Below are 72,089 nucleotides of genomic sequence, written 5' to 3'. Positions count from 1 at the left end.
GCATGTGTCAATTTTTATGCAGTCAGTATTCAGGGATTTACACTTTCAGAATTATGGACATACTATGCTGAAACACAATTTATCACCACAGGAGAGCACAGCCCTTCAACAATTACGAAACAATCTAAATATAGTGGTATTACCAGCAGATAAGGGCGGTGCTGTGGTTGTACAAAACATGAGTGATTATCTTCAAGAGGGTCTATCCCAACTATCGGACACAACATGTTATATGAATATGGCCATAGACCCAACCCCGAACTTCAAGCATGAAATTGGCTCTTTTTTGTATTTAGCATGTGAAGAGGGCATCATCAGCAAAAAATGTGTTACACAACTTTTGGTCAAGGAGCCCGTAAGCAGATTATGTACTTACTACCCAAGATTCATAAATCAATAACTAAACCTCCGAAGACCCATAGTTTCTGGCATTGGATCTTTAACTGAACCCTTGTCTGCCTTCCTAACACAATATCTAAAACCTCTTTTGGGTTTGGTCAGGGCAAGGCTACAGGACACTACACAGTTTCTGAAAATCATTGAGGATACACAATTGGAGCCGGGTTGGTTAATGTGCTCACTGGATGTCAAAGCCTTGTACACCAGTATACCACATTGGGCTGGGTTACAAGCCCTACAATATTGGTTGGAAAAGGCAGGTTTATACTCACCAGGATTTAATACATTATTAATATGCATGTCAGAACATGTACTCAATAAAAATGTGTTTTATTTTCAAGGTCAATGTTATTGGCAATTACAGTATGCTATGGGAGCATCTTTTGCTCCCATTTATGCCGACCTTTTATGGCATTTTGAGGAGTGCATGATTTATGACATATCTCATAATATATACCTGGTTGAAATGGACATCTGGCGCAGGTACCTGGATGATTGTTGGATGGTATGGCGTGGATGTGGGTTATTTGCATGAATTTGTGGAGTATCTCAATGGCAACATCTGGGGAATTGAATTTTCTATCACTTATGATATGCAGAGTATTAACTTTTTGGATGTAACAATCTCCAGGAATCATGATCACACTCTGGCCACTAAAGTGTTCCGCAAATACCCCCAATACAATACTTTATTGCATGCATCTAGCATGCACCCACGTCATACTATCAGAAACATCCCGGTGTCACAATTTATGCGCATGAAATGCCTGAGTTCCACCCAATCTGATTATGACATTGCTAGCCTAGATTTAAGTCGGAGATTTGCCAGTAGGGGATATAACTTTTCAGATATTAATAGTGCATGGACACGATCTGCACAGATGAAAAGGAACAGATTATTGGATTATAACATCCCTTCTGGTAACTCCAGAACAACAACCATCAGATTTATCACTACATATGGTAGAAACTACTATGTTATTAGGGACATTGTTAACAGACATTGGAATATACTACTAGCCAATGAACAACTTAGATCTGTTTTAGGTGAGGAATGTCAATTCTCATATAGAAAGGGCAAAACATTGGGTTCCCATCTTTCTCATTACAAACATATTGGTAGTGGTGGAGCAATCCACAAACAACTTACAATATTGGGACATGAATTATTGGGCACACACCCATGTGGCCACTGTGGATCTTGTAAACAGATCACTAAGTCTCTGCAATTTTCAAGTCGTAATACCAGCAAGGTCTTTGATTGTAAAATCTTTGGAAACTGTAGTAGTGATTGGGTTGTGTACCTGGCATCATGCCATTGTGGGGCATTTTATGTGGGACAGACTTCCAGACCACTCAGGTCACGAATAAATGAACACCGTAGTGACATCAAAAATAAGAGGGAGACTAATGCATTATATCGGCATGTACTAAAACATGCACAAGCACAGTTTAAGTTCATGATTATTGACCGTATTGTGGGTGATCGTAGTCACCCACAAGGGTGGCATGGTATTCTCAATCATAAAGAAAAGTACTGGATAATAACTTTGGGTGCTCTCTTTTCACCTGGTCTTAATGACCACCTTTAACATTTGCCAAGGTTGAGACTACATGGACTTTTGGTAACACCCATCACTCAGACATACAATGGAACATCATTTTGGTACCATCTTTCCATCTGGTCATTATGATTCCATTCCATAAGAAGCACAAGCGGAGGGATGTACTGATTTTCACTAAATCCTACATATACAGTCTTTTGAAGATTCTTTTGAATATTTTATTATTTTTCATATATATTTATATATATATATATATATATATATATATATATATACATATATAGGTGTGTCTACATATACATGTGAGTAGATGCATATATAAAGGGAAGTTGCGGACAGAATTTTGTATTATGTTTGCTATGAAATATGCACCTTCATAGGTTTGTTTTATTCTTACATTCATCATTATTATGAATTTGGAGGTGCATATTATATTAAGTATAAATATAACTTTCATGGCTCATAATCTGTTATGACATTGGTTATTGATGGCCTTTGGCACTTTAGTCTTTGGGCACTATGTTCCTCTTTTTTAACCTTGTTTTCATATTATGAGTTGGCTTCCACACAATATATTATACATAATTCATGAGGTCTTTCAACACATCCATATGCCTATTGGTTAATGTTTTGTATAAATTTGCATTTTTCATTTTGATAATTTTGATTGTTTGTTCCACACTGAAGAAGGCACTAAGTTGCCGAAACCGGTCTGTTTTTTGTAATAAAAAGTCTGATTATTTACTATCTGGTATTTGGCTGCATATCTGACTGCTAACATTGCTGGCCAATTTTGTTTCTTCACAGCCCTGGTACTGGCCCTGCAGCAGTCTCTGATAATGATCTTTGACAAGGAATCCTGCCATGACCTTGGACTCCTGGATGCACCAGCGCTGCACCCGAAAGCACACACCTTCTTCCATTACTGCCATGGTGCCTGCAAGGGGAAGCTACAACCAGCTATGAAATATATTCCCACCTCTTGGGTTTAAGTATGGCTGATTTCCCACACTTTTCCATGATTGGAAGGTTTTGAAAAGGCTAAGCTATGGGCAAACCTGCTTACCTAAGGTTGGCATGTTTAAAGGGGTATACCACTGGGCACAATGAGTTAGCTGGTCTACACATTGCTTACACCTCCTATGCTGGCCTGTGCAATGCTTAGCATAGCTTACATTAGACTTTGAATTATATTTCCTTTTTGCATTGATTTCTTATTCATTACATCTTATATATCTGCCTGGTATCCATGATTAATGTGTACTTACACTCTATGGGGTTCTTGTGTTTTACTGAGGACTTCAGCACTATTACAGTTGCACCTCACTTCTGGACTTACTGCTGTACTCCAGTTCACATATTTATGTTATGTAGTGTGTTATGGAACATATGACTGTATTCTGATTCTTTTCACAGGTTCAGTTTGGTTTTACTATGGTGAGGACTTGTTTGCTGATACCTCATTATTCTGCACTTCTGTGTTGGCTTGGTGGTTAGCTACTGTGACTATGGTGTATAGTGTCCTGGGTTCGAGACCTGTATGACTGTTTATTTTGTTGATGGGCAGAACAAGGGCTGTTGGATACAGAGTGAGTAAGGCACTTTTGAGCATTTGTAAGCAGGTTTGCATGGGTTTGCAAGACGGTAAGCACTGCTAACCTGCCGTTACATCTGCTTACAGAGTTAGCTTTAGAACTGCTTAACCAGTGTAGGCCTTGCTTACCACTACGCAAACGGGCTTACGCACACTTACTAGTGCTTAAATATGCTTACTACTGCTTATTTGTGCTTAAACCTGCTTACTAGTGCCTTATTCATTATGACACTGACACCTCATATGTGCATTTACTGCAGTACTCCAGTTCATAAAAATACGTTATTTAGTGGGTTATGCAACATAAATATTGCTCATAACGTGCTTTGCCATGGAAAATGGAATTTTCTGCAGTGGGACTCGAGCCGGGAATGCCTGCTCGTAAGGTGAATGCTCTGCCCACTACACTATTGCTATGCTGCTTCATTTGCATATATCTTCCTTGTTATCCTCTTCAGCCAGTTAAGCTGCATTAACCGTAGCTATGCGATGGTACACCTGCGCACCTACGGTTAGCTTTCATGGGAATTAAAAAAAAAGGGTTTGTTCATTTTATTTATGTATACTGTTGCTGTTGTACACAAGGTGGACTGTTGGTGGGGATATGCGGACACCTATGAGTGGTCTTGCTCATTTCCTAACCCTTTCTGCTGTTCTTCTTTGCGGGGGCATGTATACTCTGAGAGCTCTGCTCTCAGACACACCCCCTGCACTTTTACATGCTCCATGTAAACCTAGGAGCTCAGGCAGCGTGCCTCATTATTATGCATGAAGCACTGCCATCCTGCTCCCAAACGGCCGCCTCCATGCAGGGCTAAGCTAGTCTGACATGGAGGAATAGTAAATCTGGGGGAGTGACTATTTTGCTTCCATATAATCTGCTATTAATCTTTTGTGCATTTGGTTTAGATTTCAGTTTGGCAGAATAAGGTAGCAACAAATTAACCTTTATAACCTCATGATCACTGCACATCACTTGTGATAAAACTTGATTATGTAGCAGTAATTTCTTTAGAACACAAACAATATATTACATGTTCTATTCCCTGGTATGCTTTTTTACAATCTGAAGCAATTGTTGGTCATGAGCATGCATTGTGAATAATTTCCTAACTAATGTTGAATCAATTATTATTCCAGTCTATTTTTGGTAAATTTAAGTCCCCAACCACTATTATTCTTCCATCCTGTCTTTCATGCACGAAATGTATGAATTCCTCTAGGTTATTAGCACTTAACCATGGTGGTCCATACACTCCAACAATTGTTATATGTTCTATGGTTGCCTTTATTGTCACGGTTACCCTGTCTATAGTATTGGTGTTATCAATGAACTTGTAATAATCATAGATCTCATACCTATTTTTAATCCCTATCATAACACCTCCACCTGAATTTTTGTTAGAATGCCTGTTGCAGTAAGCCATAGCCAACAATATAAGCAGAATGATTTTTACATTTGCATTCAAGAATGACAGTTTAGGATTAAAGTCATGCATACAGATAAGAAACTGAACAGTGAAACTGGAATTCCAGATAGAAGGAATAAAATAGGATAACATGCAAGACAGGTTAGTAATCATTAATGATTATTATAGGTATAGTTAAAAAAACACTTAGAAGGAATTTATTGTATATATTATGTTACTTTGAATCTTTTCCCTATATTAATAATGTATGCTGTGATATTTATTAGGATTCTCAAGCTATTCAGTTACATTCAGCCTAGCTTACCTTAGATGTCATCTATAGCATATCTGTATCATCTACATGATGACAGGACAGAGGATATGGAGACATTATCTATACCTTGACCATTAATGTGAGACAGAGCCAGCATACAGCAATATTCACAAACCAGTGCTGTAAGAATGCCTTCACCAAAAAACTTAGATGTCAGCCACAGTCTGTCAAGCAAACATACAGAAGCTTTTTAATTTTAAAAGCTCTGAGTGCACATGCAAACAGCAATTGTACAAGGAAATAAATATAAAATGTTTTATTTGGACAGATTGTTGACAGAAAAGCTGACTATCTCTGTAGATTTTATTTCCAATTACTTATGGTTGAAGACTGAAGCCTTTGGATGTAAATAAAGTCTAAGTAATATTCAATCCAAACATATTGATGTAGCTCCCTCTGCAAATTAGAATTCACAAAGTCCAAATAATAGTCCCAGAGTCCCAGATAAACATAAGAAAAAGAAAAGCAGTAGCTCTGGTAAAGTACACTGTTCAGTGGATAGACAGATTTTCAACACCAAAAAATAGCCAAAGACAGATGAAAAAAGGCATCAGTGGCTCTGATGTAGTACACTCAACAGAAGCTATTAATATTTCAAAAACAAATAGAACATGTTTTTCCTTTTAAAACAAGTTCCACAATGCTTAAGCAACACTTAGACAACACTGTTCCACGATTATGTAATTCATGTTATGGAGGAAACATTGACTATAGCAATAAATTATTCTATATATTTAAAGGAATACAGATCTGCATTCTTCACATCTAATGGAATATATTTGTATTTCAAAATCCACTACAACATGTGCCATCAGACAATCAACATTCATAAACTGAGTTGTGCTGTAGTTTAAGTCTGTATGTTTAGCAAAGGTCCATATTATATGTGCATTTCTATAAGGAGCAATGTATGTTTTTCCATAAGGATGATGTAGTTAGCTATCTGAATTTTTTTATGTCCAGCAGTCTACCATTCTGTGCTGCAGGAGAATTTTAGACTATACAATTTCTCCAGTTTAAATACTGAACCTATGCCTGTGCAGAGTTATAGTTGGTTCATTTCTTGTGTAATGGAAGTATGAAAGAGCTCACAAAGAGCTACAAAAAATAAGGCAAATGGGTGAAATGCTAAAGTGTTTTGCACAGCATACACAAATGTTATACACAGAGTCTCTAAGCAGAGTTCACAGGTGCACTTCTTGAAAATCCAGCAAGTGGTGCTGTACATTTCAAAAATATTTGGTTATAAATATTTGCTTAGATAGATTTCCCCTTATTACTAGTTGCTGCAATGTGGTTACTGCTGTCAACTGGGAACATAACACCTGTCTAGGTAATACTGGTCAGCGTAAGCTCCCTTGCTTATGGAACCAAAATCATGTATGAATTTCTGAAGTTTCTCTCGGAATTTGAAATAAACATTAATATAACATGACACAAATTGAACACACCACACAACAGGTTATTTAACTTTATTAACACAACAAGGCTATGTCTAGTTTAACAAGCCATATGTGCACTCCAAAAAGACCATATTCTGACTTTTATTCTGTGCATTATTCTTCAAATATGCATGCCAACAAAATGAATGAAATGTTTTTTGTACCCGTGAAGGTAGTAACACTCAGTTTACAGATGGACACCATGTTTTCCAAGTACTCTTCTTCCTGTTGTGCACTTAGGGGTTACATTTTTTATCTATTAAAATAGTGCACGATAAAAGCATTGATAATAATTAAGAATTTCTAGACAGCTTTTCAGGAAGCAGTCATTTCAAAAGTAAACATACTACTAAATGCTTGACCCACATTATTAATGAATGTCTTCTAAGATGGTTGCTATGAGTAAGTGAGGGCATAAGCAGGGATGTTACTCACTGGGAGTGAACTGTGCTACATATAATGGTAATACTGAGACTTCATCACATATGACTAGATGCAGTGCTTACATCCAAGTACACAGTTTTATTTACAGAGACAGAAGTAAAACAAATGAAAACTAAATAAAATAAAATAAAACTGGTGTCATGCTTCAAATTCAGAAAGATATAACAGGCATTACATTAAATTAGTTATGAACCTTGGAATCTCCTTTAAGGTGAGTAACACAAAGCTGTGGGAAATTTTTGTTGTGAAGTTAAAAAGACTGATTCATAGTTTGCTTTAGTATTAGAGATTGATTTTTGTCTCACATAAGAATATGTACAAAATAGTGGCCGTAAACATGACTTACCTATTTCTAGCATATTATTTGAAATATTCTCTTGAAATTATCCTGCCTAACGAATTATAGTTTCCACAGCAAACGATATCAAAGTTATTAGGCAGGATGATTTTACAGATTGATACACTGTGGTCTAAAAATATCTCCAGTTAATGACAGCTTTGCTATATGGACATAATTAGTGTTATGGAATACATTCCTGAGTGATGTTTTATGTTATTTTTACACTTGAAATGCAACAAGGCAAAGTATACTTTGAATGTAGCAAGTATACAACAAAAATCAAAGCATATACAATGAAAATTATTCTTAAAGTCACTAATCAGTCTTTCTTAAAAGTGGACTTTTTCAAAGCTCACAGGTATGAATATAAAATTTATTTATTTAAAAGTATCACTTTATAAATGATGGATTTAAGAATTCTTGAAATTTTCTCTTACTATGTGATGAAATAGTACTGGTAGAAATCACACAAATCATTGTCTGTGGCTATTGTTATTAATGTTACTCGGGACTACCTCTGGTCACATTGTATGACACACAAACATTTAATGTGAAGTTGTTCAATCTCGCCATTCATTCTTCACTGATGGGTTCGGAGCCGATCCTAGGCTCCAACCCGGCGATTTAGCAAAGCTCAAAGTTTACCAGTAGCTCAAGACCCAGCGCCTTATCCCATGATGCACTGCTGGAATTACCTCAGATCTAGTTTGCCGTGGCACTGATCTCTTGGTTTCCAGCTCTGCTCAGGACTTTATTCAACGAATTAGCAAGTTTTTCTAAAAATGTTCTTATATTTTCATATTTAGACTTTTGCTTAGTATTTCCCTTACCCATATATTACTATCACTTTTGGCCTCGTTTATTTTTTCGTGGCCGTAGTGTAGCATTAGTGTAGTTCTGTAGTTAGGTATTAACAGCTACATTTACAGTTAGTTTTCTGTTTTTCTGTTTTTCTATACATATATATATATATATATATATATATATATATATATATATATATAGTGTGGCCTCTTGGGCATTGTTTGATAATGTGTGTGCTTTTCTAATAGTTGTTTATAATTGTTTGCAGTTGTGATAGATTAAAATTATGTCGGAAGATAAAGACAGACATCTAAAGTCTGGTTTCAAAAAATGTCTGGACTGCAGACAAAAGATGTCTGTCACAGATGGACACATTCAATGTGTCTGTTGTCTGAATGAGGTGCACCTTCAGAAGTCCTGAAGTATCTGCCACTACTTTTCCACTAGTGTGCTTGCTGAGAGGAAGAGAAAGCTCATGGATCGGGGTCTTCTTAAGCATGCTTTTGTGGCAGCTTTGACTGACCAGGATGGAGCCAGCAAGTCATCAAAGTCCTCTAAATTCTCCTCAGTCTCCAAGTCAAAAAAAGTCTAAGAAAGTGGAACTTGCTGTGACTTCAGCTCTACAGCCTTTGGAGCTGACAGTCTTTTCCTTTTGGACCCAGGACACTGCCTTGGAACCAGTCTATGAAACTCCTTCTTCTCCATTGCTCCAGTCGGCACCATCAGTGCATTCCTCCAGGTCCTCTGTTAGCCTTTCAGATTTGGACATGGACTGACTGGTACAGAAGCTCTTAAAGACACCAGGCCTAGCTAAATTGCTGTTGGTTCTGACCTAGGTGTCGGAACCAAAGACCACTACCCTGGAATTGACTGCTCCTCCTCAGAGCCATACCGGTTTTTGTAGCTGGAGGAGGCCAACCTGATGGTTGTAGAACCCTTGGAGCCGACGCCTGTTCCAGTCTCATTGGCTCCATCTACTTGGATGTCCTTGGCACTGACTGGGGACTCTAAGAGCTGACAGTCTCTGGTCGGGTCCAGGGAGGATAGTCGCACTGACCTGTCAGTGCCGACTCTTCCTCTCGAGGCCTCGGCGCGGGCGTGCTCGGATCCTACCTTGTGATAGGAGCCCATGGCATCGGTGTGGGAGGGGATCATGGTTCCTTTGGGTCCATCAACTCCTTCTTATCGGAGCCATGATGCCTTCAAAACCATGAGGCGAGTATTGTCTCCTAAGACTTCCTCATTACCAGGTCTGGCCTCTTCTTCCCCTAAAGTGCCTGTGTCTGCTTCTGCTCCCATCGGCCACCCCAAGCGTAGAAACCCAGAGCCTCAGGTAGCCCCACTAGGCATCCCCTGTGCTTCTGAGACTTCCCCAGAGGTTCCCACTGAGGAAGTCCCCAGAAAGTGTGCAATAGGAGGCACTTGGACTCCCCACAGGAGTCATTGACATCTGACACTGATTTGGATGAGTCAGAAGGGTCCCCTTGATCTCCCTCTGAGGACATCTCCTTTGCGGAGATCCTTGAGATCCTTAGGCAGAGGGATGATTGGCAGTCCAAAACCCTACTGAGGATGAGTCAGTTCTCCTGAAGGCTTTTGGTTCTCAACCTTCCACCTCCTGGGTGTCTCCACCCTATGATGGGCTTATGCAATTGGTCTCTCATAGGGCATGGGAGTCACCGGAGTCCATGGAATCTGTCCCTTGGGGGCTGAATAAGTTTATCTCTGCCCCAGTGGATAAAACCTTCATGTCTAAGGGAGTCCCTGTTAATGCCATGGTGGTGGTGGCAGCCACCAAGAAGGAATTGTCTGAGACTTACGTGTCTATCCATCATCCTAACAGAGATTCTAGGATCATGGATAGATATGGGAAATGCATGTTCAGTTCAGTGACTTTCACTCTTTGATCACTGAACTATCTGACCCATTTCACCAGACTGAAAAGAGAGCTCCTTAAGGAGTTAGGAGATACTCTTCAGGGTGCTGTAGCTGCAGGCATCTCTGACAAAGTTTCTGCCCAGCTTGCTACCCTTAATTCCTGCAAACTCGTCCATGCATCTCATATCATATGCAGCAGATAGTTAGAGTAGATCTGCAAGTTCAGGGATTGCTCTTCATAGGCATGCCTGGATGCGCCTCTGTTCCTTCATGGAGCCCTTCAAGTCTTTGTTCGTAAATACCCCAATTTGATGGCTCATCCTTGTTTGGGCCTAAGGAAAAGGAAACATTGACCAGGTGTGAACAGGAGGGAAAGACTCTGTCTGCCATCAGAGTCTGTTTTTCCACCCCTACTCGGCCTTACCCCAAATGCCAAAAGGGAGGAAAGATGTGGTGCTGAAAAGCCCAAGGAGCCTTTCAGGACACACGTGGAGAACACCCGTCCAGGGGCAGAGGAGGAGGTAATAATGGAAGACACCTCCTTTATGGCAGAGAGGGTCCGCAACACCAGGGTGACAGAGATCATTTCTCTGGTCAGCCCTACCAGTTCTCCTGAGAGGAGGCCCTGCTGTCCTGCTCTGGAGGCAGTCGGGGGTCACATATCTTTGTACCCAGAAGCCTGGCTAGACATAACAAATGACAGCTGGGTACAAAGCATCATTTCCAGAGTGTATTTCATACCATTCTCCTCTCCTCCACTTTCCGTCAGGAGAATCCCAGACATTCCACCCAGTTACAGGGAACAAGCAACTATAGAGGTCCACAAGTTGTTAGAAAAAAAAGAGTCATCCAGCCAGTCCCAGCAGACCAAACAGGATTCAGAACTTACTCAAGATTCTTTTTGGTTCCAAAAGAAACAGGAGACTGGAGACCCATTTTGGACCTCAGCAGACTCAACCAATTTGTGAAGAAAGAGAAGTTCCGAATGGTCATGCTTCAGTCCTTTCTTCCCTTTTTAGGGAAAGACAATTGGATGTGCTCAATCAATGTCAAGGATGTGTACTACCACATAAAAATGGCCAGACCATCCAGGGATCACCTGCATTTCTGGCTGGAAGCCAATCACTATCAAGCCCTGCCCTTTAGTCTCACTACAGTCCCCAGAGTGTTCACCAAATGTATGGCAGTGGTCGAGGCTCACCTGAGGCTTTTAGGATTCCAGGTTTTTCTGTACCTGGATGATTGGCTCCTTACCTCCACTACTAGGCATCAACTGATTCAGGCAACAGAATCCACTCTGACACTCTGCAACCACTTAGGCATTACGGTCAACTTCAAAAAGTCTGCCTTGTCACCATCGCAGTATATCGTCTTTATAGGAACAGAGTTAGATACTTCAACCACCACTCTACGTCTTCCAGTTGAAAGGGTCTCTCTCCTTCAACAGCACATCTCTTCATTGGTGTCAAAGAACAGAACTCCAGCTGCAGAGGTCTTGAAAGTACTAGGTTTGATGGCAGCAGCATTCTTAGCCATTCCATTAGCAAGGATGCATATGCGGATTCTTCAATGGCTTCTGTTCACCCAATGGTCTTACCACTAATTGCCAATGAACCATATGATTCTGATTACAAATTGTAACAAACAGCAAAGCTATCGGCAAATCTTGGGACAGAAGCTCCGTGATGAGAAAACACAATAAATATAATAAAGTAACTATTCATGGAGCTACCATGCCAGACAAACCTCTTATTCCAAAAGCATATGACAGTACAGATGTACATTTTGATGTTATTGATTTAGAGTGTTGCAGTTTTATATTAATATATAACGTGAGTGTATATGGTTTGTGAGCTGTTGTTCTGAGTCTGTAACTTTAACCTTGGTTAATTGAATACTTGATGTGGGGATTTTTATTTATATATAATGGGATCCTTGTTTTTATGAACTATTTGGTCTGAAGAAGCTCCTAAGTGAAAGTGCTTGTCATTTATTTATAATAAACCTGAGTTTTATACAGAGTATTATATTGAAATTTGGCTTTTTTCAGATGGACTGTCATATGCTTTTGGAATAAGAGGTTTGTCTGGCATGGTAGCTCCGTGAACAGTTACTTTATTATATCTGATTACAAATTCTTGCAAGAGGGATCTTCAGTAGTGGTTGACGTCTCTTCATGTCACAGTAGGATGCCCCTTTGTACTCCCACCCCTCAGTAGCCACTGTGACCACAGACGCTTCCCTCATAGGGTGGGGAGGGCATTTTCAGGGAAAGACTGCCCAAGGCACATGGACAGATTAAGAGTCACATCTGCATATCAATGTTCTGGAGTTGAGAGCAGTACTTCTGGCATTGTAGTACTTTCAGGACTCTCTTCCTCTAGGGACAATTGCAATACAGACAGACAACATGTCAGTGGTGTGGTACTTGAACAAACAGGGCGGGACCAAATCTTACCCTCTTTGCCGAGAAGCCCTCAGAGTATGGCAATGGGCTGTGTCATCCCAGCGCTTTCTGTTAGAAATGCACATCCTGGGGAGATCCAACATGATAGCAGACAAGCTGAGCAGGGCAATTTTGTTGCCCCACGAGTGGTCCCTCAAACAAGAGATTGCAGACAGGATTTTTTGCAAATGGGGCCAGCCTTGCTGCGATCTTTTTGCCAGTCACATCAATACCAAATGCAGAAGCTACTTTGCCCTGATACCTCCTCCGGGAAACCCCCCAGAGGGATGCACTCTCTATGCATTTCCCCCAATTCCGTTGATACCCAGATTTTTACAGAAAACAGAGTCATTGGACTGTCATTCTTATAGCCCCTCATTGGCCTCGGCAGATTTGGTTCCCATTTCTTTACCATCATCTTTTGGAGGATCCATGGATCTTGGACCCAGTTCCAGACCTTCTGAAACACCTGTCAGGGAACCTCCACCCTTCCTTGCAGTCACTGAAGCTAACTGCTTGGCTGCTCCAATTCCCCACATAGCCAGGCTTCATAATCTTTCTTATGATACAAGTCAAATCTTATTGGCTTCCCATAAACCTTCCACCAGAAAATTGCACTGTAGCAAGTGGAAGAGATTTTCTATTTGGGCTTCAAACCAGAACATTGATCCTTACCAAGCTCTGTTGTCATCTAGTCTTGAATTCTTGACTAAGATTTTTAATGAAGGAGCAGCAGCTGCTACTGTCTGGTTACAGTTAGATGCTATATATAATTTTCATCTAGGTATTGACGGACTAAATATTATGGCTCACCAGTTGTCTAAGGCCTTCCTCAAAGGTACCCTTCACATGAGGCCTCCAGTAAAGACTCCTTATTCTCCCTGGAATTTGAATTTCATGCTATCTCGTATCATTCTTCCCCCATTTGAACCAGCATCATCCTGTGAGCTCAAATTTTTATCATGGAAAACTATCTTTTTAGTGGCAATTACTTCTGCACGCAGAGTGTCAGAGCTTCAAGCATTATCTATCATATCCCCTTATTTGATTTTTCATGCTGACAGAGTATCCCTTATGGCAAACCCTTCCTTTTTGCCTAAAGTATGTTCTGAGTTTAACATTAATCAAGTCATTGAGTTGCCTGTTTTTTTCCCAACTGTACCAACAAATCAGAATACATGCTGCACAAACTTGATTTTCACAGGCAACTTAGATATTATCTGGTTAGAACAAAAGACATTAGAAAATCAGACCAACTTTTTGTATCCTTCTTGGAAGCCAGAAAAGGTAGACCAGTGGTTAAAACAACCCTGTCTAAGTGGCTATCAGATTGTATCACTTACACTTATTCATCTGCTAATATGCCTTTATTTCATAAGGTGAAGGCTCATTCAACCAGAGCAGTCTCTACCTCTTCAGCTTTTCAAGCCAAGTTACCCCTTGACAGCATCTGTGCTGCAGCCACATGGTCTAAGCCTCACACTTTTATCACTCATTACAAAGTGGATAAGGCTTACAGGGACAGGGCTTCTTTTGGTTCTGCGGTCCTGAAAAGTGTACTCCTGTGACCCACCCGGGATCTAGGGTGCTAGGGACGCTACCCATCAGTGAAGAATGAATGGCGAGATTGAACAACTTCACATAAAGAAGTTATGTACTCACCATAACGTCCCTCCCTCCATCCTCCTCCTAGCTAACAGTTGACCTGGAGACTGGCTTCATCCTGGTTTCTCTATGCTTCTTCCTCACTAGGGAGAATAGTTCTTTTACTAGGATATGGTATAAGCAGCAAACAAGATCTGAGGTAATTCCAGCAGTGCATCATGGGATAAGGGGCTGGGTCTTGAGCTACTGGTAAACTTTGAGCTTTGCTAAATGGCCGTGTCAGAGCCGAGGATCATCTCTGAACCCATCAGTGAAGAATGAAGGTGGGATGGAACAATTCACATGAAACGTTATGGTGAGTATATAACTTTTTTTATTTACTTACTTACTTACTTATTTATTTATCTATCTATCTGTTTATTTATTTATTTATTTATTTATTTATTGATTGATTGATATTTCATTATCAGGAAAGCCCAACTGGGTAGGAGCCCATTTTCAGTGAAAGCCCAGTGAGAAAAGTGCCTATGTATTACAAAACATTTTAAGAACAATAATTTTACAATCTTTAAAAAGTAATACAAAAACAACATCAGTTTAAATAATTATCCAAATTAGACATAATACAAAAAGATTGGTTAAGAATAGATACAAGTTATATGAGAATGATTTACTGTTTAGAGAAATGTTGGTCAGTTTATACAGAAATTAAAAGTAAGTTAGTATGATACAAACAAAAATTGCAATATGAAGTCAGAGAGACATACAGTATCCCGCTATCCATCCACAACCCCTTTTTCTCATTTTTGCACATTTGCGGTGTCACTTCACAGGCTCATAGGTTCATAGGATGATAGTAGACTATTGGCATGGAGTCCCTTATAAGCCTAGCCAAGAATTTGACCAAGTTCCCTCAAAGTCAGCACTGGTTTCCCCTGTCCAGCAGGGACACAAGTAGGATCCCAGGGGTATATTTTCTGTTTCGCATCCAGTCGTCCAGGTTCCTCTTAAAGAGGGCTAGAGAGGTACTCTGCTTGACATGGAGAGGGAGTCTATTCCACAGATGGCAGAGTCTTACAACTTCTATTAATGTCACAGACCAGATTAAGGCCTTGTGTGCAGGTTGCTCGAGTGGTGTTTGTCTTACTGATATGCAGAAACTCCATCAATTCTGGGTCTGAGATAGCCTTGTATGCCATACTCAAGTCACCTCTGAGCAGTCTGTATGAGACTGAGTAGAGGGACAGGCATTTTAGCCTATCTGTATAGGATAGGTGTTTGAGACCCTGGATTTTCCTGGTCAAGAACTTCTGTGGTCTCTCCAGCTGCTGCATGTGCTTGGCAAAGTACATGCCAAAGGGAACATTGTACTCGATAATGGGTCTGATAAGGAAGGAGTACAGGAATGTTATGACCTCCTTGTTCCTGGATGAAATACCCTTATTTATGAGGTGGGCCATGTAGAAAGCCTTCCGTACAATAGCGGCAATGTGGTGGTCAAAAGTCAGGTTACTATCAACCTGGGTGCCCAAGTCCCTCACAACTGATTGCGGGCTTCGTACATTGTTATTAATGTGATAATTAGTTGGGATGCCATTTTCCCCAAAGGGGATAATAATGCAATTCTTGGCATTCAGTTTGAGGCCATGCTTCTGGCACCAGTCATTAGTTTGGATAAGGCCCTTTTGGAGGATGTTCACATTCCTAGGGGAATTTAAGCCAGCACCCAGCTTGCAGTCATCTGCAAACTTGGTCAGCCACAAACCACTGATTTTGGCAAGCACGTCAGAAAAATATATACCAATATATTGCAACAGTGACAATCATCTAGAGCCAAGGTTTACACTGCCAGGTGGCTACCCCTGCCATGGTAGTTCTTCCACACCACACACTCAAGCACACACTCACACCTATGGCAAATTTAGCATGTCTAATCTACCTACTGCATGTCTTTGTTATGTGAGAGATAACCAGAGCTCCTGGAGGAAACCCGCATGAACACATGGAGGACATGCAGACTCTGCACAGAAATCACCCTAGCTGAAAATTGAACTGGGTAACCTCTTGCTGTGAGGTGACAGCTCTATCCACTGTGCCACTTTACCACACAAAGACACACAATAGACTGCTAGCAAAACAATTAATTCTGTATTTTTTTATGGCTAGACACTGAAATAGAAACTAATGATTACTGCATCTCACTCATCCACTCTGGGAGCCTGAACCTCATTAATATTATGAATGTAAGGGCCACTTTGCTATAGCCAGATATTTCACTACTACGAATTATGTTTTTTGACAGATTTTTTTTCATACAACTGAACAATTTTGGTAAAAGAAATTTTACATAATGTTATATAATTATTATTTTCTGGACAACATTACGTTGAAATGTGTCATGGTAGACATATTTTAAATTGTTATGGTGGATGTGGTAACCCGATATGGAAGCACATTGCACTGTTTAATGATGACAGGTTATAGTCCCGCCCCCCATAATAATCTAATCAGAATAGATGAGTGTCTTGAAATTGGTTAAGTAGCTGATATTCATATGGTTAGGGAAGGGAAGATCACTGTATTTTTCCCATAGCTATTATCTTGGTCCGGATTCATTAACAGCTACACTTAGTGCTGTGCAGCACAGAACAAATGAGAGACTTACAGCAAAGTTTCGCTTTCGTCAATCCAATTTAAAATTTAAAATTGTCTGTTGTAACAAGTATACTGTTGTTTGAACATTTGTTTGAATTTCACAGGTAACAGAGTGTAAAGAGGGAATATATATAACACAGTTTTATTTTTAGTTTCTGAAACATGTTTGAAAAATATTCTATTCCTAGAAGAAACAACTTTCTCATTTCTGTGTTTTTAATTAACACCATTGTTTGGCATTTTTAAAGTTTTATTGTTTTAATATGCCTGTTTACCATTGGGAAAAAGTTTAACCAATCATGGACAAGCTAACAGTATAAAAATGTTTTTTGTTGCTGCTTAGGTTAATTCTGATGACGTCAAAGTGGATTGACGAAAGCACCTAATTATTTGTACTAATAAAAGAGTGTTTGGGACTCGCAACACTAGTGCTTCACTTTTTGGTTTATTTGTTTTTTAAGAGCACTATTACACCACTATCTTTTTGGTTTACTAGCCTTATAAAAAATGTTAGGGGGTTGCTCCTGCTACCATTATACTGTATGTGGAACAAGCTTTAATTCAAAGTGGTGCTGCTGCTGCCAGTACTTGGGCAAAAGAAGAAGGGTGTTTAGACTTCATTTGGCTTATCATGGACTACATGGACCAGAAATTGTAGAACGATACAGAATGGACAGGGGAACACTAGAGGAACGATGCAATCTCAGTTGATCCCACCTCAGGCCCAAGGGAAATCATGGAGAACCCATCCCAGTGGAAAAAAAAGGATGTGTAGCATTATTAATACTTGCTATTGGTACTTTCCAGAGATGCCCAGGAGTATATATTAGGGGTGTTACAGGCACCAGCTGCTACAATATTACATCAGTTTTTAAATGCAATGCTGCACCATATAAGGGATCACATCTGTTTGACATGCACCCCAGAGCAGAAAGCAAAAACCATGCAGGAGTTTTATGCAATAGCATACTTCCCAAAGGGTTTAGAGACCATGGATTGCACACACAGAAATAAAAGCACTACTTGGAAAACAGGGAAGGAGGTACATTAACAGGAAAGGATACCATTTTATAAACTATCAGGTTGTCTGTAATGCCCAAGATATCATCTATAATGTGTGCATGCAGGTAACCCAGGCAGTTTTCATGACTCACATATATGACACACCTGTGAGCTGTACACAGGTTTTGTCATGACTTTCCACAAGAGTATCTAGTGGGGGCTGTAGGTTATGCACTGGAGAGCTGGCTCATGATACCCATGAGAACCAAAACAACCCCACTGAACAATGATAAAGGTCCGTGCTGAAATTAGGAATGCTATAGAACATCTGCGTGCATTGCAAAAATCCAGGTCCCATTATCTAGACACATCAGGAGGTGCCGTGCAGTACTACCCAGGCACCTCCATCCCAATGCTCACAGTCTGTGCCATGTTACACAATAATATTCTGAGGAAACACAGGCAGGGTCAGCAGCATCAACAGCAATTACTGAGGAGTCTGAGCGAGAATCATCAGCTGCAGGTGGTGCTGGCAGACAGAGGTATGCACAATGTGCCCTATATCTGGCTAAAAGGCAAAGGATAACACACACATGCATACACACACACACACACACACACACACACACACACACACACACACACACACACACGCACACACACACTCACTGTCTAGGTCAAAGCCCAAGATTCCATGCACATACAAAATATGAAAGCTGATGCCTTTCAAACTCCACAACGTTTACTTAGCCATGTAATGGCTGTGTTCTAATAGCACCAGCCCCCAAGGACAACATTTATACCAGCAATAATGACAAAGTAAGTATGCAACCTGTAAGGAGGAAAAATATATAACAAAGTATTCTCACATGGAAATATGTATACGCCTCTAAGCAGAGCATTTGTCTGAGGTTTACAGTTACATCAGTAATATCTTATATGACTGGTGCTTGCAGTTTATTAGCTATGCGTCAAGCATTTCACTTTACGGCTACTTTGTGTATAAACCACGGAACAGGTCAATGATACCATCATTTGCACAAGTATAGCAATAAGCAAGACTGAAATGCCAACTGCTTTGACTATATTACTTATAATACAATGAGGATCAACAATTGCATAACCAGTCATTCACAGCTAAGCAGGAACAGGAAATCAAAACCTTTCTTCTACAATATATATTCATAAAGGCAAGATTGTGAGTAAACAACCATTAGCTATCGACTCTATGCATCAGATGTACAGGCAACCCACAAGCACAAATAAATGTGCAAAGCACAGGGCACAATCATCATCATCTGCATAGGGTGGGAGTGAGGTGGCAGAAGGATAAGACTGACTCCAAAAAAATGAATATATGAGAGTAAGAAATACATGCATCTATTAAAGCATTCATTAGTCAGGGCCAGTAACAAGATGTATGGAATGCAACAGTACTGTTTAGATAGCTTGCATGTGGGTGAGGTGGTGTAGGCAAGCTTTTTTTTTACAATGTGTGTGTTTATATGTGTGTGTCTGCATCAATACAGTCAATCACTGGGGCTAGCACTATGTCCTGGCATCTCAGACAGGTGTGAGCTGTGCATGGTACAGTACTCAGTTCAGCATAGTCATCACTGCCGACCAGGAGAACTACCTCTGCCAGCAGTTGTACTGCGACTTCCATGGCCCTGACTAGAATCAGAATGCTACTTGAATGTGACTTATATCTGCTGGATGAGCTCTCATCATGACTGCGTCCATGACAACACCCTCATGGCCTACCATGTCTGAGTGTGAACTCAGCAATCTCTGATGGAGCAGTAGAAGTAATGCCACTATAGACCAGAATCTGGCACAGCCATGTCGGCTCACAACAGACAAGGTAGCAGTGTTTTGGCCAAATGGATGCCTACCCTTCTACAGCAGACATTCCATTCCAGACACTCCCTAATCCAATGTGTCATTCATCCTGTCAAAGGAGTCACCCACATGGTCCAGGGAGTCATGCACATCAGAATGCATGACGTTTAGTACTTAAACTATCTCTTCCAAGACTCTGGTGGAAAGTGCCCGTACCTTCATTATGACGCTATACATCCATCTGGTGGCACCTAATGATAAACTAGCACTGGGAGAAGGGTAGACAGCACACCTCCTCTGAGGACCTGTACCAACAATTCTATGTGGCATCTTACCCTCAAGATGACTATGAGGAGATTCAACCAGATCAGCAAGCAGAGTAACCATACTACCCCAATCAGCTGTGTCACCCACAACCTAAGTTATATCAGAGAGCTCTGTGTCATGGGTGTGGGTAGGCATACTGGCTATGTCTGAAATATGGGGAGAGAATATGGGAGCCACAACCTCAGAGTCAGACTGATCTTCTGCACCCCCAGACTGTTCCTCTACATTGCCACGATCATCATCAGAACTCACCGATACTCTGACATCAGGTGGTAGGAGTTCCACAATGCCACTGGCAGGATCACCTATGATAGCAAGCAATAAAAAAACAAAGCAAGAAATAGGGAATGAAAATGATCAAAACTTTTTCATTCAAATGGATGTCAAATGATTGCAGATGATAAAGCAATACAAATATTAGTTTTAGTTAGACCTAAATATACCTTATGTATACTAATAACAATAAAAAAGGTGTAGTAACCATGTGCAGGTGGTTTTGCAGACTACAATTCAGATGTCCCTGTATGTAAAGAAGGGAGAGGAAAAAAAGGCTGATAAGTATCACAATGCAAATGACACAAGAAACAGAGAACAATCTTTTTTACACTTGCAGATTAAGAATCAAATATAACAAAAGTCTACTGACCAGTTGACTCCCCCCCCCCAACATCTTCAATCTGTCTTGTCCTGTGTCATCTAATCTGCACTCATCACTTGCTCTACATGTATCAGACATATAAGATATATGCATATAAAGATAACTAGAATGACAGTTAAATTATTTTTATTTTGCAAACCTAGAAGTTCTGCTTGAGACATGCTGGGTCCTCATCACATCAACATCAGTGATTCTCTGTGAACCATCTGCTGAGCTGTCTGGATCTCTGACAGTGGACAGGATCTCCTTTGTTTCAGTCAGTGGTGGTTCAGTAGTAGGACTCATACCTCTCAATTGTACCAACTTCCTCGGTATTTCCTGGTTTTGACCTCAAAATAATAGGGCGCCATGAATTCCCAACTGGCCCCTTTAAATCCCAATTTCGGCATGCAAACAACAGCACCAGAACCATGGCACGAGGTGTGGGGTGGGGGATGAGTTCCCTCCCACTTTTAAGATGCTTCAACAATAAATTAAAAAAAAAAAAACACCCCATGGTCGCAGTGTCTTCTCCTTTAAGGAAGACCATGCTTGCTTCACATGCACACATGGCAGCGTAGATATAAATTCAGTCAGCACTTACCATGGGAAATTTTAAGAAAATGTGAGGTTTTGCAGGGGAAATCATAAAAACAACCGGGTCTATATTATAAGATTCAACGAGCGAATGTTGAATGGCCACATTATCGAAAGTGCCGTTCACTGAGTTCTGATTTGTGGGATTGGGGTGCAGTGAAGATTGGGAATTTTGCTCTTTCCTCACTGTAGTGCGATCTTGGAGTTGGTATATATAATTAGTGGGGGGTGTGGGGGGTGTAGCCCCCCACAAAACCAAGTAATTTGAATGGTACTTTCGATATTGTGGCCGTTCGACATTCGTTCAATTTGATCTTATAATATAGACCCAAACAACTAGTGCAAAGGACTGGGCTTCACTTTTCTGCCAAACTAAAATCCTACTGTTGTACAACTTGAGTTGTTTTCATTCTGCTGTTTCACACACTATTGATGAGTGTTAGATGTAATGCAGAATAATTGTTATACACAACTATCAGAGGAAACTTAGGAAACATTTTTTTGTCCAAAAATCTCAACACATTTATCATTTTTATGCACCCACCCTCAGGCTTATAACTGCCCATATAGCTGGGACTGTCCTGAGTAAAGAGGAACAGGAGGTCACCCTAGCAGTAAACAACCATTGCCAAAACAAGCAGACACTATCTCATACTTCCTCCCAACTGATATGTGAATGTACACATTTGTACCCTGGCTTTGGGCTGTGTTTGGGGTCAACATAGAAACTGGATATGAGTCGACCACATTGGATAATAATAACTTATAGTCCAGATGCACTATAAATAAAAGCAGCTACTGTACTTTTGCCCTTCCATTTAATTTTTATCTTATAACACAACTGTGCCTTCTCAATGGCATGATTTTTTTTACAGGTAAACAGCTTTATGGTCTCTGGGCAAGGGCGCCCGCAGGCAGGTGCAAGGGGGTGCACTAGCACCCCCCTGGATTTTGTCAATGCTAGTTGCAAAACACACTAAACACAGTTTTTTTTTTTTTTTTTTTATTATTTCCACTTACTTTTTTTTTCCCTGTAAAGCCTGCCTACATTGTTTAGAACTTTAGGAAGAGATGTTAGTGGAGGTGGTGTGGCAGGCAGTCACATGACATGACGATGCAAAATTGACGATGGACTGATGTGACGAAACTCCTCAAACTTTATACCGCATCATTATAAGACTGCAGTCTGCAGGTGGATGGTGGAAGATCTTGAATCGATTCCTGGTGGCTATTCCAAACTATCGTGTCATTCATGTGGTGGAAGGACTGGACTGGACTGGTGGTGGTGACTGGTGAGTGACCATGTCTGTGTTGGTACAAGAAGAAGGTAGGTTGGTTGCTCCACTTTTTTTGTACAGTCAGTGTGACTGACTGAACACCTGGCGGTTGGTGCCAAAACGTAAAAGTGGCGCACTTACTGAGATGGAGTGTGTGTGACACTACTGAGTACCGACCGATTTATGAACAAGTTAACTGCTTTATTTTATGTTGACTGCTGGCTGCTCTAATGTCTTTTATGACCGTGCCTTTTGCCCAGATAGTCACAGAAATGGATCTTTGAACCAGCTCAGCTATCTCATTAACAAAAATATATACGCTCGCTAACGTATGATATATTAACAAACACAGTTTTGGTCACATCTGACCATCATCTCCACTTAGTGCCTCTCCTCATCCTCCACCAGCTTTAGTAAATGTAGTTTGACCAACGGAAAAATCTAACATATGATATCAAGGGCAGATGAGGACACCAAGGAATGCCATACTGCAGTCTGCTAGTACTACCAAGAAGTCTGTTTTGTAAGGCCTAATCCTCATCCTGCAGCCCAACAGGGTGAAATAGTTGAAGCAAACAGTTTGTGAGTAGGGTTACCACCTGTCCCACTTTGAGGACAGTCCCTCTTTAGGCAGTTGTGTCCTGCAAAAAACTTGAAAAAATGGCAAATGTCCTGAGATTTTAGGACAAAAATATTTCCTATATTTTATGTAATCATTGCATAAAACAGTTATTCTGTATCTGAAACACCTAAATGTTATAAGAAACAGAATAAGCAACTAAAATGCATAAGAATAAGCTTTTATTTAGGCAAAGTGAAGTTCTGTCCTTTGTACTGGCCGTGGGTATGTTTTGCTCTGCAAAATCTGACGTTTCTACCAAAAATGTCCCACTTTGCACATTTGAAAAGGTGGCAACCTTATTTGTGAGTATTGGCCACATCTTCACATGCAACTCGGTCAGTATCCTGTCTGCCCTTGCAGAGAGCACTCCCTTTGTATGCCCTGCTTTCATAAGGGATCAACTGCAGTGATGGGGCCAAGCGCACACCTCACCCCCTGGATGATCAGACTGATCCTCCCTGCCTGACTCCATCAAATGCCTAAGATGCTAATCAAATTCATGTTGACAGGGCTGCAGTCATGGCTTTGTTATACCATCGACACAGGCTGTAGCAAGGATGTTAAGGTCGGGATGGACAATAATGTACTAAACTATACTTGCGTACCAGTACCAGCAACCACCTGTTAAAATATTTTTGAGAGTTCATTATATTTTTTTCATAGGAATTTAATATTTAGACATACAGAGTGATCTGGTATGAACATAGTCTGCCAATTCTTGAAAAAATGGACTGTAGTATTTCTGCCGAAAATTAATGTAGTGGATCTAGAACTTAGAAAGGAAGGTTACTTAACTCATTTGAAGCTTTTATCTAAGAACGAGACAATTTTACAGTTCTTGGACTCATGGTGGGTGATCTGTAAAAGTAATCTGGTGTATAACTGCCATATTTGGTGCCATTACACGTGGGTATATTACTTCCTATTGAGTAGTATACATGAGGCACTGAGTCATGAAAGAGTACATGGAAAGAAAAAAAATGTACCTCAAAAATAACATTGCTATGTATACCAAACTGGCTTTGTAGCTAAAAGTATAAGATGGCAAAGAAGAAGGTTGTTTCTTCACTTTTGTAGTACAGGCTTGTAGAGAATGATGGCGGTTTTTGAAAGTTTATTTATTTATTTTACATTTGTTATCCGGGATGGTCCGACTGGACGAGGTCCATTTACAGCGGAGGCCCAGGGAGAAAAGCTCCACTTAATAAAACAACAAATAACAACAAATAATGATAATTATACATAATGTAAAAACATTGTTATATTAGAAGTATTTAGTGAGAAAAACAGTAAAAAAAAAACCTATAATTATAATCAGCAATATTTACATACATAGTTACTGTTTGTTAAGGGATACCATTTGTAACAACTATGCTTACTGAGGGCATGAAATATGAGAAAAATGAGAAAGGATGGAGGTAAGAGATTTTAGGACTATGTAACACATGGACAGAGCTAAGAGCTTTTAAGATGGGCCTTAAGGGAGTTTTTGAATTGCTGATATTTGATGTAGAAGTCACAGAGGGAGGGAGATTATTCCAAGTTTTTGCTATACTGTGTGAAAATAGAGCTTTTCCTGCTGTGTTGCTGGCTGAGGTGATAAACACTTGCACCACACCACACTCATCACATAGTCCCTCAAAACCTACACCACCAAAACACACACATAGAAACACAAAACACATACCTACATTCGCGGAGGCTCTCAAAAAAATCTACTCAAGCAACAGGGACCTCCAAAGCAGAAAGGCAAGCAGCCTCCACCCCCTCAACACAACCCAAATGACACACAGCCCACAAACTCAGTGTGCCACTCAACCACAGCCCATAAGGCATAACAATACTCTATTCATAGGTGACTCTATAGTCAGGCATACTGATGTTCCACTCACCAGGCTAAACAAGGAGAAAGTTACTGTCAGCTGCCTGTCAGGTGCCAGGATCCACCACATAACACATGCACTCAGGTCACTCCACAATAAGTACAAATATGACTCTGCCATTGTTCATGTTGGTGTGAATGACCTGAGATGTATGGTACCTCCCTGGACTACATGAAAAGAGACATGGAAGAGCTATCCGATCTTGTAGCCCAGGCAAGTATGACCCTAGCCCTGAGTAGCATCTTGCCATCACCCAGAATAATACCACAGTACAAGGACAAAATGATTGACTTCAACAATTGGCTAAGCTTCTGGTGGCATTCTAAGGGGATCCAGTATCTGTCTGCCTGGGGTGACATGATCGACAAACCACAATGCTTTGCCAGAGATGGCCTGCACCTGTCGCCCTTGGGATTCTGGATACTGGATAAGGCTCTTGCCACCCTATAGTGCCTTTTTTAGGCAAGATTCAAATGCCAAATTCACCACTGTAACAGGTACAAGCAAGCAAAATCTGAGGGTAATGCTACTTGATGCTAGAAGTCTAAACCTCAAAATGCACTCACTTGAGGCACTCCTTAAAATGGAGAACATCGACATCTGTGCAGTGACAGAGACCTAGTCCAAGGCTCCAGAGAGCACCCCTGCATTACCAGGCTATAATTCATAACACACCTTTCGGCCACCTAACCTGAACCAAAGCACAAAGGTGGAGGCGTGTCCATATTCATTGAGGATATCCACACCTGCAGGCTAGTTGCTCAGCATAATGCATCCGAGATTATCCAAGTGCAACTAAATCTGGGCAAGACCGCAATCCAAATTGTAGCTTGCAACAGATCCCCCACCATCCCCCAGGATTCCCACTTATCATTTCTTGGTACAATGGAAAATATTAGGGTACAACCTAACACCCTAATAATGGGCGATTTCAACTACCTCTCCATTAACTGGGAAAACAATTTGTGTACCAACTCTTGTGCTCAATGTTTTCTGGAATTCTTAAATTCCAATGCCTTGGATCAACTTATCCACACCCCCACCAGGGGCAGCAATATCCTAGACCTAGTCATTACCAACATGGGCAACTGGTGTTCCATACCAGAGGTCAATTCCTCGTTGGTCAGATCCGACTACAAGCAAATCACCCTAGACATTCACATCCTACCCCCACCCACCATTAGGGAATCCACTGTAAATAAATTTCTCCAAAGCCAACTTCACACTTATTAGACAGAAGTGGCAAACTTCATGACACCCATGCTAACGGACAATAGAGGTATGACTGCTGAATCCTATATAATTGCACCTTATAAGCACTTACACGAGTGCATGGATCATGCAATCCCTAACAGAACCAAGATGCTATCCTCCAAAAAAAGGAAGCCAATCTGGTGATCCCCTGCCATAAACAAACTTTACAACAGAAGAAAGAAACTGTTGCAAAAAATAATAAAATCCCATGACTGGAGGAACTCTGTAGTCAGCCTCAGTAAGAAGCTGAGATCCCTCATAAAATCCTCCAAAGCTAGTTACGGAAACAAATTTGCCACTGAATCTAAAGACATCCACAAAGCATTCTGTAGCTATGTCAAGAATCTGAATGGCAACACTCAGATCTGCTCTGAGTTGCAGCACAATGGCATTAAATATACAGAACCAACTGATATTGCCAACATCCTGGCAGATAGGTTCAGTGCTAACTTTACCCCTCTCTCATCCCCTAAAGCGTCCATCTGATAACCTTAAATATACAAACGTCAAAACTGGTGGCATCTATTTTAAATGATTTTAGTTGTTCAGTCAATTTATTGTTGAGAAAAATGTTCATCCCCTTTTCAAAACTCTTGGTCACAGCTCTCAACCTTCCAGCTCCAAAATGTGTAACACTACCTGTCATAATGTTGAACACTTCGCAACAGCTTACTAACAGCTTTAACTATGAAGTTCACAGGATGGTAAAAATCTGTTATTTTAAACTTATAAAACTTTTGTTTGATGAATTAATATGATTCAGTATTATTTACCATGGGTATCAGTTAAAAGAAAGTCTTAACATTGACTGTATAGCAAAGCCTTTAAAAGTGGAATTGCAAAGAACATGCTGTTTTTGAGGCTTAGAGTGAATAACATCCCTCATAATGAAGTACATGTGAGAGGTATGCTTTTGGTTAAGCAAAGTTAAGTTCAGCCTGGCTTTTAGTGTTTTTGGAGAAAACCTATGTAGCTGCACAAATCAAAGTTGGAGTAAGATGAAGTATCAGCAAGGGATCTGGTAACACATTACCTTTCCGCAGACCAGCTGCCATTCCAGCAAACTAAAACATGGGACATTTAACAAAAGAAGTAGTTGTAGAAATGTTACTTAACTTCTAACTAGCCATATTTAGTGGAACATGCCTTAAGACAATCTTGCTCCAAAGCCTGTGGTAAATGTCACCAATGTTCCTATTTCTTACAGATTGAATTATCTTGAGGATTATCATCATCTGGGTTTTTTAATTGAGAGAAAAACAGCCTCAAATAAAAATTTTACTTGCCAACAACACAGTGAACCATGTTATTTTAATCAGTTTCTTATGCCATTCCCATAGCCTTTTTCTCTGATAGTTTTGTCCTACCTACATATTCATTCCATTGCTACTTCTGTTTTATCTCTGTTTCCTCTTCTCCAAAGTTTCATACTCTTCTGAAGCCTGACAAGGTAATTGCTACTTTTTTGAGGAGCTAGGAAAGAATGAATCTGTGTACATATTTTTGTATGCATTGTATATATTGTACATTTACCCATTTTAGTATACTACAATGGACTTCTCTAACATATGACAAAGAAAAAGATACTGGGATTCCACCAGGGTGGCTTGTTATCTGTGTTGGTTCTCTGCTTATTCCTTGTGGGTACAGCTACCTCAGTGCAGCTGTTTACATGATGGTGTAGGATTTCTGTAAACAATTTGCATAGTGGTAGCAGAGTTCACATTGTTTTGGGGGATGAAAATTTTAGCATGGTTGGTTTTCCCGGTTAGGGATCACCACAGCGGAACTCCAGTCCGCTAATGATTGGTAGTAGATTTTTACATGCCGAGTTGCTGGCTCTGACGCACAACCTTCAACAAAGGCACGCCCATTCATGCATGTCTCCCCACAGAAGACGCTCTAGCTGAGAATCGAACAGGACAACGTCTTACTGTGAGGCGACAACGCTACCGCAGCACAATCCATGGTATAAGTCATTAATACAAGGTTTGCTTTGGAATAATTCCTAAATGTTTGAGGGATAAATGGCATCCATTTTTGAGAAGTGTTTGGACAGGTACATACCAAAAGGTACATTATACTCACTCAGTGATTGGCCTGAGTGCCAAGTAGAGGGGAACAATTATATGCCTGGATCTGGATGATATACCTTTAGATATAAGCTGTAGAACGAAAAAGGATTTCCTTACAATAGTGAGTATGTTGGGCCAATTGAAGTCCCATCTTCATGAAAGTCCATTGCATTCTTTCATTCATCCAGCAGAAAACCTGTTTTGAGATTAGTACTGAATAGCCTTTATAGGGGGTTCAACATATCAGGTTTCAGAATAACCAGTAGGCAGTCTACTATGTTAGCCAGTCGCAATTTATGTTCTTGGCCTTGGGTACATCACATGGCTTCATAAATGACTGCTTTCATTTTGTGGATTAATGAATTGAGATAAGCTTTTGTCTTTTCAAGCTGTTGCCTTTCACCATATTGGGTGGTATCGTGTCTGCTTTGAACATTACACTTTGTACCAAAATAAACCTTTAGGTACACGTGTAAACTAGGTAGCAGTTTTGCCATTCCTACCCTTCTAGCATACATTTCAATCCAACACACCTAACTAATAGTCATATCAGATGTATCACTTTTTTAGAGTCATGGTCTAATGCTTTTGGGGACTCCTTAAATACTCTTCGACACTGTGGTGAAACTATTCTTTCTGGATAACAATTTTGCTGTAAAAGCATGGGAAAGGTAGCAAAACCTCCTGGTCCTGCCAAGCTTAAATCTTCCTTCCTGTGGCCTAAAATTTTGAGATTGACTCTGTACGATTATCAAAAAATAAGATTTGGACAAAAGAAGAAATGGAATGGCTAGTCCTTCATAAAGGCTGGCACTAAACTTCGTGGAAATTGAGAAGAATAGAGCAAAAACAAATATTGGTTCATTTTTTCCTACATTCATTTTTTTAACTTTTCAACATTCTCATTCCAGAAGCCACAAATACTTGACAAGTTATCCAAATTACCTGGGCAAATATGTTGATCATAATATCAAAATAACTGGTAAGAAAAGTATTCAACATTTGTTTGGACAATGAAGTCACAATTTCAAATCATTCATTCTTTTATTCTCAAAACCTTTTTTTTTAAACAATGAATACTTTATAGGAGTCAGGTTTGCAGATAACAGAGATCATATGTTAAAGAAATAATTTTGCCTTGGTAAACTTCAGAAATTCAGAGAATTTGAGGTTTTTGGGATTTAGTATAAATTGGAAATTACTGCATGATTAACTAAATTTGGCAATAATGATATAATTGTTTCCAATATATATTCATTATACACTAATATCATGTATCTTTACTAGTTATATTTACCTGTTTAGTTTGGTTGATTTATAAGTTCCATTCATTGTTTTAATTTAAATTGAAATGCCTTTGAAGTAACTTTATTTTATGCATGAATTTTTTATAACATGGGCTTTATTTTTATTTGTGTTTATTTCTGAGGATGAATTCCTGAAATATTTTGCATAGAGTTTTGATAAATTATTCTAATGGAATTTGAACATGCTTGGTAGAGGCCCCATTCCAATAATGCTGACCCAGCATAGTCAAAATCCGGTTAGATTCTCACGAGATCGTTACTACTTAAAAGGGCTCAAAATGGTGTGGTAATTTCTTTAATTTCCAGTCTAACCTGTTCATAATTGATCTTCACATGTAAACAGGATACATAAAGTGATTTTACATTGGAGGTGTGCAGGAGCCAATGATAATTTAAATTAATGTTAATGCACCAAATTGGGTGTTATGTTCTAAAATTGAATTAATGGCAAACTGATTCTTCCTTGAATTTTTTTATTCATTTTGATCCAGATATATGATATAATGCTTGAAAAACTCCAAACAGCAGCTACAGTAAAAGTCCAACTTTGGTCTAGTAATTTTCTTGCTTAAATTTTCTTTAAAAGCTAAAAATTCAAACTAGGATAAATAATTAACTATTTAAATTAGTTAGTTGTCATGGTATCTCATAATTGTAGTGGCAGATTTTGCAATAAAAGATTTACTGTGGAAGTAAGGTAACATTCAAAGGAAATCTCAGAGTCATATACATCACTCAGGTGACATGCTGTAAAGTGGGTGTTGTGGTAAGTTGGGTGTCTAGAGGATATAGGTGTGCCTACAACAAAACATATTATATAACTAATCTTTAATCACAATTACTGGAGTGTATGGTCATAAGGTTGGGTGAAGGGAAGAGTAATCTTGGGGAGGGCAAAGTGATCTGTCCTAGTGTAAATGGAAAGGTATTTTGTTTTTTGACTTACGGAAGATGTACCTTTGGAATGAAATTGTTCATGTATCATGTAATTGGCCAAAATTTCTTCAATACTACTTCGATCCCTAAAATTTAACATAGAAAAACTAAAACTATAATTACATAAATCCAAGTTCTTCTAGGGTATTTCTCTTTAACAATTTTCTTGAAAGGCTTGGATTTGATAACAGTGACAGGTTCTTTATTGTCAATTTTTTGAGTGGCCATGTATACATTAAATTCTGTTCCTGCTTGCCTAATAAAGGTTTATTTTGAATGGAATTTAACCAATTCAAAAAAGCAATAAGTGCATGATTGGGGAAGGGCATTTGTGGTCAACTTTGTAAACCAGTTCGTGTCTACCTAACAGACCATGATCTTACACCCACATCCTAGATAAATTCAGTCACATTACCAGGAAATTAAGAGATGTAGGTGAGGAATAAAAAACTTGGGAAAAATGATTAACGATGTTAAAACTTTTTAGTTGGAAGAGTCCTATTGAGAATTGTCTGAAATTGAATTTACCTGATTACTTCGATTTGTTGGAATAAATTATGGGGGGTGAGCCTTAAAAATGATTTAGGCTCATTTTGGATTCAAAATTGAATATCTTTACCCAAATAGTCCAATACTGGGCTTCACTTTTCCACTACCTACTGTTTCACATGGTTTGCAACTAATGTTCAAACTATTGATAGTTTAGTTAAGAACTTTGCATAAACACTTGGAAACTTGGCATTATTGTCAAGATTTAACCTTAAATTATGTACAAGCAATCAAATGCATTAATTTTCTGTAAGGGGAAGAGACTTTACATATTGTCAATCAAGCATTTAAAACCCATACTTGTCCAATTTTTGAGTACTAATTTACTGATAGAGGTATTTTAGGGTATTGAATAGAGTATGAACAAGGTAACATAAAATCAACAATAATAAAAGAAGAAAGGGATTGCCCCTAAGTATTTTCATTGTGCTCAAGGTTTTTTTTTTTGGTAAAATTAGTTCTCCCAAAATGCATGTGCAAGTATTAACCCTATTATCAATGTATTGAACCATAAAAAGGGTTTAATATCTAGATTAATTTTTGTAAAGCTGTCATTGTTAGAACAGGAAGAAGTTAGGGTCGTTTGCAGTTTGCATCTTAAAATTTTTCTAACTTGTGTTTCCTCTATTTATGATTAAGACTGTTTTGCAGGTAGATGTTAAGAACTTAATTTCATGGGCTATAAACTAGTCATTCATTGGTAAGGATACTGAGTGTATTTCTTGACATGTAGAGACAAGAGTGTTATTGTAGTCCATTGTGAAACAGTTGCAGAACCTTTTGGCCAATTAATGCCTTATATGGATGACACTCTGGAAGAGTTTGAAATTACTGCTTATTTTTTTGAGCTGGCGCCAATTAGACGTGAATGCTAATGCATTGTTGAAATAACTGTTGCTAACAATAATAATTAGAACTAATTATAAATAAAGTTTGTGATTTTTAACTCTAGCTTTATAAATAAGTAGTATTCCCTGGCATTGATATACTCAGAATTTTATATATATATATTTTTTGTATATGTGTATGTGTGTGTTTTTGTGTATTATATATATATATATATATTGTGTGTGTGTGTGTGTGTGTTTTTTGTGTGTGTGTGTGTGTGTGTGTGTGTGTTTTTTTTTTTTATATATATATATATATATATATATATATATATATATTATATTTTTTGGGGTGTGTGTTTTATAATATATGTGTGTGTGTGTGTGTGTGTGTGTGTGTGTGTGTGTGGGGGGGGGTTTTTTTTGTATTTTGTATATAAGTGTTTCTGAGAATCTGCATAACTATGCAGATGATTTATAACAATTTCTATGAATACAATTTTTTTTCTATTGACAATAATGAGTTTGAGTAAATGCTCATATACAAGCAATTCAAGGTTTTTTTTGGAAGCTGTTAATTGCATTTACATGACAGAAAATAGATGCATCTTAATATATGTAATGTCTGAATCATATTAGCCAAATTTTTTGATTTAAATGAATGTTAGAACTTATTTTTCTCTTTTGATTTCTAACATCAAGATTATTTGAATGCTATTTGAATACAAGTTTTTTATATTACATGGATGTATATAGTAGTATGAACATTTTTTAAAAAAAAAAAGTTTATTTTAGTTTATATGATGCTGTTTTACCAAATGTGTAGTCTTGTCTTGCTAGATAATTGAATTGAAAACTGTTAACCTCAGTTAAATATAACTAGTATTAAATTGATAAGGTGGTAGCTGAGGTACTGCTGCTTAGGGGGGGTTAAGGTGGTAAATACTACTCTAAGTTGGAGTTTTAACCCCAGGCTGGGTGCAAGGTTTAACCCTTCATTTTTTTTACTTGTTCATTTTTTTTTGTTTATAGTTTTTACATCCCCAATATATTTTTTTCATTCATTTTCACTTCAAACAAAATTGAATCCTATAAAAAATCCCATAAGAGATTCAAAAAATACAGCAAAAATTAAAGGTAGACCAAAAGGAGGAGATGAAACAAAACTAATCTTGTTATATGTTATTATGATCATAAGATTCTTAATTTTTAAAAAATCCAAATGACATTTTTAAAAAGGAATTTCTTTAAACATTAATGGATTGAATAATCCATGAAAAAGGGGCAAGCCTAATAAGATACATTAATTTACATAAGGCCAACTTAGCCCCCAAAAACCCATCTTTAAAAAAGATATTGATAAACTAGCCACAAACAAATATACAGTATTGGTTAGTTCAGAGCACACTCAGAAAAAAAGAGGAGTGGCTATTTTATGGAATAAAAGTATGCCCATTCCTAAAAACCATTAAGTCTTATCAGGATGACAAAGGAATGTTTTGTATGGTTACAATACAAATTAATGGGAAGACTTACACTTTAATTAATGTATATTGGATACCTGGAATTGGTATTAATACAGTGAAACATCATCTTGATAAGATCATATCATTCTCTATAGGAGATATTATTTTAGCTGGTGACTTTAATTGTATACTACATGAAAGTGATACTACCACTATAGGAAAGAGAAGAATTACATCTAATGCAAAACATTAAAGGATTTTTGCTAATTTATCATTTGAATGATATTAATAATCAGATAGATTCAAAAATTTATTACCATACACCTTTTTCTAACAGATACAAAACCTATTCAAAAAACAGATAGGGTCTTTTATTTCCCAACTGTGATGGTAAACAGATTTTTACTTTAATTCCAAAATCACAGATCTCCTATACCTCGACTTCCCGCAAATTCAATTGTTTTTAACCTATGATAAAAAAATACTCATAATGTTCAGGATCAAAATGATACAAAGCATACTTAACTCAAACTAAAGACTATAAAGAATATATACTTTCAGAAGTAAAACATTTTTAGACATAAATAAATTAAATCTCCAATGTTTATGTTTGGGATGCCTTAAAATCATATCTATATGGACAAAGTATCAGATGGTATAATAATAGAAGGAAATCTTGGGATAAGGAATTGTTAGATATTCAAAGTAAATTAGACACTTATAAACATAATAATAAAGAAAATATTATGGACAAGAAAGTTATTGAAGAAATAAACAAACTAATTTAGAAATACAAAGAAATTTTAACTCATAAAGTTAAAATAACTTTAGAAATACAAGTTTTTTTCTTATTCAATAAGCCCCAAATACTTACATAGACTTAAAAAAAAAACAAAAAGGTTAATAAACAAAACCATATCAAAGAAATCTTTTTTCTAAGGAAAAGAAGAATGTTTCTAGTATACCAGAAATACTAGATGAATTTAGAAATCACTTTCACAAAATTAACCATAATAACATTAACATGGAACCTAAATATAAAATAAAGGAGTTTATAACCACAAACATGAATAAAAAGCTTAATAAACAACAGATTAAACTATTGGACAAGAGTATTTCATATACAGAAGTTATTACACAAATAAATAAGCTTAAATCAAACAAAGCACCGGGGTAATGATGGTATTATACCAGAGATATATAAAATCCATTCTAAAAGTACAAATTCATTAATACATAAGGTATATATTTTGGCCCAAACTGAGTTAATAACCCCCATCTTGGCAATATACATTTATTTCACCAATTTTAAAACCTAATAAAGATCCAACTAGATGTACTTCATATGGGCCCATCTCATTACTTAATGTTGATTATAAAATGTTTATGTGTATTTTTGCTGATAGATTGAAGACAATCTTTCCTCGCATTATAGTTTTAGATCAGACAGGCTTCATTCTATATTGAAATACTTTTGATATTATAAGAAGAACTTTAACATTAATAGATTTTGCAAATGGGAAAAAAGAAAGATTTAACACTAATTAGACTTGAAATAAGTTCAGCATTAGATTGAGTAAGTTGGGACAATCAGAAAACCTAAATGAAGTGCACAAACATCTCAGATGCATTTGTAAATCAAATTTGAATTTATAAAAAGGGGTTGGCTTATATTGGTAAACTTATGTTTCAAAAAATACCCTTTTTAAATACAAAACAAGGATGCCATTTTTATTATTCACTTTAGAAAGGAGTTGGGGTTTTGATCAGAAAATACCATAATTTTAAATAGATGAAAATACAACATCCCAAAAATTTAACTTTTGCAGATGATGTTTTAAATTTCATCAGCAGGATCTAATTCTTCTATGAGTCTCTATTTGATAACATGATGAATTTTAAAAGTACTGGTTTAATATTCAATGAAGAAAAATAAAAACTACCATATATCAAAAAATATTTTTAGTGATTTTCTAAAAATTTCCCCAATTTAGGTCAGATAACTTATTTAGGTATAATCTATCTAAAGATATTAAATCTATTAAAAAATAATTATAATATTTTTCTTAATATTCAAATGGGAAAAATAACTAAAGAGACTTTCAAATTAAAAAAATATTCCCCAAATTTTTTATTTTACTAATAATATTCCACCTACAAAAAAAATTATCAAAAAATAATACACTAATGTTAAATTTTTATATAATAATAATTAAAAGAAACAATAATACTGGTCTCAATATTTCTTTTAACTTTAATTTTTATACTATTTTTTATTGTAAAAGTTATTACTTTATTAATAGATCAGTCATATTCACAAAATGGAAAGATTTTTATAATTAGTATACCCTGAAAATCTCCTTAACACAAAAAAAAATTGTAAAAACCCCGATTTTCTAAAGGGAAATTTTTTACTTTGGTGTATTTTAATAGAAGTGGTGCATTTAGATTTAAAAATACGAAGAGGGTTTTTTTTCTTGCCCTTTTATTCATTCCCCCGTGGGTTTTTTCCTTTTTTTAACATCCCCAAAGAATTTAGGGGAGGAATTAAAATTCTATTTTGGTTATGTCCTTCTTGGGATTCGAACTGATATGAAACCTTGAAGAAGTAACTTTACAGAAAGACATTATGTCTGACCAGGTGGATAGCAAGGCTGTATTGTTACCAGAGGAAAACTTTTTTTTTAAATATATAGCATCAGCAGTTTTATGAATAGAGGACTGTAAGCTAAAGTGATGTAGATGCCCTGTGACATACCACGTCAGTAAGGTGGGCACAGCTTGAATGTTAAACCTATATAAAATTGTGTGCTTCCTGTTTCATGTTAGACAAAATTCTGTACTTGTACATTTTTTGCCTCCTGGTGTACACTAGTAAACTTTTGAATCTGAACCTCCTGTGTATTGAATTCTTGATTTTATTTAACAGTTTGGTCCTTCGAGCCGGAATCCCTCAGACAGCTGCAGATCAGAGTCTACCGGTGGTCGAATACTGCGCAGGAGAAGTTACCAAAACGGTTCTTCTTGGGTGAAAAGACCTCCGACTGAATTGTCGTTTAAAGAAGCTGGCCACTTTCTGATCTGTGGCCGAAGAGTGGATATTAGACGATTCAATACCGGAGGCTCAGGTAGGAAGAATTTGCCTTTTTTCTGTTTTAGATCGGGGACTAGGTTACAGTATATTGTTGTCAAGATTTGTTTTGCAGATCAGGGACAAAAGGAAGTACTGTATATTTGGTCATAGATCAGGGTAACAGAATAAGGTAGGCAGTTATTCTAGATAAACTGTGAACAGGAACTGAGAATTTGATATCATGTGATAAAAAGGGTTACGTAACATTTTCTTTGCCATGGGAAATCAGTGCACTAAAACATCACGAGATCCGCCCCTAACCGAAGATGCAAAATACATGCAATTACAACGTTCTGATAACGTTAGGTATTATACGAAATGGGTTAATAAGTATGAATTTGACGGTAAACTAGATAAAACTTCACTAGTTAAACTCCTTAAACAGCTTAAATCTGATGCAGGAGGTCAGGCAAAAAAGCAACACCAATTAGGCATTCCTCAGGCACACAGGTGGATTGAGGAAGCAAATCGTAGAGAACAGAAGCTTAAAAATTCAAAAACATTGTTTTTAGACAAAGAAGATAATAATTTGGTAGTAGCAACAGCTCCTCCTCCTCCTCCCTTGCCCCCTCCTTTACCCTTTTCAGGATATGAAGCGAGTGGACAGGCTGGTCCGCCTCCGCATTATCCTGAAGTTTCAGCAAGACCACAACCGTTTGTTAGAGATCCTATTGAATCTAGGTCCCGAACACGTAAAACACATAGGGACACAGAATCATACCAAATAGAGAAATCTACAGGATGAGAGTGAGGAAGAAATATGCCCACTTATAGAAGTTCCAAATCCTCAGGAAGGACAGGAAGGGCAAAACCTAACACTCTTAGTATATAGACCATGGACACCGGAGGATATCCGGAAAGCTACTGAGGGAATCCCCCATCCGAAAGTTAATTTTACGAAATTTTTAGAAGATTTACAAGGCATGAGGTTGAGTTACCACTTGAATGGGGAAGAAGTAGAAAAAGTAGTAAGACAAATTATAGGTCCAGATTGGCACATGATTTGTGGCACCTGGAATCCTCGTAATGCAGAGCTAAAACCACTCCCACATAGTGACGCAGAGTTAGACAACAGAGTGAAAGGTCTAACAGACCGAATCTCTGAGAAATGGAAACCTAGAGCAGACTGGACTTGCATTAATCAATGCATACAACAGGAAAATGAGACAATAGATGGGTACTATGCTAGATTATTAGAATGTTTTAATAATCATAGCGGTATGTCGGTTCCTGAGAACCAAACAAATGATTCCCCGTATGAAAAACAATTGAAAAATGCATTTTTGAAAGGTTGCATTGCACCTATTAGTAGCTTCATTACGAAGCATATGATAGACCATCGAACAGGGAGGCTACAAGCCTTACTTGAATACGCTAGACATGCTGAAAGACATTTTAATAGTAAAAAGAAAAAGAAGGCGCAAGTCTTCACTGCTGAAGACGGAGCTGAAGTGTTTGTGTTACAATCAGGTAAAAAGGGCAAAAAGAATGCCCAGGGAAACAGTCTGACAAACGATCAGAAGATTTTGAAGAGAGGAAAAAGAGAGGTGAGTGCTTTAAGTGCAGGAAAAAGGGACATCTAGCAAGGGATTGTAAGCAAAACAAAAAGGTAATTACAGAAGATAAGGGAGATGAGGACTGACTATATGATAGTGAAGATACATCATGTGAAAGTCAGAAATCATCAGGAAAAGTTAACAAACAGAAAACAAATGCAAATGTGATAGAAGGAGTAGAGGAAGTGCAAGTAGATATGGAGGATGAAGAAAGTGAAATTTTGGACTTAGCATTATTGAGCTTAGACCTCTACTTAGCAGATAAGAAACTGGAAGTTACACTTCTGGTGGAGGGAAGGGAAGTCAAATTCCTGTGTGTCTCAGGAGCGTCACGGACCCTGATACACCCCTCCAAGTTACCAGAACATTCCGAATCACCTGATTATATACTAGTAAAAGCCGCAAATGGACAGCTATACAGGGAACCACTTTCCCATGATATAGCAATAACTGACCCTGTTTCAGGTATGACCCAGAGAAGTAAAATTGTTGTTTCTGCAAAGTGTCCAGTAAACCTATTGGGCAGGGACCTTATGCAGATATTTGGCATAGCAGTAGTTCCAACTGTACAAGGTATGGAGGCACAAAGACAAATGGATACCTTTGTAGTGTGGTCGGAGGATGAAACTTTTTACTGGTACAGCCAGGACCTAGTCACGACTGGTCCAGGGGCAGTAACCGAGGAACTGATGAATGTAGCCATCAGTAAAGCCCCCTCCCTCAACACTGATCGACAGCATTTGTTACACTGTACTCTATACTACTGTACTACACCAGGACCTGATAGAGAATATCAGCAGGAATTGTTCAGAAATCGAGCAACCAGGTTGGTTTTGCGTACTTTGTATTGGGATACTGAGGGGAACAGTGTAGTCAGCTGTTCATTACCTCAAGAATTCCTTGCATTATATAGATCAAATCGATTACCACATGTCAGCTTGACAAAGAACAAAAATGTAAAATGGGCAGACTTAGGAGAAAAAGTAACAAGATGGGAGAAACAGACTGATTTAGAACTATCAGAACAAGGGATACAAAAACAAAAACTGAATTGGTTGACACAGACACATCCAGCTGTACACTTGCAATCTAGCGAGGACAGCTGATTAGCATTTTTATTAGAAGAAGAAGAAAAGGCTTTATGTGAAATTCCAACAACTCTTTGGTCGACAGGCAAGTCAGATGAAGGACTTATTCAAACAGCAGGACCAGTTACAATTACCCCAAAGTCAGCTTTTAGACTACAGAAAAGACAATACCCTTTGAGAAAAGATGCAGAAATAGGAATTAAGCCTATAATAGCAGCATTACTCAGAGAAGGAGTACTGGTAGAATCTCCTGATTCACCATGTAATACACCCCTATTTCCTGTTTAAAAAGCAAATGGGGAATGGTAGATGGTACAAGATTTACAAGCTGTAAATAATGCAGTAATACCTAAAGCACCTACGGTGCCAGACCCACATACTTTGTTAAATGATTTAGAACCACAACAGAAGTATTTCTCTGTGGTAGATATCAGCAATGCTTTCTTTTCAATACCTATACATTCTGATAGTCAATATTGGTTTGCATTTACATTTTAGGGTAAAAGGTATACCTATACTCGACTACCACAGGGATTTTGTGAGAGCCCAACAATATTTGCGCAAGAAATGGCTAGCAACCTGGAAGGGATTACCCCACCAGGAGGTAGTCAAATTCTACTTTATGTAGATGACATCTTGCTAGCAGCCCCCACCCAGCAACAATGCAGGGAGGATACTGTAGCGTTATTGAAATTTTTAGCAACACAAGGACACAAAGTAAACAAAAGTAAGTTACAACTTTGGAGAAAACAAGTTAGATACCTAGGATATGTAATATCCAATGAAGGTAGAATATTAGACGAGGAAAGAAAAACATCAATTTTGCAAGCACCCAAACCAACAACCAAGAAGGAAATAATGTCCTTCTTGGGTACAACTAATTTCTGTCGGAGCTGGATACCAAATTATGCTTTGGAATCTGCTCCACTGACTGACTTGATATATAAGACACCAATGGCAGCACAAGATATTTTACAATGGACAACTGAAGCAGAAACGTCTTTCTGCAGGTTGAAGAAGTTAATAGCTTCTTCATTAGTTTTAGGACTTCCGAATTATCACAAATGGTTCTTTCAGACCATAGATTGCAAGCAAGGATATATGACGTCAGTATTGACGCAACAACATGGGGACAAGCAACGCCCCATAGCCTATTATTCATTCACAGTTAGACCCAGTGGCACGATCTTTGCCTCACTGTGTACAAGCAGTAGTTGCAGCTGCAATGGCAGTATAGGCTTTGGCCTCAGTGGTGTTATTCCACCCTCTCACATTGAGAGTGCCTTATGCAGTTGCAATAATTTTACTGCAAGAAAAAGTGGCATACCTTTCTTCTGCTAGACATCTTTCATGTATGACTATACTTCTGAGCCAACCTCATATGACAATTGAACAATGTACAACATTAAATCCATCAACATTACTTCCAACTCCTGCGGATGGCACACAACACAGCTGCCTGCAGGGAATTGAACAGTTAGCTTTACCTAGACAAGATCTCACAGATACGCCCTTGGATAATGCAGAGGTGACATATTACATGGATGGCTCATGCAGAAGGGGTCCTACAGGAAAGAATCTGGTAGGGTGTGCAGTAGTTACAGACACTGAAATTTTAGAAGCCCAATCCTTACCATATAACTTATCTGCACAAGCAGCAGAATTGATAGCTTTGACGCGGGCATGTACTTTAGCAAAAAACAAGTGTGTAAACATATATACTGATAGTCAGTATGCTTTTTCTACAGTACATGTATTTGCACAACAATGGAAAAATAGAGGAATGATAACATCTAGTGGAAAACCTATTAATCATGCGCAATTTATTTTGGAGTTATTAGAATCTATTTAGTTACCTACCAAAGTAGCTATTTGTAAATGTGTAGCTCATACAAAACAACAGGATAAGATTTCGAAAGGCAATGCACGAGCTGATGCAGCTGCAAAGCAAGCAGCCTCAGACTCAGAAACTTTACTTTTGAAAGGCAGGGTGGCCTAATGGTTAAGGTGTTTGCCTTACAAACACAAGGTGCAGGGTTTGAGTCTCACAAGGGATAATTGGCTAGGCTTACAATGGCTCGCAAGGGCAGTTAGCTTAGTACTGACCTATGAACCTATGAATGAGGAATTACAACCCTCTGAGATTTTAGATTTAGACATGTTAAAAACAATGCAGACACTTACTACAAAAGCAGAAAAACAAAAATGGGTAAAACGAGGTGCAATTCTTGAGAATGGACTGTACATTTCCAAAGAGAGAAAACCAATATTGCCGTCTAATTTATTTAGATATGCAGCTTTGTTGGGCCAGGGGCAATGCCATGTCTCAAAAGGGGGGATGGTACAGTTAGTAAACCGAATATTCCAAACATATGGATTCATAAATTACACACAAAAAAATTTGTGCAGCTTGTCATACTTGCAACAAGCACCATGCACACGGGGCATTTAAAACCAAGCAAGGAAGTTTTCCTATACCACCATATCCATTCCATACTATTTGTATGGATTTCATAGAATTGAATAAGTGTGAATGGAAAAAGTTTTCTTTAGTTATCGTAGACATGTTTTCCAAATGGGTAGAAGCTTTTCCAACCAAAAACCCGGATGCAGCAACAGTGGCAAAAGCCCTGATAAAAGAAGTAATCCCTATATTTGGCATTCCGGAAAGGATTTATAGTGACAGCAGCACTCATTTCGTAAACCAGACAATCCAGCAACTTGGGAGATTTTTTGGTATCTCCTTAAAGAACCATTGTGCCTACCACCCACAGTCAGCAGGACTGGTGGAAAGGTACAATAGTACCCTCAAAAGTAAACTTAGGAAGCTAGTTGAGGAAACCCAAAAGAATTGGATACATTGTCTGCCTTTGGCACTGCTGAGTATGAGAACGGTTCCAAATGTAAAGGGTTTGACTCCCTTTGAAATGGTTTTTGGGAGAGCATATTATGTGCCTCAGTGGAAAGCTCTCATGCCTGCAGAGCAAGAGGCTGACAGTTCATTAGCTAGTTATATGAGGAAACTGTTAACAAATAAATCTGTTTTGCAGTTTAACTCTTTTTCAGATAAGGAACAGACCAGAAGCAGTCTTGGCCCCGGGGACGTTTGTGTGGCTGAAAGTGAAGAAAAGGAAGAATTGGGCGAGTCCAAAGTGGGAAGAACCATACCAGGTTCTGTTGGCAATGCCTACTGCAGTTAGAGTGGCCGAGAGGATGTCCTGGGTTCATTTGATGCACTGCAAACCAGTAAAGAACTTTCAACTTGATAAAAACTTTGTAACTGATACACAACCAGACAGAGATGGCCAAAAACAAAGCGAATAGAAATTTAGATCAACCCCAGAGATGTTGCATAATCATTTTGTTGAGTATACATTTATTGACTGTAATTGTGACAATTTTCCTCTTGTTGTGGTTTATCCTACACACAACCACACAAGTGAAAGTGGGAAGGCGTGACAAAATGTCTATAGACTGGCATCCAAATTTTAACACATACCTAGCCATGAAGCGTGTATATGCAGAGACTATGAACATTTCGAATTGCTGGGTTTGTACAGCTATACCAACAGCATATGGAGGACTGATAATGTCCGCTGTCCCTTTAGGGATGAATGAGACTTGGGAGAATTTACTTTTTGATACAGGAACTGTGAGATCACAGGACAAAATAGCTTTATTTTTACCTGTCACACAAAAAGGAATTGTATGTTTTTATAAAAATGATACCCTCCAGGTGGGCTGGAGCAATTGCAATATAACCATATCTTACCGATGTTATATTAAGAATAGTAATGGCAATACTTTTTGCAATACTAATTATGACTCATATTTGAATTCATTGAGAACAACCATGAATGACATTCGCAAGAATCCAGTTTTGTTTAAACAATTGTCAGTTATAGATCAGAAAATGTTTCATGCAGGGCTAAACAGAAAACTGTTATTTTATTTGTGGGGAAAAAGGCATATAAATGGTTACCTGAGAAGTGGTCCGGCAGTTGTTTTTTGGGATATTTGGTTCCGGCAATAAGACATACTGCAGAATTACCTTTGGGTAAGATACGAAATGTGAGAGAAGCAGCTCGAAAACCCGAAGGTCCAGTTGAAAAACCTGTGAATCCAGTTGGAAAGATCGAAGCTGGCTGGAAAGATCACAATTCTGTGAAAGACAAAAGCAAATTGACTCATATGGACTTGAGTGACAGTGTTATATCCTGAGCAGGAATATTCCTGGCCTACGGAGCAGTCAAATTGATCTGGGAGCTGAGGAAGTTGTCGAAACTTCTCGAAGTAATGAGTAATGCAACTTTTTCCACCCTAGAACTGGTGACTGATGAACTGAATGCAATGAGAACTGTTGTGCTAGAAAATCGAATGGCTCTTGACTTCACCCTAGCGGCAAGAGGTGGTACGTGCGCGCTTATCAAAGAAGAATGCTGTGCGTATATACCAGATAACAGGCATGAACTTAATAATCACCTAGAGGTAATTCAGCAAGTATCAGCCATGACCGAACCAGGCCCAAACCCACTGATGGACTTTTTCCAGAATCTATTTGGGGGGTGGGGTTCTATCCTAATGAATATTCTGATTGCCATTTGTGTAGATATACTCCTAATAGGAGCATGTGTTTGCTGTGGAACTCCCTGCATGAAAAGATTAATCAAAGATTTTATTGATGTATCTGTTACTGAAACTTTGTATCAAGATATTGAGATTGAAAAATTGATCTCAGATGACATTTTCTCTGAAGTATAGATTGAATGACTCACCTAGCTGAAAATCCTAAGTAGAAGAAGTTGGGAGATGAAATGACACTATGCATACTTCAAAATAGAATAAAAAGTATTAACAGGGGGGGAAATGTTAGAAAAATGTGCATTTGAATATATGAGAAATGCTAGTTTAAAAGCAAAATAGTATATAAGGCATTTTATTCTATTAATCATATAGCAGAGAAGATTAATTTATGTGTAAATGTAAGTAGTTTTGAAACTGCAGTGTGGCTTGAAGCAAGCTGACCTTCGATCCTGGCAGATGCTAGCTTAGCAAGTTTTAATGTTTATACTTTTCACAAGTGATTATCTGCTGGGTCAGGAAATTAAATGTATGAAATAATGAAATCTTCTGCTCTTTCCTGCTGGGATGATTTGGCCTTGTATATGTGTTACTGAGATAGCACGCAGCTGGTAGGAAAGTGTAACAGAGAACAAAGATGTGTATTAAAAGACTGAATCTGCTATTGTATTTGAACTGATATGAAACCTTGAAGAAGTAACTTTACAGAAAGACATTATGTCTGACCAGGTGGATAGCAAGGCCTTATTGTTACCAGAGGAAAACTTTTTTTTAAATATACAGCATCAGCAGTTTTATGAATAGAGGACTGTAAGCTAAAGTGATGCAGATGCCCTGTGACATACCACGTCAGTAAGGTGGGCACAGCTTGAATATTAAACCTATATAAAATTGTGTGCTTCCTGTTTCATGTTAGACAAAATCCTGTAATTGTACGTTTTTTGCCTCCTGGTGTACACTAGTAAACTTTTGAATCTGAACCTCCTGTGTATTGAATTCTTGATTTTATTTAACAAACACATCAACAGACTCATTGAAATATTCAAGGAGCACCGTAACCATGCTAAAGAGCACTTTAGGAATGACATTCTCAGTAAGGCAAGATCAATAGCAGATAAACTTGGTATTGAGTTAGTGTTGCCAAGGATTTGCAGTCGACAAACACACCGAGCAAACACAGTAGCCGTGGATTTTGAGAGTTATTACAGAACAAGTATTTATATTCCCTATCTTGACTCATTAGTTTCTTCACTGATGTCTCACTTTTCCAGCAGTAACACTGTTCAGCTCAACTTATTTTATCTGTATCCTAAAATGATGCAAAACCTAGAACGTGAAGAATTCCGAAAACAAATTGCAGTCAGTAATGAACTATATCATATCAACAATTTGGAATTAGAGATGATGAACTGGTTCGACTATTAGCATACTAAGGTTCCAGATATAGCCAAAACAGTGGACTTTGCTGACTTGTTGCAACACTGTGATTTCTTTCCTGCTGTTAAGCAAAGAGTTCTGATTGTGTTGACCTTACCAGCCAGTACCTGCACCATTGAACGATCGTTCAGCACTCTTGAGACAGGTCAAGACCTGGTTAAGGTGTACAATGACTGATGATAGACTTTCAGCACTGTGCATGATTACTGCTCATCGTGAACGTGTCATTCCTGAAAAGAAACAGTTCATCAGTAAAGTTATTGACGCTTTTGGCACCCACAGCAGATGCTTACAATTTATATTTGCGCCACAGAAGTCATAGGCCCAAACTGACCATGTAGTTCATTCAGTGGGTTTTTTTGCTTTTTAATTGCAGTTACCCACAAAATGTATAATTTCTAAACAAATGGGTTTGATACTACTGTTCCATTGGTCTTATTAGAAATCAACAGATGATGAGGTGATTTCAAGCAGGGAGAAAGCAAAACTAATCAATACAAAAAGAACAGCAGCAACGATATTTGAAGACACATACGGGCAAAGGAATCTGGAGATAGAAAACTTGACAATACGGAAAATACAAAGACAAATAGAAAAAGTAGAAAATGAGATAGTAACGGAAAAGTTATAGTAGTAGAAACTGAGGTTATGGAGTACCTGCAAAGTGAATGATTCAGTGTAGAAAATCTAATTCAGAAAGCATCACAAATCACAACATGATAGATTGATGGACATCCAATTTAAGTGGAAACCAATGGAACGGGAAGCAATTGGTCACACATGCCAATGCCATATGAATATATTTAGGACCTTTCACAGCACAGGAAACCTGTATAAACATTCACTTGAAACTGGACAGCAAGAGAAGGAACAGGAAACTGTAACTATGGAAAGTGTGCAGTCAATGCTTGAGGAGTGATACTGTCACTGATAGGCCAATGAGTTCCCATATGTCAGAGCAATGGATGACATGGGATGAAACAGTGTGCCACATGAAGATGCTATAGAACTTTGCATAGAATGCTCATTGCAATGGAAAACAAAAAATGTGTCCTCAGTTTAGAAGAAAATGAGCTAAGAATTGTTTGATTTGGTAGAGAGAGACATTATTAAGATAAATTATGTAAACAGACTTCAGAAGGTCAGCAAAACTCAGAAAGTTAGTTGATAAAACAAGTGAAACAAGCAATTAGGACTGTCCATAGAGATTCATGCAATATAACAGAAGTAAACAGGCTATATTACTATGCAGCTAATTTGATAACTGATAAAGTTTTTGTGCCACAAGAACACAGGGTAGTGAGAGAAAGGAAGGTGAAAAATTGAATGCCATCATGGAAGCATGTATCTATAAAGCAATTGAGACAGGGGTTGTCACCATGTCACTGACTATAGAAGAGGGAACAGATTTACAAAAATACTTACAAAGATACATGTGATAAAGGCAGTGCGCAGTATTAGAACAGCTTAGGATGTGTCATGTACTATCGCAAATAAAGTAAAAATCTCAGCACAGGCAGAATAAGTTAGAAGATACACAGATAAATATAAGGGGAAAGTACAAAATAAGCAATTTATTAATGACCCAACAATTTTTTACAGAATTTGGAAATGAGGTAAAAGGAAGTGACAAAAGAAACAGATACATTTTGGAGAACTACTTACGAAGATCCTGCGCAACATAACAAAGATGCTAAATGGATAGAAGTAAAAGAATAACACATTTAAAGGGACAAGATATGAAATGGGATGACTTAACAGCCAGAGAAATTAACACAAAGTCAAATCCTATAATTGGAAAACTCCAGGCCCAGATGCAGTAAGTAACTTCTGCCTAAAAGTATTAACATCTTTGCACGAAGATTTATCCACAAGTAAGTACTATGTATATACGCACCTCGAATAGACAACAACTGAACTAAGAGGAGGAAAAACAATGCTCCTACTTAACAGTGAACTTGCATGCTACCCTAAACCAATAACTTGCCTTGGTTCTGATGATGTATAAACTCTGCACTGGAACTGATGCTAACAGACTTTAAAGTCATGTAGAAGAAAACTCAATTATGGCAGTAGAACAAATGGGCAATACAGAAGGTCATATGGAACAAAGGATCATTTGTTAGAGTCATACTAGAGAACTGTAAAAGAGGCAAGAATCTAAGTAGAGCATGGATTGACTTCAAAAAAGAATCTGATAGTATCCCACACATTCAAGGATAAGACTGCTTAAAAATATATAACATACACTTTACACTGATCGACTACATTACATTGATGATGATGAAACGGTGGCAGACCTCTTTGCAATTAAGCTATGATAAAGGACAGATTATTATTCCAGGGATAAAAATTAAATGGGGGAAATTCCGGGGTGACTGTCACCACTGCTATTCTTTCTTGCCCTATAATTTGGCTCCTAGAAGCCAACAGTGTAAAGACCTCTCATCTTCTCTTTGTCGATGATGCAAAGCTGTATAGCTTATCATAGGAAGACCTGAAAGCACAATGGCAAGTTGTCAAAACTTTTTCAGATGATAACAGAATGACATGACCATTTGGTCTTGATACATGTGCAAAAGCAACCTTCAAAGCAGGACAATTGCAGCATCAAGAAAACATCAATTTGGGACAAGAATGTGATATGAAAGAACTTGAGCAAGAGGGAGTGTATAAATATTTGACAATAGATGAAGGATCAATAAAACATGAACAAATGCAAATAAAACTTGGTAAGGAGTATTTTGGAATACTTAAATTAAAAACAGCATTGACCTCTAAGAACAAAATTCAAGCTGTAACTCAATTTGTTCTTCCTCTCCCAAATTACAGTTGTGAGATGATTGGCCCCAAAACATGTTGGATAGATTAAACAGGAAAACAAAAAGGATGCTTCATGCTCTCCAAATGATTTATAAAAAAATCAGTGCATGCCAACATTATATATTCTCCCTTCTGAAGGAGGGATGGGCCTCCTTGAAATTGATTACATGTACAGATCTGCAATCCTGGGATGCACACATCTGACCTCACAAGACTCAACATACTGAAAGTTTTGAAACATGATTAGAATAACTATTGGTTTTGTTCACATTTTTGTGAAAGATGCACACACAATGCATTCATTGACAATGACATTTGATACAAAGTACGGCCTAGACTTGGACAAGTTACTCGGACAAGCCTATGATGGCTAATTCATAATGGCAAGCATCCAGTGTTCAAGCAAATATTTGTGAAAATTATCCAAAAGCAGCCTTTACACGGTTTAGTCTGAGAAGCACAGCACAGTGGATAGTCAGTGTGATCTGAATGATGGTCCTGAAATATGTAGTGCTGTTGACGTTATCAAGATTCATTTTTTTTTCTCTGACAGTCCAAAATGATGAGCATTGGTACCAAATATACCTCTTCTGTGGAGACATGATGGACCAAGAAATATAAATCCATTCATGTGTTTAGTCAGAAGTTTGATAAAATATTTGACTGCCTGGCTGATCTTCAGAAGAGCACTGTCAGTGAAACCAGACAAAAAGCACCTACAGTATTTTACTCAATGCTTGTTCTTCATGCATATTTCTTATTTCTCATTCCATTATTGCAAATTACTCAACAGATCTTGAGCCCATTGCCCAGATGTTGCAATCTGTTCAACTTGGTAAAGGCTGAACAACATATCAACAGTCTCATTGAACTAGACCACATTAGGAATGACAATCTCAGTAAGGCAAGAATCAAGATCATTAGCAGATAAAGCCATGAGTAAACTGTTTATATGTGCACCCGGAACAGACACCAACCTACTAATGAGAAAAAAATGCTCCTACTTAAGCCTGAACCTGCAAACGTCCCTGAAAATTATAGGCCAATAACTTGCCTCTGACACGGTATAAACTGTACACTGGAATTTATGCTGACTGAGTTTATAGTCATTTAGAAGAAAACTCAGTTATGGCAATAGAACAAAAGGGCAGTAAAAGAAAGTCATATGGAATAAAAAATCATTTATTGTTAAAGTCATAGTGGAGAATTGTAAAACAGGCAAGAATCTAAGTACAACATGGATTGACTACAAAAACATTTGATAGTATCACACATTCATGTATAAAAGAGCACTTTAAAATGTATAACATACACTTTACACTGATCGATTACATGACAGTGACCATGAAACAGTGGCAGAGCACTTTGCAATTAAGCCATGATGAAGGACAAATTATTATTTCAGGGATAAAACTTCAATGGGGAATACTCCAGGGTGACTCTGTCACTGCTGCTACTCTGTTTTGTCCTATAATTTGGCTCATAGAAAGCAACAGTGTGTAAAGACCTCTCATCTTCTCTTTGTCAATGATTTAAAACTGTAGAGCTCAGAGGAGGAACTGAAAGCACAACTGCAAGTCAGACGATATAAGAGTGTCATTTAGTCTTGATAAATGTGCAAAACAAACCTTTAAAGCAGGAAAACTGCAGCACCAAGAAAACATCAGTTTGGTACAAGAATGTGATATAAAACAACTTTAGCAAGAGGGAGTGTACAAATATTTGGGAATAGGAACTGATAAACGATCAACAATAAAACATGAGCAAATGCAAATCAAACTTACTAAGGAATACTTTAGATGACTTAAATTATTCCTGAAAACAGCATTTACTTCTAGGAGCACAATCCAAGCTATAAACCAATTTGCTCTTCCTGTCCTAACTTAATTTTGTGTGTTTGACTGACCTCAATGTGTTGCATAGATTATATAGGAAAACAAGGATGATTCTTACTCACCAAATGATTTATAAAAAAATCACTGCATACCAAGATTATATATTTTCCACATTCTGAAGAAGGGATATTCCTCCTTGAAATTGATTACATGTACAGATGTGCAATCATGGGACTCCACACATCTGCTGACCTCACAAATGTAGTGAAAGTTTTGAAAAATGAAAATAAATCTAAGATACATAACTTCTCTGCTTTTCCTTGCTTAGGCTTGCAGAAGCATATCGGCATCAAGCAGAGATGGAAATCAAACCAGAAGTAGATAAAAATCAGGCAGCAACTGAATGTACCAAGAAACAAAAGAATACAAGGTGATGGTGGACCAATTGAGAAGACGAAAAAATGTGGAAAATGCATAAATATAGTTGCAAGTATAGAACACTTCTAGAAGAACCTCATGCTAATCAGGAACAAAAGCAAGAATGGTCAAGGTGAGGTGAATTCAAACCAAGAGATGAAAGGTCAATATTGGCGGCACAAGATAGTGGACTATCATGTACACATTGGTTTACAATGTCCATTGCACATGTGGGAGAAACAGACAAATGTAGGTTTTGTAAAACAGAACTGGAAACAGTTGAAGTTGAACACCTCGTTGACGGTTGCAACATACTAACGGTAGAAGGACACTGTATACTGACAAGCATAATAATGTGGCAAGACTGTTACACTGGTCATTGTGCAAACATTATGGTATTGAAGTGGCTGAAAAACACTGGAAACATGAGCTGCAATTTAAGCATCATAGCAAATGCTAAAGCCTACATCACATGGGATCATCCTCCATTACCAACAGCTCAAAAGACAGATGCTAGAAAACCAGATATTAGTGGTCCAAGAGAAGAAGACAAAAGTAGCATTGATCATTGAACTCTCCACACCCACTTACTACAGTGTGCTATGTACAGAGACACAAAGTCAGACTCATACTATATCTGGATTTGCAGGCAGAAATGAGAGCAGTGTAGAAGAAAGATACCCAGGCAGTTCCAGTAGTAGTAGGAGCAATGGGTCTTATTAAAAAAGAATATACATTCGTATTTAGACATGTTACCAATGCATGTAACTCCATACGAATTGCAGGAGGACTGAGGAGTCATTACTGGGCACATTCATTGCAGGTACTCTGAAGAGCACGTTGACAGACATCAAAGACTGACACAGTACTGATTTCATGAACTTTAATTGTACTTTGATTTAGGAATGCAGTACATTTCTGTCACAATGCTAGAAACCCAAAAGATTTGCTCTATCCACTTTCTAAGGAGGTACTACAAGGTAGGTAGGGGGATTTATGTATCATACCTGTCAAATGTACAGATTTTCAGTGTCCAGATTTCTGCTTTATATTTTTAGTCTGTTCCTCATAAAAATCTTTTTTTTTTTTTTTGGTACAAATCACTGGGATGATGATACCATTAAAGTTAATAAATAATGACATGCATTTCAGTTTCAGACTTCATATCATTCAGAAAATGCATTCTAACACAAATCCTTTTATTCTAGCAACTTTCTCAATGTGTTCCCAGTTTTGGGCCTTACACATTACTTGTGCTATGAGATGAGATTGACAGGTAGGGGTGTGTATCAAAGGAAGGTAGTATACCCCATGCGCCGTGCCTCAGCTATCCAGGTTTTTGCAGAACGTCCAGATTTTTGCCTCATATTCCACCTGAAAAGGATTGCAGTTGCTAATTAGTGACAGACATTTTCAGTTTTACATGTCATATCCTTTAGAAAAAATGCTTACTAGCACAAATCCTGTTGTTATTCTAGCAACTTAACTTTATAAGTTCATCAGAGCAATATTTTTAATCTGTCCCTGTTTATTTTAGGCTTTGTCCAGATTTCTTTTACTAACAGGTTAAGTGTGTGTGTCTGAAATGACCTACTTAGAGTTAGCAGGTGGAATTTATTTTCAAGGAATTGAGAGCTTCAAGGGAAGAATAGTTTACTGCTGCTCATCATGCTAGGTTTGTAAAAATATGCAACTCTTTTGTTTAGCAAATGGTATCATTGTAGTATAGAATTTTAAAGCAGTGTTAGTAGCACAGCAGGTAGCATTCTTGCATCTTGATACAAAGGGCTGTAGCTTCTACTCCCACAGCATGTAAATGTGTATTTTAAGGGGATGATGTGCTGCAGTCCTGTCTGGAGTATATCCCTTTGGTGCCTAGTAACTATGAACCTCGTTTTCAGCTTGTCACATATTCCATGTTGCAATATAGCAGCTTACCATTTCTTTTAACGTAACATAGGCAATTTATTCTTCTAGGGCAATGGGCACTACATTTGTAGATGAAACACTGAAATATATGTTTTATAGCAACAATCTCTCCATTAGTTTCAGATCTTTTTAATGTGGAATTCAGATGACTTCTGCAGACTGCAGAGATTGTGCATATGGACTAATATCGGTGGATTATAATGATAGAAGTTTGAGTGGCCTTTTATGTTTGAAATGTTCTGAACTAGGCAGTTTGTCATTATTGGTTCATATGTTTTGAATTGTTTCACTGCTTACTGGAAAATGTTAAAAACTGTAAATTTAAAATACACTCTAACAGGTGGTGCAGGTGCTGTACAAGGGATATAATTCAATTATTAGGAACACAAATCACCATACTTTTGCATGGGCCTAAAATGTGTGCATTTGATATCCTTTGAAAACAGCCCAAAGGTAAACTTAACCTGCCACTGCCCAGATGCATTCTCTTTGAATGTGGGTTTCAATGCTTTCAATCAATGTGAGTTTCAAAAGCAGAGACGTTTTAATGCTAAATCTGTTTTCATTGCAAGACTGTTGCTTTGTTTAGCAAATGTGAAATGCGTGCCTCAGTGTTTCTGCTATAAAATTTGAAATAAAAGTTGTAAATTAAATCCAAATATCTGTAATCATTGTAGAAGTAAAGCATAAGACAGTATGCATACTAATAGATTTGAACAGTGTCTGTGGCAAATGGGGAGAAATAGCCAAGAAATGGGACACTGGAATGGCTGTGTGTGCATGTGGGGGGCTGTGTGGGGGTGGGGTGGTGTGGGGGAGGGGCTGTGTGGGGTGGGGCTGTGTGGGCGGGGCTGCATGGGCTGGGCTCTGGGTTTTGCACCCCCCCTGCAAAAAATCCTGCTGGCTCCCTTGTCTCTGGGCCAATCTTAAGGGCTGCATTCCACCCCACTAGGTGTCAAGGTACACAAACATCACTAGATAGGTATATGAAAGTTATTTAAAGGATTCAGTCATGTACTTGCAGTAGACTAGATGTGATCTCTTGCTACCAAGCAAAAACATTTCAGCAATAGTGAAATGCAGTGTGCAGCAGCAATTTTTGCAAGGCTATAAACCTGAATCACTGCCATTTTTGCAACTTGGACTAACTCTAAATTTCAAAGTGTGCGTAATTTGGAACACCATGCTTTTATTTTAAATAAATAATCACACAAACAACTTCCTCATTACATTCACTGGAAATGTAAGATCTAACTTAACTTTTTGTACCATAAAAGGTACAGGGTCTGGGGATCGATACTAGCCAGTATTTGTAGTTCTTTTCTACATTTATGACATTTATTTCAAAATGATTACTTGAAAAAGCAAGGACTACATCTATAAATATATTCAGTTATATTATGTTCATAGGTTCCTAGGTGTATACTAGGCTAATGGCCCTAGAGCCTTTACAAGCCTAGCCCAAACAAATTGCCCAGGCACTGTGCCACCCGATGTTAGGTCACAGTGCCCCTATCCAGTAGGGGAACTGGAGTGATCCCTGGGGTGAACTTTCTGTTACCCATCCACTTGTCAAGATTTCTCTTGAAGAGGGCCAGCAAGGTGCTCTGCTTGACATGAATGGAAGCTTATTCCAGAGTATGGGCAGTCTTTGGGAGATGAACCTATCCCTCGAGCATGTTTTCTTAATTGTGATAATGAGATTGTGATCTCGGGAGCATGTGGCATGGGGGGATTGGGATTTCTTTAGGTGTAGCATTTCAAGTCGGGCTGGGTTGGACATGGCTTTGTAAGTCAAGCAGAAATCACCTCTAAGTAAATGATAAGAGACTGAGAACAGATGAAGTTACTTGAGTCTGTTCATGTAAGACATGTTTTTAAGGCCTAGGATCCTTTTTGTGAGGTACTTTTCTGGCCTCCCCAGCTGTTGTAGGTGTCTGGTCAGGTACGTGCCAAATGGGGCATTATATTCGATGATTGGTCTAATGAGGGATGATGACCTCTTTCTTCCTGAATGCAAAACCTTTGGTTATAAGATGTGCCATGTAGAAGGACATTCTGACCACAGTGCCAATGTGGTGGTCGAAGGTGAGGTGGCTGTTAACTTGGGTGCCCAGCTCTCTTATGGCCCCTTCAGTGTTCACTGGGCTCCCATCAATGTGGTAATTCGTGGGAAGTGAGTTTTTTCAAAAGGGGATGATAACACATTTTTTGGCATTAAGCTTCAGGCCATGGTTCTGACACCAGTCATTGGTCTCAGAGAGGCCCTTTTGTAGGCTGTTTGCATCACATGGGGAGTTGATAATGACTCCTAGCTTGGAATCATCAGTGAACATAGTCAGCCAGAGTCCTTCTATGTTAGCCTGGACTTCTGAGAAGTAGATGCCAAACAGGAGAAAGCCCGGGGCAGAGCCCTGTGGGACTCCACTCATGACTAGTCGACAGTCTGACTTAGAATCTGCAACTTTCACTTTGTGGGTCCTGTCTGTGAGCCAATTTGCAACCTACCTAGTGATGTAAGGATTGATGCCTGGTTTGGTGAGTTTATCAATGATACCTGAGTGGGGAATGGTATCAAAGATATTGGCCAGGTCGAGGTAGGCTGTATGCACAGCCTTACCCTCATCTACAACCTTGATGACTGCCTCAAAGAAGTCAAACAGGTTCAGCAGGCAGGATCTTCCCTTGACAAAGCCAAACTGCATGGAGTGAAGGATTTGGAGACTGCATATATCTGTGTTAAGCAGGTCCATGATGATGTGCAACATAGTTTTGCATACCGGACTCATCAGGCTAATGATGCAATAGTTCCCAGGGTCTGTAGTTGCTTTAACCCAGAATCCCAGGGGTTTCTTTATGGAGAGGGATGACTGTAGCAGTGCACCTTTCATTAGGGGCATAGCCTGAGGTAAGTCTGTGATTGAACAGGGCACACAGATGTAGTGCCAGTTCATTTTGTAGCTTATGTAGGATGCAGCCAGGGATATTATCAGGTCCCATGGATGCTGTATTCCTGGCTTTGGGCAATGCAGCTTTTACCTCTGCCACAGAAATGGTGGGTGCCAGGCTTTCTTCTGGTATTGTGACAGAGCCCTTGGGTGGGGGGGGGGGTAAAGTTGCAATGAATCTGAGGAGAGCTTTGAGCGAGTGCATCTTGAGATTTAGACTTCTAGAATTGAGCAGCATGACCCTCAGATTGCATTTGTTTGTAGCTGTTACGGTGGAATTTTGGTCTTTGGAACACTGCCTAAAAAAAGCACTATAGGGGTGACAAGCGCCTTAGCCAGGACCCAGAATCCCAGGGGTGACAGATGCAGGCCATCTCTGGCAAAGCATCGAGGTCTGTTGATCATGTCGCCCCATGCAGACAGATACTGGATCCCCTTAGAATCCCCTTAGAATGACACCAGAAACTTAGACAATTGTTGAGGTCAATCATTTTCTGCTCATGCTGTGTTATCATTCTGGGTGATGGTAGAATACTGCTTAGGGCTATAGTCATACTTGCTGGGCCACATAATCTGAGAGTTCTATCCCATCTTTTTTCATGTAGTCCAGGGAGGTACATCTCAGGTCATTCACACCCACATGGACAATGACTGAGTCATATTTCTACTTGTTGTGGAGTGACCTGAGTGCATGTGTTATGCGGTGGTTCCTAGTACCTGATAGACAACTGACTGTCACCTTCTTGTTCAACCTAGAGAATGGGACATCAGTGCGCCTAACAATTGAGTCTCCTATGATTAGTAGATTGGGTAAATTGTTTTGTCTTAAGGGCTTAGGTTGAGGGGCACACTGTGGTGGTGAGCTATGTGTTCTGGGGATGGTGTTGTGTTGTGGTGGTCGAGTGTGTTTCTGTCTTGGGGGTCTCTGTTGTTTGGGTAAATTTTTATTGAGACCCTCGATGTAGGTGGGTGCATGGTTTGTGTTTCTATGTGTGGGTTGTGATGGTTGGTGTTTTAGAGGGCTGTGTGTTCTATGTAGTGAGTTGCAAGTGTTGACCTCCTCTTGACCTGCTAGTCCACTCTTGATTGGAGAGTGCACTGCTTCCAGTTTAGTGATATAAGTGCATCTCTCACATTTATGAATGTTGGGAGGTAAGAGGAATGGGTTTTCTGTGTACATTAGACAGTTGCCACACTGTCTCAGAATGCCCAAGTGCACCAGGTTAGCAGGAGAAAGCACAGGACATTGCCCTACAATCACACCAGAAGGGGTGGTCAGTACTAATATGTACTGGTGTTGTTACTGCATAGGAACAGCTAGTGCTGATAGCACGTAAGTGTGTTACAATAAATGCTACAAAAGCCTGTTAAAGTGCTAGCTGATTAAGCTAATTGAAGTGCAAGAAGTAAAAGAACAAGCACATTCTTAGGGAAAAATTGAAGAGCAGACTTTCTGGCATCAGTAATAGTTTACCTCAGCTGAACGCCACTGAGCAGAATGCAAACCCACTCAAACATGGACTTTTAAACCAGAAAGTTCAAAGGGATAGAAAAACTGCCCAAATGGCCAATAAGCTAAAATTTTTGAACCAGAAACCACTCCTCTTGTGGTAGATAGGCTACCTAGAACTTACCACTCCCACTGATAAGCTAGAAGACTTCCCTCCAACACAGAGAGGTCTGGGGCACTCAGAAACTTGCAAAACAGTCCTTAATACAGAAAATCTGGACTAGACTAGTTACAGGAAAGGCAGGAAACAAGCTTAGAACATTTTTTGCAGAAAAGCAGTTAAAACAGTAGCAAAAACACTATAAATGCAGTTAAAGCTAGCACACTTGAGTGTGTAGCAATATTAAGCCAAATACAGTTTAAATAAATGCAAAACAACAAAAAAGCTAGTGCAGTTATGAAAAAAATCAAAATGGAGGCACTTAGAATATCTCTTTCTCCTTACTGTTGCTCTTATAAATGTTTTGTTTATTCAGTTACACATCAGTGTTTTTTTTGTTAGATGACCAGTCCAAGTGCTCTTCTTAAGCTCCAGTCTCTATACCTGTCAGAATGGCACAGCTGTCTTAAATTACACTGTCAGCATAACATTTTGACAGATGTGGAGAAAAAATAATGAGATCATATGTTCTTTTAGCCAGGGACCTACCCATATCTCTCAACCTCTTAGCACAAGAAATCTGGACAAAGCCTAAATGTGGGGTGGGGGGCAAAAAGACCCCAAAATAAGGACAGATTTTAAACATTTCTCTTCCAAATGTATAAAATTGCTAGAATGGCAGGCATTACTCTCAACATTCCATCTGCAAAATGAGGAGCACTACGTCTCACGATATGGAACAAATGGGAAAATGGAGAACATTTGCAAACAGGTTACTAAGAACTTCAACATGGGAAGCTGACAGAATGGTTGAAGTATGCTGTGTTTTACTTATAAAAGGTTATTTTAATAAATCAGTGATTCACTAAGGAAGTTTTAAAAAAAAATCAGTGATAAAGGAAAGCAGTGGTTAATGGTATAAAATAGAAGGTACAGAGCTTTGTAATACATGGTTTTGACATCATTCTATGAATTACTATACTGTGTGTATGTGGGGGGGTTATTATATATATATGTGTGTTTTATTTAAGCAATGCAGTGCTTATACTAAGTTTTCTGTTGAAAATTACAAATTCAGTAAATATTTTCTGTGAACATAATTCTGTTTGCAGGCACTTAATAATCTTAATGTGTTTAGAAGGTTAAGTTGTTTTCTTTCCCTTTACTTTGCATGTGCTGTTTTAATATAGGAGGTCATATGTGTACTCAAGGCTTATATTGCAATAGCAGTTTGAAACGTCTACGTCAGTGATTTTTAACAGATTTCTAAGATGCAAATTCTACTGTTGACATACATTTTGGTCCAGTTTTTTTTTCTTTGCTGGGCTAGCAGCTGGGTTTCAGGACAGTGGACAGGAATGGGTAAGATACCTCAATGGCTTACTTTCTCTATGAAAAACTACAATTATAGTTACAGTTCATTGCAGCTGACAGTTCTATTATAGGTTGGATATTTTTTGTGTACTGACACTTCCTTTGTAAATAAAGTGTATTGACACCGAATACTGCCCAGAACTCCTGCAGAACTATGGCATAAGGCCAGAAAGAAATTGCATCAAAAGTCTATGCTAGTCAAAAATGAATGGCAATCAATATAACACAAAATCACAGCTTTGTGGTGGCAATGTCTTTTCAACGTTCATGAAGGGGAATTAATCTCCATGTAAACCCATACTTAGTATAATAAAGTTTGATATCACTGCACCTTATAGCAAGGACAAACCCCCCAAGAATAATAACCGCAACTAACAAAAGTGTGATTCAGAGAATTGTTCAATACCAGTATCTGGATACTCTACAGATTGGGACAGCATTACTAGCATACCTCTCAACTTCCTAACACAAGAAATCTGGATAAAGCCAAAATAATGGAGGGGACAAAGACTCAAAAATAGGCACAGATTTTAAATATTGTTCTTATAAACTTAGAATGTTGTTAAAATAACAAGTTTTGTGTTAGTTTGCTTTCTCTGAAGGATATTTATTTATTTATTAACATTTGATTACCGGGAAAGTCCAAATGTGTAGAGTCCATTTTCAGTGGAGGCTCAGGGAGAAAAGCTCCAAATTATTACAAAGCATTTAAAGAATGATAATTTTACAATCTTCAAAAATAAAACAAAAAACATCTGTAGTTTAAATAATTATAACAAATTAGACATAATATAAAAACATTGGTTAAGAATCAATGCAAGTCATATGACAATTATTTAATATTTAGAGAAATTTTAGACAGTTTGTAGAGAAATTAAAGGTAATTTAGTCTAATAGAAACAGGAATTGTAATACAGGCATATGCTATATTTAGACAGAAAATCAAGGAAAATAGTTTGATAGCAGTGAAGAAGTAAGTGAAGAAGGGAGAATAAGGAGGTATAAGGAATGAAAAGGTACTTGTTCACATTTAGGGATATAGTTCATCCTGGTTTTGAGCAAGAACATAGCTAGATTTTAGCTCGGAAATCTTTCAGAGCAGTACTGAAATATGGGAGGGAGTGTATCGACCTAATGGATACAGGTAAGGAATTCTAGGCTTTAGCAACCTTGTACAAGTACAGACAATGCCCAGCAGATTTGCTAGGTTTGTAGACAGGAGTTTTTCATTACTGGATCACAGTGACTAACTGGGAACATAGCTGTGTAGAATGTGCTTTAGTTTTATACAAGCTCAATCTTTTTTTTATAAGTTCAAATGTTAATATAAATAAAACAGTATTGTTCTGGTTATATTTTGTTATTTAATATTAGTGTAGCGGATAATTTTATTTTTATAAAAAAACTGCATTTTAGTTTTATACACGTTCAAATGTTAATATCAATAAAATGCTACTGTTCTGGTTTTATTTTGTGTTTAATATTTTGCCTGTTCTTCAATTTGTGTTTGAATATTGGTATCTCACAATTCCATTGTTGTGGAGGGCAGTTACATAATTATGTGTGCAAATTTTATGTTAATCAGCATCCCAGTTTTTGGCCAATTGTACCTATTTTTCATGGACCTTAGTCCAGATTTTTGCTCTTTCCAAGTTGACAGGTATGAGTAAGACCACCACCATAGCCATCTTTTGCTGGATAGCTGCAGCAACCCAACAGTGGGCAGAGGCGATCATACCACTTGTCATGGTTGGTTTTACATTTGAAGTTTTATGCTATTTTCTCTTGTACTGAACTGACTTTTAGCTGACTGTCTTATATTATTTCTTCTAGTTATAATATAAAACACCACAATATCTCACAAAATTAGAATGCTACGTAATTGTACTAAAAAGCAAATTAATGAAAATAAAAAACTATACTATAGCAACTTTCAGAATTATAGTAAACACAACCCTAATTTTTTTAAACAGCCATTAATAAAATATTGCATTCCAGGTATAAATTCAAGCCTAACCCCTCTCTCAGTAGGTCACCATTTGAAACCACAATACAATTCGGCTCTTATTTCATAGATTGTATAGCATTTGTAACCACTGATTTCCCCAACATCTAATCATAAACCTGCCCAGCAGCCACATATCACCACATCTACTTTCACCTTCAAACCTGTGCTCACATCCTAAATAAAAGTACTCTTAACTAAACTCAAACCACTCTCTACTTCAGCTGATGACCTTATAAGTGAATACCTTAAAATATCAGCTAATAGTATTGCCTACCCTGTCTCAGTCCATATAAATAGGTCACTCCAAGAATCCCAAGTTCCCCCTCTCTGGAAAATATCACACATTATCCCTCTGCACAAAGGAGGAAATTCAACAGACAATAACTTTAGACCTATAGCAATCTTATCCCACCTCTCCAAAATACTTGAAAAGTGTATTCAAAAACAATTGATAAACTATCTCCTGCAAAGAGTTCCTGTCTCCCACACAACATGGCTTCTGCCCTTCCCATAGAACTAACACTGTACTTCTAACATATATAAATGCTATCAATGAAGCTAGAAATAATGACAAACTAGTCTTCTCCTTATTTGTAGACTTGTCTAAAGCCTTCAACACAGTTTGCCACAGCACTTTGAATGTCCTCATTAGCTGTCTCTCAGCCCACCCTTCTCTGGTTCAAAAGCTACCTATGTAATAGATATCAGTCAGTAAAATGGCACTTCACCCTCTCTCCATAGCTCCCAGTCACCACTAGTGATCTATGAGGCTCTGTCATTGAACCCTTTCCTCTTTAACATTCTCACCAATACCATCCTCACATCCATGGAACAGGCCTCCCTAATACATTATGCAGATGACTCCACACTCATTTACACTACTGACAATGTGGAACACCTCCAAAAAATTACTCTGGAAGCTTTAACAGCAACTGAAACAAGGCTTTGTAACTCACAACTCATGCTCAACCCTAAAAAAAGAAAACTACTATTTTTTCCCAAATCCCGCTCCCAAGAAAAAACTAAATTTAAATTCCTCTCTCTTGATAATACAACAATTGAAGTCAATTTCATAGTAAATTGTTAAGGATGGTAGTGGATGATAATCTTAAATTTTATTTGCATATACAAAATTGCATAAGAAAAACTCATCAAAATAGGCATGCCTTATAGAGCCAAAAACTTACTCACCAGCACAATTAAAGCTATACTTGCCACTAAATATCTCCCCCCACACTTTTGTTCTTACTAACTTTCAGGCATCACAAACATTAAAACTTTAACAATGCTATAACACATTTGCTAAATTTGCTACAAATACCCCTTTCAGACCCCACCATGGTATAGCACTAAAATGCTTAACTTGGTTAGAACTACCCTATCAACTAACCATACCTCTCAACCTGGAAACATCAAATATCTGGACAAAGGCCCTGAAAAATCGGTACAAATCTGTGCGCTGATTAACATAAAATTTGCGTACATAATTATGTAATCCCGCCCACTCCAATGGAATTGTGGGGTGCCAACTTTTAAACGCAAACTAAGAACAGACAACCAGAATATGATGATAATGCACCAGTGCACTAGTCCAGCACAGACCAGTTAATTCATCTCTGTTGCTGTTAATCTTATCATATTAAGCCTAAAAAGGGCAGTTCAATCTATCTCAGCAAAGCAAGTGGTACATCAGAGTGGAATGACAATGAACTCTGCCTTCTGTTTTGCACATGTTTTAAGCCTTTGACCCCTATTTATGTATCTGTGCCACACTGCTGATCTACAGCTTGTCATCAACTAACAGCCATGTACTTGCAGTAAGGGATCGGGCACAATTCCAAGGGAGATACCTCAAGAAATCCAAACACAATGAGCTGTGCAGTACTGAAGAGAAAATAAAAAAGTGCTAATAAAAGCTGCTTTATACTGAAGTAAAACACTCTGGGGTGCTGTGTTTATTGAAAGAGATGACTGAGTAATAGATTTTTACCTCGGCTGCCACTTCTCAAGAATTGTACACTACAGTGGTGTGTGCTTAGATGAGTTACTGGAACAAGTGATATCATTGTGTATAATTAAGAATCTGGCACATGTTGTCTGCATGTAAAAGACAAGACTTAAACAACTCCCTCATGAGTTTGCATACAGTCAGTGATGCATTCCCCTGTACTGAAGATTAACACCATATCACCATATTCCAAGCCTCACAGAGCCGCGGTGGTGCAGCGGTAGCATTGTCCCCTCACAGCAAGAGGCTCTCCTGTTTGATTCTCAGCTGGAGCACCTTCTGTGTGGAGTATGCATGTCCTCCCCATGGTCGAATGGCATTCAAAAGACAAGCGTGAATGGGCGTGCCTTCGTTGAAGGCTGGGCATCGGGCTGGCACCTCGGCACCATAAAAATCTACTGCCAATCATTAGAGGACCAGAGTTCCACTGTGGCGACCCCTAACTGGGAAAAGCCAAAAGAAGAAGAACAACAACAACCATATTCCAAGCCTGACTAATGTGAATCTTGTATTTATGCAGTCACCATTAGCATTGCTTTACTGAAACAAAAACTGACACTCATACAGAGTCTCCAGCTGATGAACTGATTTTTCTTCACAGCAAGGTACATCATTGTATTTATGTAGCTAATAAGGTGGCTAATACTGTTTGTCACAGGCTAATCTTAACAGTGCCGTGTATTACTCATCCTGCTCTAGCAAAAGCACTTATTACCATGCATGTGTAATGTGTATGCAACTTTTTCTTTCACAGTAGCATCTAACAAAAGAGAAAACTGCTTTAAATTAATGAGCACATCAGCGGTGTGCATTTAAGTAACACAGACTGAGGCAGCATGAATGATCTCTGACCATTTAACATTTGTAAGCAATATTGGCTTATTCTTTCTTAATTTATACTCATGAATCTAAGATCTTAAAACGGGGGGGGGTCCTCTTTAAATGAAAAAGCATTTACACCATGTAGCCTTTAGCACTCAAAGTCATGATTTTCTTAGGCAGGTTCTGAGGATTTGATTCAAGTTATCAGACACATGACCTACTTTTTGTCATAATGTGTGATGGACTTCACCAGTGCCTGCCCTTTGTAAGCAACATTACTGGAATGCAGGCAATAAAATAGATAATAAATAAAATCCTAAGCACAAAGAGAGAAACAGTTTTATTTTCTGTTTTCCAAAATACTTAAATGTAGTTCAGCAATAATGACCACTGTCTGCTTAGTGCACACACACAGCAAAGCTGGCCAACAATAAGTAAATGAGAAACTGGCTTGTAATGTAAACTGCTCCTGCTGATACATTACACAACTGCAATCAGTAAGTAAGCATAAGTAAATGAAAGGTCATATTCCCGCCTGCAGCAGCCGGCCATTAAATGAAAAGAAACTGTTGCACACAGAAAATTTTGCACACTCCTGGTGTTAAAGTAAGCAAACAGTAAATGCAAAGCTGGCCATTAGCACATTCCTACCATTAAAGTAAGCACAGAGTATGAAAAATTGGCCACACGACACACTCGCTCTCCTGAAATCAAAGTAAGCAAAGCAAACAGTAAATGAGAAGCTGGCCGTTAACACATTGCTGCTGACCATTAAAGTAAGCACTGTTTAAACACACCTAACCTGCCTGACTACCTGTGTTAAATAAGTAAAGTCTAATCCTGCCTAATCGCCGATACACAACTGCAAGCAGTTTCTTTAGCTTATAATACATTCACAACTGGCAACTGCAACCTGTAAGTAAATCACATGATCCATCAGTTTTTTCTTTACATTTACATTTAAGTAACTTTAAGAAGTTGAATGTCTGCATGCACAATCTTGCCATTAAATTAAGCAAGCCAAACAGAAAACAAGAAGCTAGCCGTTAACACACTCCTGCCAACCATTAAAGTAAGCACTGTTTAAACAAACATAACCTGCCTGCCTGAGTTAAATAAGTAAAGTCTGCTCCCGCTGAATCACTGATACACAACTGTAAGCAGTTTCTTTAGGCTTATAATACATTCACAACCGACAACTGCAGCCTCTAAGCAAATCACATCACAGTTTTTTCTTTACATTTACCTTGAGGAGAGGAGAGGACTGGAGCCAAGCTGGACAAAACAAATGTAACTTCCTGCAGCCATAAAATAAACATCAGAGTTTTTTCTTTACATTTACATTTACCTTGAGGAGAGGAGAGGAGAGGACTGGGGCCGAGCCTGGCAAAACAAATGTAACTTCCTGGAAGTTCCTGCAGCTTTAAATAAGTAAAGCAGAGGGCCAGGGGAAGAATGTCACACACACAGACCGGTCTGCGGAAGCTGATATCATCGCGCCCACCCTGCATGAGATGACGTCCTGAAAAAAAAAAATCGGAAATGAAAGGGGCCACACGGGAATTCGTGGCACCCTAATATTTTGTCCTCAAAAACAGTATTTACTGAGGAATTTGGTACAGTTCAGAGGTCTGCAACTAACATATGCACACAGCTTCTTACCACCTATAATATTATCCAGAATCCATCTGCTTGTCCAGCACTGAATAACATTCTGTACAACTATGATCATAGTTGGTCATTATAATCCAATGAACAAAAACTCCTCTCTGTCCAAAAATCTATCAAATCAGCTGGACATTGTCTGCACTTGTACCATGTTGCTAAGGCCTGGAACTTCTTATCTCTATCCATCAGGTCAATACCCTCCCTCCCATCCTTCAAAGTCACTCTAAAAGACTTCCTACCAAATGCTGGCTCTGTTCTAGCTCAACACTAGGATACCTAAATGAGGACAACTATTGTATTTTATTTATTTATTTATTGCATTTGTTTACTGGGAAAGTCCACTGGGCCTGAAATGAGCCCATTTTCAGTGGAGGCCTGGGGAGAAAAGCTCCACATATAATTTCATTCAAAGAAAAATTATACATAAACAATACAGAGTATATAAGGTAGAGATAACACATTAAATAAAGTAATAACACATAGAACAATTTGGAGATAATACATAAATTGATAATAACATTGACAAATTGTTTAAAATCATGGCACGTGTAGGAATGGAAGTTTTAAATAAGTAATACTGTAAGCAGAGAGAGGAAATTAGCTTAAAGGGTAAAAAAAGGAGGCAGAAGGCTTAAAGTAGGGATAGCACAGACTAAAGCAACAGCAGAAGGAGTTGATATGATAGAGAGAAGGGATGACAGACTAGTTATAGAGTGAGGAGGAGTAGGATCTTGGGAGGGGGTCAAGTTTTAGGTGTTGTTGGGGTGCAGGTGCATATCCAATGTGAGGAAAGATGAAGATTAAAGGATTTTTTTAAAGCAGTGGGATTACTGATAGTTCTGAGTGAAGGTGGAAGATTATTCCCTATCTTGGAGACAGTAAAATAATACAGCATTTGACCAGCTGAGAGCTTAGGTTTATCAGTGTTTAACAGCATTTTGTTTTCTGACCTTAGGTGTCGATTAGGATGGTAAATGGTCAGAATGGTGGAGAGGGATGGGCAGGCTGCTGGGTAGTAAATAGGTTTATGGGCAGTAGTTAGTTGTAGGTATATGAGGTGATGGGGGATTTGAGCCAGTTTAGTTTATGTAGTGTGGAACAATGGTGGGTGGAGAATTTAGCGTTTGTAACAAATCTGGCAACTTTATTATAGCATGAATTAAGTTTGGTTTTCAGAGAGGATTGAATATTGGTTAGGATGGGGGTGCCACATAAGAGTGTTGGAAGAAGAATGATGAGGCAAGAGCCTTTTTTGCAGAGAAGTTAAGAAAGTAGTTGTGCCTATAAAGGGCTCCTAGTTTTTGATGGGGCTTTTTAATGTTGTTATGGATATGAAGCTCAAAGGTTAAGTTGTTGTCAATGATGACACCGAGTAATTTGGTATTGGGAGCAACTTCAATAACAGTATTATTTTGGGAATGAACAGAGAATTCAGACGTGTCAACTGGGCTGGATTTTTTTGGGTTAAATATTAAGAGTTTAGTTTTACTGGGGTTAAGGGCAAGATGGTTCTGTGACATCCAGGATTCAGTTGAGGTGAATGCTTTTTGGGTAAGTTGCTGTAGTACAGAGGCAGATTTAGAAGAGCAGATAATAGTAGAATCATCTGCATATTGGATTACAGTACTGTGGGTAAGAGATGTGTGGAAGTCATTGATGAATATATTAAATAAAAGGGGACCCAGTATGGAACTATGGGGTACCCCTATATTGATGTTGATGAAAGGTGAGGAACAGTGTTGCCAAATTGTAGATTGTTGCCTATTTTTGAGATAGTTAGAAAACTAATGAAGGGTGGAGGGAGAGGTACCGAGGTTAGAGAATTTAGTAAGCAGAAGGGAGTGGGAAACTGTGTCAAATGCTTTTGATAGACCGAGAAAGAGTGCAGAGACTATGGATCCATCATCCCTAGCTATTCAGACCTTACATATCCTTACTCTTGTTTCTTCACTCATCTCCTTATGTCTATCAATTTCTCTTCCATGGCTTTCTCTCGAAATGTACCATAAGCATGCTTTTCTCTCACTTTGTATTGCAATTTCTGTTTGTATTATACTAACTTACCTTTAATTTCTCTATAAATGGGATACAATTCAAGTAAATGTTAAATTATTGTCATACAACTTGTATCTGCTCTTAATCAATGTTTTCATATTATGTCTAATTTGGTATAATTAAACTGTACTTGTTTTTGTATTATTTTTAAAGACTGTAAAATGTTTTTTCTTAAAATGTTTTGTAATACTTTAGAGCTTTTCTCCCCGAGTCTCCAATGAAAAGGGGCTCCTAGCCCGTCAGACTTTCCAGGTAATTAAATGTCAATAATTAAATAAATAAATAAATAAATATAAAAAAATATAGATAGATAGATAGATAATGTGTGTGTGTGTGTGTGTGTGTGTGTGTGTGTGTGTGTGTGTGTGTGTGTGTGTGTGTGTGTGTGTGTGGTGAGTGTCCAAGCTTTTTTATTTGTAACTCCTCTGTTGTGGTAGTGCTATGGGAAAGATTTTTTTAAAAAGTTAAAAGACATGTTAATTTCGGGGGCAAGATTAGAGTTAGGGCTAGTGTTAGAATGCATTACTAACTCTAACCCTTTACCTGCCCCTAACACTAACGTGCCTCTTAACTTAAAAAAATACATCCTTGCCATAACATTACCACTGTTCAGATAAATTTTAGCTGAATGTGGTTGAGTTATGGATATTCCATCAGAAAAGAAGATGTGCTTCCTTTTCCGATGTACTGAGTGTTGTTTTATTTTTTGTGTAATATAATGAAATGTTGACTTATGGTTGTTTTGGTGTCAGCCATGGGATTTGTTGACCATTTATTTTAAGATAATGTACATATATGTGTATATGTATGTATATCTATATCTATGTATATGTTTGGAAATATAACTTATTATCAAAATCTGCAAACATTGATTGTATAATCATTGAGCATAAATGCTCAGTTCACAAATCACCAAAAAGAAAAAGAAAACAAATGAAAAACATGTTTTTTTTGCAGAGGCAAGTCCCCCATCACCCCTCCACACTCCCTCCCAATTAAATATACAAACTCCGATATCACACTTCAGTGAGGAAAGTGCCAGTTCCCAGATTCCTGATACACCATGGTCTCACAGTGAAAACCCGGCAATTTGTGAACAGATGATTTTGTTCATCTGATACCAGCTTTTTCACTTTTTGATAAAACCACTTCTTGACAAAAGATCCCATAGATATAAGTATCGATTTATAGAGCATATTAAAAATACATGCTAATACAGATATGTTTGAAATGAACTAATGACAGTTCTTTGAACTACAAGAAACTTTAGCTGCATTAGTATGCTACTAGTTGCAGTAAAAAAATTATATATCTATATCTGTGTGTGTGTGTGTGTGTGTGTGTGTGTGTGTGTGTGTGTGTGTGTGTGTGTGTGTGTGTGTGTGTGAGAGAGACACTTCTTCCTATCACACTTGTGTTCTTGGTGTGGCAGCACAATGTGTCCTAAAGCTTTTAAATAAATAAAATCCTTTCTGCAGCTGGTGTATGTGCTGCTGCATGAGGCTAGGTCATAGCAGCTTTAACGGTTGTGTTTTTTTGAAAGCTGCTATAATTAGATGTCACAACATAGAACTGCATAGCTGGCTTATCTTTATGGCAATTCCTGAGTATAATCAGCACACTCAATGTCCTGCATATGAGATCAGTTCCTGAGATTTGATAAATGGCATATTGTTGAGTGTGTAATAATAAAATTGCTTAGAAAATGTACAAAATTCAATAAATGATGTTGTAGTTTGCAGGACACCAAAAGATACACAAGGCAAATGCCTGTGTGGTGCAGTGAAATGCCAATAAAAAAGAGATCATGACTTCTAGACAGACCTTTAAAATGTTGGGATGATGAACTTAGTTTAAAAAATGATCTGTAAACTACTGAAACAGGAACTTCATCTATGAGCTTTTGTTCTAAAAGACTTAAAATGTAACTTATAACTGTGCAGCAGGGAACATAATTCATAGATAATATCAAAAGGTTATGTTTTCCAATGCAGTTCCATTAGATACTTTGATTATTTCTTCTGTGCTGTTACTCCAGTGCACTGAACCAAGGATGATAAATTTACTCCTATATGCATTTCAAATAATCTGTGCTGTAAGAGCAAACTACATTTCACAAATGTTGCTTAAAACTTGCTATTAAAATTCATTTGACTTACTCTTGAAATAAACAGCCAGATCATATACATTGGCTATAGAGTAGCAACTCCCTGAAAAGCAAAGGTGTTTATTTAATGTGCTTATACTTTATAAAATATCTACTTGTTGCATTTAGTAAAATTATGAAATATTATAAAAAGAAAACAGACCCAAGCACCAATCTACGCAGTATGGTCCTTTAAATGAAAACATCTTCATACACATTAGTGAAAATTCTTAACTTCATAGGCATTTTCCCATTTTAATCACCCAAATGTCCAATTGTGAATCAAACTTATATAGAAGCATTCAGTTCCAGAATGGGCAACTCTTAAACATCTACCCCAAACACCTTGGACACGCATCTGGTAATTTTCCTTATATGGCATCATTTTATCATTCTCTCATAATGCCAGCCAAGGCTAAGGGGTCTAGAATATTCTCTAAATGCACTAAAATTACACAACTCAGGACAGGGTAACACAAAAGGCAGATGTATTTTAAATTCCACTAATGAAGAGGTCAGATCCAAATCAAGTAATCCAATTAAAAGTCAAGTAAATTGAGAAAGCAAAGGTGGAGTTGCCCATAATTCAGATGGGCAGCCATCTTTGTAAAACCAGAAATATACTACAGACATGAAATTATAATGAAGACATGGGAACTGGGTTTGCAGTATGCTGAAACACCCAGTACTAGCAAGAGCACAAAACCTTGTGTGCTTATTTAAAGTTGCTTGGTATATGTGCAAAATCATATCAGGGAAAAAAAATAAAGCCCAGTACAAAAAAGTGATAACAGAATGAGTATATCTAGGTATTATATAATGTCCTCTGTCTTTCAAGAAATTATTTTTAACAGGCATTTTAAGGTGCTCATATATACAAATGAGCTAAATGTCAGTATTTCACTTGCCTCAGAATTAAATAACACTAAGAGAAGAACAGTACCATGCTTTGGCTCTCTTTAAAAGTACCCCCTCCTGTTAGTTTTATACTTGTAACCATTATGTGATTTGTCATGACACTTAGTACTTCCTGATTTTTTCTGAGATAGTCAAATTCCAGAAGAAAGTCACAAATGTGAGATTTCTGTAGTTTCTATGGCATAAAACTGAATGTACAAAGGCTGAATGCTATTTGATCGAAATGAAACCACTGAAAACAATTTCAATGAAAGTTCACCACAACTTAGGTTTTACAAAATATCAGTTTATGCATATCATAGGACAGTGTTTTTCCTAATACTATTTTCACTCCAAAGCTGCACAGCCATTTTACTTTGTTATCTTTACTGGTTTTCAGAAATAAACAATTGTATACCACATGCTGTTCAAGATGCATGCCCATAATATGGATCTTCCACTGAAAAGATTTAAAAATGACAAAAAAAAGAATTTTAGACTGGTTGCCAAAGGTCCTTTGAAACAGAAGGTCCATACTGCAAGCAAAAGGTGAAAGAAAGGTACAAAACCTTCCCATATTATACATAAAGTTCAATCATCCCCTGCTTAATTATGTTGCTAGCCCCATGCATGTTAAAATTTCATTTAAGCAGAATGAATACTTTTTGTCTCTAGCAGATAACCATCACACTCACACCTATGTCTGTAAATATTCACACGGATGTAATCATCCCCGGTCCAAACCAAAGCCTTCCCCATGTTTAGACCTAACACCTGTGGCCTGTAATCAGTCATTATACCCCATTCAGCCAGCCAAATATTCCATTTTTATAAACATTTTCTTTCCTAGTCCCCCTTCTGTCTCCACCCAGCTACTTTTCTGCACCAAAAAATTTAGTCCAAAAGGAAGGAAATAATCAGGAAAAAGAAAATGAGGTTAGCCAGTGAGAATATAGTAGTAACAGAAGCAGATCCAGATATCCTCCACTTGTCGTAAACTCGACAAACACTGCTTTAGCAAGTGATTATATAAAAAGGAAGCCTTCTTCAAGTGTGAGAGCGTCAGCATTTATTATTAAATGAGTAAATTACTCCACCCATTCAGATTAAAATAAACATTGCTTTTACTTTCCCAGATCTTGGTCAATGAACTTTGTTTGGGAAACAAATCTTAAATGTTCATTTCTTATTACCACTAAAACAGCTGGCAATGGTCTCCCCCAATCATAAAACGATCTTGCATAATTTTACTGGTTTAATGGTCCTTCTTTAAAATGTTTGTAGTTCAGTGCATTAATAATAGCCACCCCCGATAAGCAAACCTTTGAAAAGCTGACATGTAGTGCAGAGGATTATGGTCATGAAGTACCTCCTGTGGTACAGAGTTTGTTTCCCTCAGCCTTCATATGCCTGTGTTGTGACCTTGAGCAAGTCAATTAACCAGATAGTACTTTGAGGCAATTGGGAATTTGGGATAGGCTCCTTAATGGTCTCCTGGCTGGCATGCCTATTAACTACCTATAAAGCTGTACAGACAAACTAAGTGGCAAGTCCAAACCTCACTTTGGGTACCCTAATGTATAAGTCATCATACATAAAGACCTCTTGCTGTCTATCAAAATACTCCATTAAAGATACGTCTTGTATCAGTCTGGATAAAGGGCTAAGCAATAAATGTTAATGATCTTATTAGGAGAAACAAATGTCAAGGTGCCTTCTGCTTCATGGTCAGAGCAGTTGATAAATAAATCTTTATTCTGTCTTTAAGCACACAAGTGTACTTGATTGCAGTGGTCCTTTTTAAAAATGAATGGCAATCCCTCAGTTTTAAGACTTTAACCGTCAACATTGTATAAAGCTGTACAAACAGGAAAGTCCAAACCTCTGGATGCCACAATGGGCAAGTGCTCTTATTTAAGTGGATATTGTTGACCATTAGAAGTATCCTTTAATACAAGTCAAACGTGTATCTGGATCAGAGACAGAATTGGAAATAGAACAGTCTTACTTTGGTTCTCCTCCTTGGAAGTGGTGACTTCCATATGTGACTGGCTTCAGGTGACTCAGCTGACCAGTTCTTTAAAAATCATGATTTTTTTGTGGCTGAACAAGATATCAGATGAGCTCTAACTGCTGTTTCCCTGTGCACCAGTATGTTGTCATTGCTGTCTATCATCTCCATTGGTTAACCCATTAAGTTTAAGTAAAAAGATAAGGTCAAGCCTAACAAAAGTGTAT

The sequence above is a fragment of the Protopterus annectens genome, chromosome 2.part0 (assembly GCF_019279795.1).
Source record: "Protopterus annectens isolate FY-2018-M chromosome 2.part0, PAN1.0, whole genome shotgun sequence".
Taxonomy (NCBI): domain Eukaryota; kingdom Metazoa; phylum Chordata; order Ceratodontiformes; family Protopteridae; genus Protopterus; species Protopterus annectens.
The sequence above is the reverse complement of the archived record's forward strand: the minus strand, read 5'-3'. Positions refer to the sequence as shown.